This window comes from Pollicipes pollicipes, unplaced genomic scaffold (genome assembly GCF_011947565.3).
Source record: "Pollicipes pollicipes isolate AB1234 unplaced genomic scaffold, Ppol_2.1 Scaffold_6686;HRSCAF=7923_pilon_pilon_pilon, whole genome shotgun sequence".
NCBI classification, from domain to species: Eukaryota; Metazoa; Arthropoda; class Thecostraca; order Pollicipedomorpha; family Pollicipedidae; genus Pollicipes; species Pollicipes pollicipes.
In genome coordinates, this window is record NW_023596921.1 from 45744192 (window position 1) to 45815485 (window position 71294).

General features: G+C 54.8%; 2 protein-coding genes, 1 non-coding gene and 1 pseudogene across 3 annotated transcripts in view; 1 reads left to right on the forward strand and 3 right to left on the reverse strand.

The window, feature by feature from the left end:
- Positions 1-1491, reverse strand: part of LOC119108426 (harmonin-like) — an 11694-nt gene extending 10203 nt beyond the window's left edge. The window contains exon 1 of the mRNA XM_037231997.1: positions 1174-1491. Coding sequence (XP_037087892.1) covers positions 1174-1323 — 150 coding nt within the window. The 5' untranslated portion in view covers positions 1324-1491. The remainder of the gene's footprint in view (positions 1-1173) is intronic.
- A 12997-nt stretch (positions 1492-14488) lies between these two features.
- Prp18 (pre-mRNA processing factor 18) lies at positions 14489-22393 on the reverse strand. The gene is made up of 6 exons (XM_037231159.1): positions 22296-22393; positions 17870-17958; positions 17178-17465; positions 16592-16813; positions 16233-16445; positions 14489-15301 (listed from the first exon to the last, which is right to left on the reverse strand). Exons 2-6 carry the CDS (start codon positions 17930-17932, stop codon positions 14996-14998), a joined length of 1092 nt encoding a protein of 363 aa, XP_037087054.1. The 5' UTR covers positions 17933-17958; positions 22296-22393; the 3' UTR covers positions 14489-14995.
- A 3496-nt stretch (positions 22394-25889) lies between these two features.
- Positions 25890-33967, forward strand: LOC119108512 (syntaxin-5-like; annotated as a pseudogene).
- A 1576-nt stretch (positions 33968-35543) lies between these two features.
- TRNAN-GUU (transfer RNA asparagine (anticodon GUU)) lies at positions 35544-35617 on the reverse strand. The gene has a single exon. It is a non-coding gene; the product is annotated as a tRNA-Asn (tRNA).
- Between the last annotated feature and the right edge of the window lie 35677 nt (positions 35618-71294).

The window sequence follows — 71294 nt, forward strand, 5'->3', positions numbered from 1 at the left end:
GTGCACGGCGGCATTGTGCACGCCGCGCGAGCGCTCACTGTGCACGGCGCACGATCGGTCGAGGTGAGTGGAGCACGAAGCCGGCGGCGTTTTGTGTGCCGGGCACGAGGCTGACTCCTGCCTTCTGGCGGCCACTTCCCGCCCGGGTGGCACGTGATGTACCCCGAGCTGATTCGGGCACGCATAGTGCAACGAGGCACGGCGCAGCTTGTGCCATTGGATGTCGGAGCAGCGGAGCGGGCAGGCGCTGCCCCTACAGACTGAAAATCTAGCGTCTGGTGAGAACTGAGAGTTTGATAAGTTGTGGCGGCGTCAGTTCTAAGTTGGGTGACCTTGCATTGCCCCTGGGAAGACGTGCTGTTTGGCAAACCGTTGATCGTGCCCGGCCGCTTCAATTGCTTGATCTTCCAATTCGCTTCAGCTACGACGCGATGGCTCATTGGACACATCTGACTCGACGCAACGACCCAAGCACGTTCACAATCCGTTGTAGCACCCATTCATTAATGACGTCACTAACGACTGCCAACGTCACCGGCACCAGTCTCAGCTTGGCTGCAAACTCACGTAACACTAGCCGCGACGGAGGCGGCACACGAATCGAATCACCTTTTCACCCTGCCAAACGGCCGTGAGAAGAAAGCGTCACGTCACGAACCCCGCGCCGAGACGCAGCGAGCCGCGCAGGGGAGGGGAGGGGAGGGGACAAACGTGCCCGCGGCCGCGCCGCTGCCCCCGACCTGAACTACCGCACCTCTTACTGGACGCCGTCGCTGAACTGAACTACCGCCACTCTTACCGGACGCCTCGGCTGAACTGAACTATCGCCGCTCTTACCGGATGCCGCTGCTGAACTGAACTACCACCGCTCTTACCGGACGCCGCCGCCGACCTGGACACTACCGTCGCTCTTATCGGACGCCGCCACCGACCTGGACTACCGTCGCTCTTACCGGACATCGCCGCCAACCTGGACTACCGTCGCTCTTACTAGATGCCGCCGCCGACCTGGACTACCGCCGCTCTTACCGGACGCCACCGACGTCGTCCTGCATTCGGCCTTTCAGCGAGGCTCGGCTCGGCGGCCGCGGGCGGCAGCGCATCATAATGGCATCCCATTGTTGGATCCGGGCGTCCGTTAGTCTGCCGCGCGGCGGCGGGGGCCGGGCTCACCTTCAGGCCGTGCAGCTCGGCGTCCGAGCCGGGCTCCAGCTGGCTGACGAACACGCCGGTGCCGTGTTCGCGGCCGCCGCGCACACTGAAGCCGAACGAGCCGTCCCGGCGCCTGGCGAGCTGCACCAGCCGCGAGCCGTACACCACCATGGCGGCTCAGGTTAACGCGCGGGTCGCCACTCAGGTCACCACTCAGGTCGCCACTCAGGTCACCACTTAGGTCACGTGCCCTGACGGCCGGTCAGTGGAGCAGCGCGGCGGCGGGTGAGGGTCCGGTCCGCGGCGGAACAGCCGGGTCTCAGCCGCGCGGCGTGGCAGGTGAGGCGGCTCTGGTCGCCGCGTGTCACCCGCGGCGGCCGCCGGTGACCGCCACGGCCGGCGGCGCCGTGGTCACGCGCCACGTGCGTCACGCCGGCGGCGGCGTGCTGGGCCGCGGCCGGCTGCGGTCGGCTCGGGCGGCCGACACGGCTCTGAAACACAGCGGAACAGACGGCTGGTATATCACGGCGGCGGGCCAGGCGGCAGCGGCGGCGGCGGCGGCGACGGTCGAGCCTTCGGGCCGGCTCTCACTGCGTCATTGATGCCTGCTGAAGCTCATCAGGTGAAGAGTAAGAGCAAGGCGCCGCCGCGCGTGATTGGAGCTGCCGCGTAGTTTCACCACAATGGTGACTTTCAAAAGGGTTTTCTCTTTTCGGTGACTGAAACAAGCAGGAAACATTTAGAGATCGCTTTAAACGGCGCCGTGGTCGTTGGACAAAAATAGCGAGGCATGGAATGGACGAACATATGAAACGCATGACATGCCCTTCGCAGGTTTCCACAACCTCCCCGATTTACGGGAAACAGCCTTGCTACTTGCTACCTAGCTAAGCTATAGCCCAAAGGACATCACTAGTTTAGGTTTTCTTGAAGTCATCCCGAATAACGAACAGATACCGTGCATAATTTCAACGTAAGTTAAACTGCAATTCAGAACCATGGCCACGTCCGTTACCTCAAAAGCGGTAAAGACCCAGGGAAGCAGGGCAAAAGTACACCCGCATTGCGGAAGGTGTAAATATAGCTGCTGTTTATAAGCCAATTCTTCCTCATGACAGTAGGAAGCGAAGTCCAAACACGCAACAGCCTGCTGGCGCCCCTCGTGTGCCGCGTCGCCCTGCGCGGCGCCGATGCCGCCCGGCCTGGGCGCCGCGCCGGCGCCGCCGCCGACGCAGCCGAGCGCGCCCGCCGCGCCGCCATGCGGTCCGTGATCCAACCGACCTGTCCGCTCCGGCGCTCTGATAGGCGCGACCCTTGGCGGCGGCGGACACAGGAAGCGGCGCGGCGGCGACCCGGGGCCGCTCACCGGGGCCGCGCGGAACCGCGCCGCACCGGAACCCCGCGCCGCCGCCGTGCGAACCGGCCTTGTGTCGGCGCGCAGTGAACGAGGGCGGTGGCGGCGGGCTGTGGTCGGTCCCCCTGCACCGGCGGCGGCCGCGCCCCCGGCCTGCCGGGACGGCGCCCCCTCCCTCCCCCCCCCCCCCCCCCCTAGGCTCGGGCAGGGCGGGACGGAGAGGGGAGCGTACGCAATGGGAGCGGCGTTCACGTCGGCTAGAGGTCACGCACCTCTGTGAGCCGGTGTGACGGACGGGCGAGCCCGCGTGCCTGGCACGTTACCCACCGAAAACAAACAGACATGGTGTTAGCGCTCGGGACATTCGGAGCGATTCTGTGCGTTTTCCGGCGACTTCGCTGGATGATGTCCTGGCTGCGTGATGTGAGCTCAATAATGGTGGCGCTTTTAAGCGACTGAGAGATTTTGCAGGATTTCGGCGCAAATTCGCGGGATTTCGGAGAAAATTTGACATTCGCGCAATTTGGGAAAATTGCCGAAGTGCATGTGACAGACGCACACGCACGTGCACGCCGTCAGTATACACCTGTCTACATCAGCAGCTCACGCCGTCCTCCGTCAGTATACACCTGTCTACATCAGCAGCTTACGGCGTCCTCCGTCAGTATACACCTGTCTGCATCAGCAGTTCACCTCACCTGGCGTCTCAGCCCGCTGCGCTCAGCTTTTCCGGTCAGGTGAAGCTAATGCGTGACGTGGGAATTCGATCCGACAGGCAAACCTCCATGAATCCGGGCCCACCCGCAACCGCACGGGCAAACCTCCGTAAATCCGGGCTCACCCGCGATCCCACGGGGCAAACCTCCATGAATCCGAGCTCACTCGCAAAAAAAAACATCGCCGCCGCCGCCTGATAGGCCGAATGTTGTGCTACTGGCGTGTATGGATGATGTGCGGCATCCCTGGAAAATATGTTCAGTAGAATTATCGTTCCCTCAGTCTGCTGCGGTTTCGTGCTTGCTTAACTTGCATGTCGCGTTCCTAATTATCTGCCGGGTGCATCTGCAGCCATCGATGCCCTAGTCATTCAGGCATCTGAACTTTGCATTCCCATCGGATCCCAAGCGAGCACAAGTTTCGTCGGTGCGGGCTTGTATTATGCTCGCTCGAACCCTCCGGAGGCAATCCCCCCCCCCCCCTCCCCACCGTCTCCAGGCCGACTGCTCCCGGCCGGCACAGCCCCGTCTGGTCACGTCGTCAGGCTGAGGGAGGGGAGGGGGGGGGGGGGGCGCACGCGCTGCGGCAAGAACAAAAGATGTGTGAAGGTTTTTGTGTCGCGAACCCTCGTTAATAAATCATCGTACGCAAGTATTTTATCGCATACCCACAAAGACAAATTTTCGTACGCGAATATTGGGATTGGCAGAATTAGTACCCGCTAATCTTTATTTTGTCAAACCTTGGTACACACCATTTTTCGCATCGCCTTGCTTCGCGTCGCGCTTCCTCACAATGCATTCCCTCCCATACGCACTTCTTCGCATTGTACTTTTTATATAATATTTCTTGCATGCCTCGTTCTTCATCTTTGATTTAATCGCACACACAGTTACTCAGCGGATGTTTTTAAATTGAATCCCCCAGTTCACGGCTTTATTTTTTAATCGTATCTTCGCGAGAGCAGTCTATCGTATGAAATGCGCAGCATTGAGAGCAGACGTCTTGGTTCCGGGTGAATGCTTACTGTTTGCACAAAGCTCATGAAATCGCAGTAATGTGAATTGTTGCCACGGAACTTTTTTCTCCAGAGAAAGATCTGTATTTGAGTGCACGTAGGTGTGTTGAAAAATATTCCAATCAGCCCAAGTTCTGGATAACGAGCTTAGGTATCCTGGAAAAGCGGGATCACAGTATGTGGTATTCCGAACAATTTAGAGATTCGAGGTGATGAGGGGAAAAACCGATACTTGTATGCAGGCGGTCGAGATAGTCGAAGGAATAACGAAAGGCTAACGCATGCCACAAAGCACAAATTCGGGGCATTTGCCTGTCCTCTACTCCGTCAATTCGAGACCAGCAAAAGCCGCGTAGGCGTTGTCCAGGTGATGGGTAGAGTGAAAGCGTCGGTCCAAGACATAGCGTGAGCGACTTGGGCAGTCCCCCCTGGCCTGCTGAGCTCAGGGGGAAAAGAATATGAGGGATAAATGATGAAATAAGCTTTACCTTTGCTGGAACCGACACTCCCGCCAAACCAGATCTGTATGCCCAGCCAGGTCGAGGCGTTCCTGATAGGACACGATTGCAGCTTACTGGGAAGCTCCCACGGAGCTTCTCTGACATGTGACCTTCTCCACAAAAGGGTAACCCCACTGGCAGTATGCCCGGGGCAGCTAGCTTGACCTGGGGCACTCATCACCGGAAGGTGAGACGGAACGGCTAATTCCTTATCTGTCAGAAGTGTACCGCAATGTTGGATATGTACCGGATGTACCGTTCTGATCAGATATGGCATTTACAGTGGCATATCTGGCATTTATGGCAACTGCACATTATGGTGACGAGAGGCTCATGCCGCTGGAGGATGCGAATTCCTCATATGGGCTGTGCAGAAAACCTGCCAAATGTGCCCCAGTTAAGGACGACCGTGGGCTCAGTCAACAGGAAGTGTACCGTGTCGGCTGGGAGGTCACGTCCGGCGATCAGCCGAACGGCCGTATTTGTTGGATGCTGGTCGCCAGCGACGAGGGAGCGGCACGCACCAGGATGAGGGTGGAAGAGCACGTGCGTGCGCAGCACGGCATGGAGTGAGCTGTGTTCCTCATTGCTGTGCAGAATTCGACGTTGTTCTTCTGCATGCGTCCATCCGTCCCCGTGGCTCAGTTGGTTAGAGCGCCTGCGTTCCCATCCACCCACCCGTCACGGGATATTTGAGTCCCTTTAGGCGTTTGTTATTTGCCCTGGATTGGGATGGTCTGCGGACGGTGGCGGCGGCTGCGCTAAAGTTCAGGTGACGTCAGAGGGTGAGGAGAACCATGCCAAATATTGCGGTTTGTTAAACTCTCGCCACCCAATTTTGCTGCATGTTAACTATTCGCCACCAAATTTTGTCATTGACCTGGAAATCCAACGACCAGACGGCAGAGGTCAGGAGTCCACGTAACAACGTCGCTTAACGTGGACTCCGATGCCAATCAGTCTATGCATTCCACAGGTTCGAACAATTTGAATGTGGACATAAAAGCTCTTGATGATATCATGGCTCATAATGCAGTCCGTGTCGTATGAGTATTGCCCGAAAAGTAAATGTTCACCCTCTATTCGCTTATGCCTCCACATTGTGTGGTAGTTCGTTCCCGTTCCTACTTTCTTCCCCTGTTGATTAGTCATTTCCCACCTTACTCGGTTACCCGGCCATGCTATAATTTTTCCTTTGAGTTCGTGAGGTCAACAATGCCAGCTATATCATAACGATCATCCTATCATCTCAGCGTAGATAACATGATGTTCTGCGTCGACACATGACCCTGCGTGCCCGATAAATGACCTGCCAAGCTCCTGAGGACCCTCATCCATTCCTGCGGCTCTTACCGGTAAAAGGTGGAACTCAAGGCGAATGATTATGTAGTTACGCGAATGGATACATTACGACGGCGTATGCGAAGAAATGTGCTTCAAAGAAATATGTCTATGGCGAAATGCGATGCGAGCAATGGCGTTTACGACGTCATGTTATACCACTGATCACGTACGCGAGAAGGATCGGAACCAAGAAATACACACACGAAGAAATGTAATGAATAACTGCGTACACTAAGTTTTGTGGCTGGGAATTACTAAGTACTGCGCTTTGCAAAATCCGCACCTATGAATATTTCTGTGCGATGAAATGCTATACAAAACGATATGTGATACGCCATTCTGCCTACAAAAATTTGCGTGCAAACAAATGTCATGCGAAGTTCTTTCCGGGAGACGACGAGAACGTGACGCTGGGGCGGAGCTGGTGACGTGACTGTAGGACCGTGACGGGAGGGCCGTGACGCTGGGGCGAAGCTTGCGCCGTGAAGACGGTGCCGTAACGATAGGGCCGTGACGGTAGGGCCGTGATGCTGGTGAGGTGACGCCGCTGCCATGACCCTGGCCGGGTAACGCAGCGTCGTGTGACGTCACGCCACTGACCGGTTGACGAAGAGGCTGCCGGGCCGGCTACAGCCGCCTGTCTCTGAGAATATATCCGGGTCGCGTTCTCCATTACCAAACATCGTTCACAAGTTGCAACCTGTGACGTCACAGGTAAGTGCGTCACAACGGTTCCCACGGTTTGGAGTATGGTCGCTTGAGTATGACGCAGGTATTTGCATTGTGCCAATGGAGAACGCGGCCCTTGGATCGGCATCATTTGGCTTCAGAACGCTCCGATTGTGCCGTTATCTATGCCCCATACGCATTTCGGTCACCTGAGCCGAAGTGACAGGCGTCCATTGTTTGACAATGTCATGCGTGGTTGTTGATGTAGGTGAACGTATTGGCTCGGGCGGTGCAGGACCGTCAGCAGGTCTCGGCTGGGGCACTTCAGAACTGCGCCCGCCAGGTGCGGCTCACTCGAGATGCTCGTCTGGTTCGTCCAGAGACGGCGCGGACCCACCAGCCTGGCATGGACCGCCCGGGCTCCAATGTCCTGATCCGGCTCCACGAATACCACGCCCGGCCACCAGGGTCGAATCGTAAACCCGGCCTGGGGAAATGTCACGGCCTCATACCCGCCGGCACGGCGAGCAGGGGGGATCGTGGCTAGTGGGTAGGACGGGGAGGGGCAGGGACAGGGAGGCAGGGCGAGAGGCCCCGGGAGCGGGCCGACTGAGCGCCGCTGGGCCAGGCCGTGCCCAGACCGCGGCACAGGCGCCACCGGGCCCGCGCCCCTCGCGTCCCCCGATCTGGGTCACCTATGCTGGTGATGGAAGGATGCCGTTCCGGTGATCCACACCCGACTGACCCCGATACATTTCCGTCGGCGCTGCCCTGGCCCGGCCCCGATGGTGGCGATTATCGGCCGGCAGGGCACCATGGCCAATTTCCGGCCCCATGTGACGCGGAAAGCAGAATAGTGTTTTGGGGTACAACGGCAGATTCCAGCAACCATCGTAAAATCGCTTGTTTGCGACCCTGTCAGATTTGTGATCCACCATCGCACGACCAAAGCTATTAGAGAAAGCCCTATGACGCGGCAGAATAATTAAATGTTAAGCAGCTGAGGGCCAGCGTGTGTGACACTTCGTCTGGCAAGGTCTGTGAGAGCTACACTCATATATGCCAAAGCAACGGGTTTCTTACACAAAACAGTCGGTGTATAATTTACGGCTATGCTGATATGTGGTGCCCTTTGACAGGTTTGGTACCATTCACTATATTTAAGGATGGTACGTATTTCAGTGATCGTCGCCATCCCATGACATATTTGGGCACGTTGTTAAATTCGTGGCTTTCCGAGTTTCCTATTTGCAGTCCTGGCAGGCGAACATTGAATGGTGTGGTCGCTTAAAGACGTTAAGATCTTTAAAACATGCTGTTTTGTGAGTAGCACCTATATTTGAATTCAGAAAATATAGGTAGCAAGTGAGCGAAGTGAAATATGACGTGAAATATATGGAATATGATAAAGTGTTCGGTCAAACCGGAGAAAATAAGTTAGCTACTCAGCGCAGAGCAGTACGGTACAGTGCAGGACACTTGTAGCCTTTTTCCTGTTTGGTACGTGAAAGAAAATGAAAAATAGCGATCCATTCATGTTTTGGCCGCATGCCTTTGTCAAAACAAAGTGATACATGAACGGCAATTCAGTGGATCATCAATGATTGGCATGGTAACTATTCTTAATGGGCAATGGACAGGCATTCAATTGGCATTTAATGGAACTACCCATTTGTGTACTTGTGTTGCTTGTACTGAGTGTTGCGACAAAATGTACTTAGTATTGCGACAAAATGTACTTAGTGTTGCGGCAAAAACCTGTGAATCAATATATCGTTAAGGATAAGGCCAAGAGAAGTGCTCTTATGAAATCAGTTGGCTAGTGCATTCCTACAAATCAAGACAACGATTTACAGGCAACGAGGCGAAGAAGGCAAAACCAATGCAATGCGATGAGAGCAGCAGAACAAGCCAATCTCCTGTATTCCATATTGACCAGCCTAGCTTGGCGGCTGTCACTGACGAGCGTCTGGTCGCATATTCTGATCCTTAATCCTGCCCTGCCCAGCCCCATGACCGACATCTTTTCCCATGCCAGCATCTTACCGCAACTCTCTATCGCCTGTATATCCATGTCATCGTGATGGTTGCATTAATTACCACGAAAACGCGTGAACGCGCCGGGTGTCAGCACAGCACAACACGACACGACTGCCAACGCGGTTAACTTTGTCAAATCCAAAGACGACCATGATGAGGAAATCAGATCCAAACGGCACCACGGTCCAGGAACGATGCGCGGCGCGGTCAGATAAGTTTCCCTGATGCATGCATTTAAACATTTTTCGTTGCCTGGATAATCGTCTTGGCGTCTTTATCACCTTTATCCATGGTTGAAGCAGGGCTAACGTACGCCGACGTGCTCAGTCTTCAGTCGAAAATTCACACATTCCCTTCTTGTACTTTTGCTGGAAGTGATTCACGCGGACAATGCCCTGTTACATTGTTATGATTCGCTCATCCGAAGCGCTTCGCTTTGCCAGCTGTCGCGAAACTTACGTGTTTTTTATCCATTCAACGCACACCATTCATACCTATCACCTTTTCGTATATATGTTGCATGACGATCTTTGTTATAGGGCGTATCTTATGTTATATTTGTATTACATAATATATGATGTTACATATGCTTATATATCTGAACCTATCATTTCGAGGAGGAGGAGAGAACACATCAATATCATCATCGTGATGGTTATGTATCTAAAAGGCGAAATATAGCCTATCATTATATTTGGGAGCATCAGATCAGCGGATAAAGTACGAGATGGTTGATGGAAGAAACCTTACAACGTTGCGTTTTTAGACTCAAGTGATGCGTGGAGAACAGGCTTCGCAAGGCAGCCCTGAGCCGACTTCGGTCGAGACTGCCGCCCTCCACACCACGACAGGCACGGATTGTTCGTTGAGTAGCACATACAGCACCAACGAGGGGCCGAACGCGCTGCTCCTCGCAAGCTCGTTTTTTCACACGGTGCTTCACCAACAGATCATACGTGATCGTATACCAGACCGATCTTGGATCCGTTCCAATGTTCGACAACGGAGGTGTGGCCATCTTGAGGTCTCCGCCATCTCCAGTCGCCGTGATTCCGCGTTCCCTTGATTGGGATCCCAAATTGTCCCCGGGGTTTTGCAGCCTGAACGGCTCTCCACCGTCCTTGAGATACATTTCTGGCGGTCTCAGAAACCAATGGACATCTCGGAGACCTCCGGCCACACCGGAATTTTCGCAAGCGTACGATTGTCTCGGCTTCTTGGATGGCATCTGTAGTTCCCAATGTCCCGAAGACCTCCACCGTTCCCATGACCTCGATTGCCCTGCCAGGATTTTGGTCGCTTCGACGGGCCGTTATCTGTCTCAGGGGGACTGTGATCACCGCAGAGGCCTGCCATTGTCTCGGGATTGTCAGTCATGGGCCTATGATAGATCGTCGTGAATGCTGAATGGTGGGAACATCTTGTTTGGTACAAGGCAAGCGCAAATCCTAAAAACGACGTGAGAAGTAAGATTGACATAAGATACATCGCATATGCAGCGAAAGAATCGCAGCAGAATCCCTGACGTGCGGGCGGTGGCAGATAACAAGCAGCCTCGTCGTTTCACCCACTGCGAGGAGCCACATGGCGAATCGCCGCTAGACCAGCGGGAACCAGCGGGACGATGCACAAATGCATGCACTGAACTTTCGAACACATGAATTGCCAAATCAGCTTGATCCATGGTCCTCGTGATCCAAGTGAGCCAACACAAGTCACGTTAACCGTCGTAAGTCCATGGTGCTATATTTTCTTTCGCGCACCTCCAGCAAGGTGTTTTTTTATTCTTTTAAAAGGCAGGCTCCTGAAAATGTTTCGTGGCTTCAACGAATACACCTTAACTTGATTGCTTTGGCGTTTAACTAGATATACTTACCGCGTACTGTGCTTATCGCTGGCGATTCCTCACGCGTGGCTGACGGCCGCGCTTGTCTGGTGTCCTCCGCGGTGGCACGTGATGCCACGGCTGCTGGGCCTGCTACACCTTGTCAACCACCGTGGTCAGTCCACACTCGCACTCCCCGCACTCCCGGCACTCGGCTCCACTCCTGAGTGCCGCCGGCCGGTGCCCTGTGCGCCGCTCGTGTCGCCGGCGGCGGGCGCGGCACACTGCGGGCCGCGCGGCGGCGGTTCCGGCGCGCGGTACGCTGTATGGCGTCCGTTCCGCTCGTTACCTGCGGCGGCCCTGCTGACACCTGTCACCCCACCCCAGCCGGGCCCAGCCGCGGCGCGCTCCCCGTGCGTTCCGGCGCCGACCGCCGGAAGTGGGGGCCCGCAGCTGCCGGCCCCGACACAGGAAACGGGAGACTTTTGCTTTGAAACACTGGCTCCAGATGGGTTCATGGCGCAAGCCTTTGGTCTCACCTTGATAGCGCCAGCAGACCACGGGCCTGAACACTGCTGGAGACTACAACACATACAGTTATCAACGCCCAACGTACGGGACTGGTAATCTGCACCGATTTTAGCGACGAACGCAGCGCTGCGGCATTTCAAAACTGAGGAACGTGCCACACACGCCACAAGCCCCATTTGAGCTGACACTCGCCGATGAAGGAGTCTGGGGTCCGATGCTCCCACCTTCAAGGTGCTGCATGCCGTGGACCGGGCATGCATCCCTCTGGAAGTGTGCTCGATGCAGGTGAATGTTGCGCCGGTCGGCGCATGCGAACGCGCCGTTATTCACGTCACGCGTGCGTATGACAGCATCGGAGTGTGTCTCCCCGTTACAACAGAACCCACACGGCCCGCAAGGCATCCCGCCCCAAGCGCGGTTACACATGTCGCACGACACATAGCATGTCAAGTGTGGCGCATGCGGCCTGTCACATGGCATCTCAAGTGTGGCACATGCCACTCGTCCCATGGCATGTGTCGCACATGTGATGCGTCACGTGCCAACCACACAAATGTTACAAGGCATGGTATGCCTCTCATATCACACGGCACACCATACACACTACGTGTCACACACATGTCAAATGCCGCATGGCATACGACATATGACGCAAACCAGACACTGCTGCTGCGCGGTGTGTGAAGAACATCACTCGTGATGAGATGGGAGCAGCGACCGGCTGGGCCACGCCTCACGCAGTTTTTGTTAAGTGTCACATCACCCATCGCTAATGCGGGGCAAATGCTGACTTCAGAAGCGACTTGGCCTTCTGGCCTTTGAGACGTTCCTCCATGCATGTCACACGTCGCCTATCACACGCCGCCCACCAGGCGACACACATCTCGCGGTATATGTGAAACGTGACATGTCACACTAACAGATCACACAGCCGTCGGCACATCCCATCACATGGCTGTCACACATCACGTGTCACATGTCACCCATCACGCGTCGATTGTTCAGGGGCGTATACCGGAGTCGGCCATGGGGAGGGGAGCAGCTCGCAGACTTACATTGAACCCCAGATCAGCACGCCGCTGGCACACGAAGTTTCTTGCATGGCTTGCGGCAACGTCACATGTTCTTGATCTAGGTAGGTTTAAGAGCGTGCCGTGGATTTTTCATGCGTCAAGATTTATTAACGCGCTGCAATTAAATTGATGTCAGACGACACATTCAAGTATGCGCCTCGAATTTTACATCGTCAAAATTTGTTCAGGCATATTTAATGCATGCGATAAAATTGACAAAGCAGGGGGCAGACACGTGCCCCGGGAAAACGCCCCTGCGCGTAGCCGAGCAGATTGCGTATACTTCACTTCATATGTCGCATGTCACATATCACATCTAACGCATCATACGTCACCACATTTTCTCCACGCTACACGTGCCATGTGTGTCTGGTGTGCCATGTGTCATATTTCATGCGATGTGCCGCATGGCACACGACACATTGCCGGTGTCACACGTCAAGCGTCACACATGTAGGCGTAGGTGCGTGTGCGCGATGGCACCCGCACTCCCGAGAATGCATAGCATCAGCCCCATGGTGACGCATGGGAAGATCGTAATCCAAAAGTGGCATTAGCACCCCGATTTTCTGAGACACTCCTTCGCCTGTAGTCACTTACACATTAAGTGGCTCGCGTCTCACACCACACATCACACGTATCACACGTTGCACTTCACTCTCCAGACGCCAAGATCACACGTCTCGCTCGCATGCGTCATCCATTATGTCACATGTGACGTCATCACGCCAGTGTGATGTGTTCCGGCCGGCGCTGTTGCCGCTGCATGCGGTTATTCCCCCCCCCCCCCCTCCCCCCACCCTCAGCTGTTGGGCGTCGAGCCAGTCTGCCGCGGCACGCTCGGCCAGCGCTGCCGCTTCGAGGCCTCAGCCAGCGCCGCCGCTGCGGGGCCTCGGCGCGTCGCCGCTGCGGGGCCTCGGCCATCGCCACCGCTGCGGGGCCTCGGAGCGCTGCCGCTGCGGAGCCTCGGCGCGCCGCCGCTGCGGGGCCTCGGTCATCGCTGCCGCTGCGGGCCCTCGGCCATCGCCGTCGCTGAGGGACCTCGGAGCGCTGCCGCTGCGGAGCCTCGGTCATCGCTGCCGCTGTGGGGCCTCGGCGCGCCGCCGCTGCGGGCCTCGGTCATCGCTGCCGCTGCGGGGCCTCGGCCATCGCCGCCGCCGCGGGGCCTCGGCGGGCTGCCGCCGGTGCACAACAGGCCGCGCCGTCAGCAGAGCTCGTTAAAACGGATCTGCAGACACTCCGCTCCCGAGTAACTGGCCGAGTCCAGCCTGTTAGCCGCGCTCGCTGGTTTTTACGAATTCAGCGGATAAAGAATAAAAAATGGTATAGCTCTCGTGTTCGCTCATCAAAGAGGGAATAAAGCGTAACGCATGCCCCCCGCGACAGCGCCGGCTGTTTGGCAGCGTGCTGTATTGTAGCGCAGAAGCTCCCTAACGACAGGGAGAAGATGGCGGAGATAAAGCCAATGGAGGGGCTGGGGAAATCCTTAGGCGGGGGATGGCGAGAAGAGAGACGGAGAAAACGATCTTTGATATTTGATCTGAAGTGATGTGATGAAGTAAAGAAGATGAAGAAGATGAAGAGAGAAGGAGGAAGATCGCAGAGATGCGTGCCGATAGCGACTTGGCCACATAAATAATGCTCCGAAATATTTGCCTAGATTTAACCACACACTCTCATCTTGCAATGGTTTGGTAGCGTTCTGACCCCTACATCAGCCCTATAGAGCTGTTTGCTCTGACGTCACAGGCTGGGCACGGATCCAACAGCTGATTGCGACCATTCTAAAGGCTATAGGCAAGTTTTCACGATTCAAATCGTGAGAAAATAGCGTGTATTTTATCGATGAAATTTGAATAATGAACAATTTCCCTCAACTTTTGGAGCTTAAACACGCACGGGACCGCTGCACCAGTTCGGCGCTGGATGCTTTGTCCCTGGTTGGCTTCATGTGCTCATGAGCACAATCACCACTTCCCGCTCCCTGTATTTCGGTCAGTATATAGGGTGAGCAAAGTGTTTGCAAGGAGCAGCTCAATATAGCGTCAAGTGACCGAGTACAATTGGCCTTCGTTGTGTGCCGCTCGTCTGGCCATGACCACGTAACACTCCAGTGAAATGTACGTGTAGTGAAATGCATGCTGCATTCCTCCTCTCACCCGCCACTCAGAAAGCAACGCTGCTCGTAGATACACAACTAACATACATCACTGTATTTCTGGTGGCATGATTGCCGTGGCTGCCACACAGCAACACCTCACCCGTTGTACGCAGAATGCACTCTCCCCCCCCCCCCCTGCGTTCACATGGTCATGGCAACACAAGCAACACTCAGGGCCATGTTTCAGACCAGTTACAGGCAACCCGACTCCTCCTATCCGTCGGTTCGGCGATGGTCGCCTCTGCAGGCCGGTCGGTCTGCTCACACCGGCATCCAGATCCAGGGCACGCTCGTCGCCAACACAGGACAGCCACGCAGTCTCCGTACGCACTCAGTGGCCACGGAGTCGGAATCAAACAATGTGACCGGCGACAGCGTTGATGATGATGGATGACGTTTTCGACGGATGACGCGCACTGCGTGACCCTGATCTGGCGGAAACTGATCAGCAGATCAGCTGCGGCGCCGACTCTCAGCGCCCGCGCGGTCTTCAAAGTGGCTCGATCCGGGTCACGCAAGACACCGCCACCTACATGAATTCATCGTAGACGGTGCTGCCATCTGACAGACGCCGCTGCAAACGTTCGCTTCGCGCCGGCAGGCCGCGGCGCTCAGGCCGGTCGTGATGACGCCTCGCCGTCCTGGACCGTCTCGGCCAGCGCCGGCTGCCGCTTCACTTCTGTCAAGCCACCGTACTCGACGCTGCGCGATGGGTCCGTCGGGTAGAACTCCTGGCACTTGGTCATCAGTCGCTTCAGACCCTGGATGAACTTGCGCTGCGTCTCGTCGTTCATCACGTGCGCCACGTGCTTGGAGAAGATCTTCTCTCGGCCGGTACGCGCGTGGATGCCCACCATGGTGACTCCGATAGGCCAGGCTGCGTTTCCGATGGCCATCTGCAGGTACGTGTCGTTGGCCTGTCGACGAAAGGCGTGGACTTAAAACGGGCCTACAAATGAGCTCTGTTTACTTTCCGTACGCACGGCCAGTATGTACTGGAGACACGGCTGACGCTCACGCTCACGCTCGGCACACGCGGCTGACACTCACGCTCAAGCTCAACACACACGGCTGACGCTCACGCTCACGCTCGGCACACACGGCTGATGCTCACGCTCGGCACACACGGCTGACGCTCACGCTCACGCTCGGACGGCTGACGCTGACGCTCACGCTCGGCACACACGGCTGACGCTCACACTCACGCTCGGACGGCTGACGCTCACGCTCACGCTCGGCACACACGGCTGACGCTCACGCTCACGCTCGGATGGCTGACGCTCACGCTCACGCTCGGCACACACGGCTGACACTCACGCTCACGCTCGGCACACACGGCTGACGCTCGGCACATGGGCATCTCTGATAAAACCTGGACCGCACACAAATGAGCTCTGCCCACTTCTCGTACACACGGTCAATGATGTGCCGAGCATCAGCCGGGCTGGCACAACACACCTGCCGTCGCAATGGATCAGTACCATACAACAGCTGGCACACGACCCGTGCGTCCAAGACAAGAAGACTGGTGGACACAGCAGTCAACACGCTCTGGAAGGCCTGATCTCTTACGCTACTGCATGGTTCCATTTCAATCAGCGAAACACGAGGTAAGCTACGCCTGCAGAACAAAATAACATGATATGCGTATTTACAGTGCTGCTTTGTACGCCAATTTCGGCACAACCACTGCAGACTCTTCAGGTGCTACTTACCCACAGTTACATACGCACACAAGCAAACCAGAGCACGAATGAAGCAAACGCAGAGCCTACAGCCCGCCACACTCTCGTCTTCTCCGACGCCACCAGCCGCGTCCACTCCATCTGGGGCCGGCCCCGCAGTCACCTTGATGTAGTTCCTGTCGAGCATGTACTGGGCGATCTCGACCAGGGACTCCCGGATGTCCTCGGGCAGCGAGCCGGAGCGCAGCTGTCGGAACAGCGGCTTCAGGTACTGCTGCGTCTGCTTGTACGTGGCCAGCGCCATCTTGCTCTTGATGGAGTCGCGCTCTGCCCGCGGCTGGTTGTGGATCCGGTCGCCCCACTCCAGCAGTAAACACTGCCGACAGACGACGGCCGCGTGACCGACTGTCCTCCACACGGACACAGAGCCGGCATCATGCCCCAGTCCCTACGCAGGCGGAACCAGAGATGTGCTGCCAGTGAGCCGACGGCGGCGAAGTGGCCAGCGGCGCGGCGGCTTACCTTGTACAGCCGCAGCAGCAGCTGGGTGTCGAAGGCGGCGTCGCCGCTGCCCAGCCGGTCGGCCTCGGCCTGGATGTCGGCCATGGCGACGCGCTGCTCGTCGGCGGCGGCGGCGGCTCGCTCGTCGGCCGCCTCCGGGTCCGCCTGGCCCTGCTGCAGGTACTCGGCCAGGTACGCCGCGTCCACCTGCTCCATGGCCGCCTGGAAGTCGTTCCGCATGCCCTGGCGCACAGGCAGGTGCACCGTCAGGCAGCATCATCGCACGCGGAGTACTTCAAACGGGTGTATGTTTGTATGTTGGGCATTAAAGGCATTATCCCCCATATTGGCTAACCTCTTCCGTATTGTGAATACCAAGTAGTTTTCAAGCAGCCTGCACTCCGAGGCGCATCTGGCACGGAAGACGCCTTGTGGCAGGGCCACGCCTGCGTGTAGCAGTGGAACAGTTCATGAATATTCCCTGCCCGCGGGCCCCCTGAGTCGGCCGTGTGCTGTCTGCCGCCCTCGGAACAACACGTCGGCACTCCCGGTCCTGACGACTGGGCGTGTCACTGGCCGGGGTCGCCGCCGCCGGGCCTGTACTCACCCGGTTGACCTCGGGCTCGATGATCTCGAGCCGCCGCAGCCGGCGGAACGCCTCCGCCTCGGTCTCGCCGAACAGCAGGATGGGTTCGAGTCGGTCGCGCAGGCGGCGCACCACCTCTGAGCGTGCCAGCTGAGGCGTGCTGGCCGTGTCGTCGGCGGCGCCGGGCCGGCTCTGCGGCTGCGCCTCGGCCGGCGCCGACTCGGCCGACGCCAGCCCGTAACGGCGCCGGTACTCCTCCTCCTCGCGCGCCGCCAGCTCACCGCGGCGGAAGTACTTCCGGCCCGGCTCCTGACCACGAACCAGACGCCATCAGGCTACAGGGTGCACCATGACAGCATTGGAATATAGCAGAGCTGGCTGGTGAGTCTCGAATGCACCTAAATATATTTATCATTGGTACAAAATAGTAAAGAGCACCAATGCTGTAAAATTATTTCAGAAATGGGTGAAGTTCAGTCGCTCTGGCATCACATGAACATGAAGCATTCAAAAGTGATCAGAGCAAAATGTCTTATGCCCCACAGCGCAAAACATCGATTAGATCATACAGCAAATGGCAGCCTGTGCCAGTACATCATCATCCAAATGAAAAGCCCACATTTGAATTAACCCGCAAAACATGTAATGATCAACTTATTCAAAATGTATATAGAATTGCCAATATGCTATGCATCATGCAACATCAAACCCACAGTCAACTTATTTTCAGCCAGCTGTCTCTTCTTCCTTTCAATTTCTGCCTTCAAAATATCCATTCTTCTCCCTGTGATTTCAAGGCACCCTGTAAAAATTATGACCATTAGCTCACTTCTTGATATTGGCATATATTCATGTCAAAAAGATAGCTCTCAACCAAGGGCGTAGGAACATGGAGGGCCACGGGGGCCATGTCCCCCTCCCCCACTTTTCAAGGTGGGGGGCCAGCAATGTTAACTGCCCCCCTTCTCAGATTGAAGCTGCATTTGGCTAACTTTTGCACTATATTAAGCATGCATGCCGATTTACCTAGTTCACCAGCCATCTCTCTTATGATGCGTCATGTTTTTCGTTTGCTCACTGGCCATCGCTTAGTGTTACAGCCGCAAAGCCGACGCCGTACGGCCTGGAAACTGCAACGCCGGGCGTCGAGGCTGTTGTTGCCATGACATACGAGCGCGCATGTTCACGACCATATTACGTAGTTTTCTTATCAGTAATCAGTTCTGACAGGATCTTGATCATTTTAAGACGAACATGGGTTAGCCATGTTAATACCAATTAGGAACCCCATTTCATCTACAATCTACAGCCTGGGAGAGCTCAATATCTCTGAATAACACAGAAACACACGGAACTGGAGTCTATGTGACAATTATCTGACAACCCGCGGTGATCAGGGATGTTGTTGCGTCAATGAGGGTTCCTATGCTGATCCGGGGCTAACTGCGCGGGTCAGATGGCCTTCCGTGTCAGGGATGGGAACAATGTGATATGATATACCCTTCTAATGGCCTCCGGATCGACCAGGAGATCCCGCCCCGTGCCACCAGAATGATAGCCAGAAAACACTTTGCGATGGGACGGAAAGGCCCTTCAGCCCTTGACCGGAAACGGTAATGTACCCCTGATGTTCCGCTCAAGAGGATCCTTGCCCGGAAGAAAATAAGGGGTCTCATCATTGTTGAGTAAATGGGGATCTCATTATTGCTGAATACGCTGGGTCGAAATGAGCTTAAAAACGAGCAAGGTCACGTCATGTTTGTCGCAGGACATTCATTTTTTCAGAATCTATAATTGAAACAAATTACATCAAAAGGCTTGAACATGCCCGCCCGCAACCTCGAGAGCAAGGACAAGGATGGTCTGGGCTGCAACTTTCGTAAAACCGAAAAGTTTCGGCCACTGCAAGTGCCACCAGACGGTGGGTGCCGTGTTAATCTGTCTTCTGGATACATACATAGCTCCAAAAATACGAAAAATGGAGATTCTACCTCTACTCCTCCAGTTCCACCACCAGATTCCTGCCCCACTTCAGGGTGCTTTAAGGGCCAATCCGTTTTTTTTCGCCAAGCTAAAAATTGCACACGTGAAATATGCGCTCAGACTGCCTTTCTAAATGTAAGATCTGATGTCATGAAGCGTTCAGAGATACTTTTTCAGAAGCCTCGTCATTTTCATTCATCCGTTGGCCACAACTTAACGTAAACTGCTAGGCCGACGCTGCGCAGCTACGGAGACTGCAACGCCTGGGGACAGGGCTTGTGTTTTTAAGATTTTCGAGTGCACATGCTCAAAATTACGTCACCTAACTTGTATTTGTAGTCGATTAAAGCGCTTAAAGGTAGTCATTTCCGAAACATCATCATTTTTGTCCCACCGGTGTGCCACAGCTAAATATTAGCTACCGGGATAACGCCCAGCGGACCATGGAGACTGCAACGCCTGGTGTCGAGGTTTTTGTTCCGAAGATTTGCGGGCGCGCATGTTAAAAATCACGTGACATAAATTGTATCACTAATCGATTCCAACTGAATGTTGAACATTTTCAGGCAACCATGGTTTGGCCATGTTAATACACATTGTTGACCACTCGATCTGCGATCAAATTTTCATCTTCAAATTCGGATCACACATATCGATCTACAATCTACCCTCGCGATGTCCTTAATGTCTGTAGAACCCAGATTAACAATTTGACACAGCTTCTGAATTCTAACGGTTTAGGAAGAGTCAGCTAACCATGGTACATTAATAGCGCCGGTGATTTATTCCATGCAGTCGTTCAACGCCTGATTTCTGCAGTTTACTGGCCTCAAAATACAAACAGACTTGAGCTCACGGCAGCTCCTGGTTTATGTTCTGGTTGCAATGTAAAAATAACAACAGAACGAAGAAACCCGTGTCACTTGTTAACAAGTAAGCTACATCCGGATATTTTTTTGAGGGGGGTTCACCAAAAGATGGGCTTTTGTCAACCTTGTGTTCCCCCTTGGCAAGACTATGGCTACGCCCCTGCCTACACACAAAGGCGGGTCAAGTTGTATACGTTGCATGATGGGCAATGAAGTGTCCGTTGGGCCAATTCATACCTAAGACAGACAGCTTCCCGGAGGCTATTTTTCTGCGATGGTGTGATGTGCGGGAATATAATTCGGAAAAAGATACTGATGCAGGTGTCCAACACATGTTTCATACACCATGTAGTAGTAACGCTGATCCGAAAGTAAGCAACAAAGTAGCCACACGATCAGTTCACAGTCAGTCATGCGGGAGACGTCCGGGCCAGGGCATTGGTCAACGACGGCAGACAGGAGAAGGGCCCAGATAACGAACATATGACAGGTGGGCCTTATTATGTGGCTTAATTCTTAAAACAGAGCTTCCGGTTTTATGGCTTTTGTCACGTTGTTTCCATCAGTTTCAAGCTCCCGATCTGTTTCTGCCTAAAACACCACAACAAGTCTTGTCTCTTGAATAGCAGCCAGCCAAATGAGGGCGCATGAAAAATCTGTCGCACTGTCAGCCATCAATCCACTTTTAAAATTCTCACCAGCCTATATCCAGGCCGCATGCCTATCCGTTTGTGGAATTTCGCCTCCCCAGGAAAGACAGTGTTAAAATGGATGGTTAATCCAGGGAATCTGGATAGCCTTATTCACCAAATGACATGAGTTGAATAGGCAACATTGTGCACCAGTGAGAAACAGCTCTAGATGCATATCTAGCATAGCAGTCATGACATTTGAATAAAGAATGATAACAACCTCCACACCTACCCCCCCCCCCCTGGCATCATGCTTGCTTTCCAGAAAAATTTCCTCAAGTACACTCTGAGCTTGGACTCCCAGTTTTTCAAATGTTCCTATGCCTATGCTCTAAACAACAACATTCTCTTTTTGGCAAACATCTTCTTTGATGAGACATGCTTGACTATGCCATTGCATCTTGCAAAACATTTGTTGAGAGCCATTAAATGCTCAAAATTGTGCTCCTGGATACTAAATATCAATGACTCCACCATTATATTTTTAATAGCCTTGATGGCCACATGGCTTACATGATATATGGTAAGATATATGGATATATGGGTATATAGGATATATGGTAGGATTTGAATAGCATTATTATAATGCAGTAAATGCCAAAGTAACATTGAAATACCCTCCACGAAAAAGTATCCCCAGTTTGTTGGGTACCTTGCTCAGAAACTGGAGGGCTTTAAGTCTTTACCAGGGCAGGGTTGAAAACTCCTCCAAAAGGTCTGCAACATGGCTTTTCATTAAAACAAAACATAACTACAGAGCACTGCTCTTAACAGGAATAATCTAAATCACACTATTGGTTGATGGTAGTTAAACTGCATTTCTCGGATGGGTCAACCCAGGTCCAAGTGAAATAGCATGTCACATGGCAAACTACATGAAATCCCAAATTCATGATCAGCCTCGCAATGAGGGAAGTATTAGCATACAGAGTAGAACAACCTTTACAACACTGTGGTATACACTGTAACCACATTCAAATCTGTAAGAAATCCACCTACTGTGACATGACATCCACGACCACTGCTGCCTGAGGGATGTTGCTGCTCTGTAACTTCTACTTTTGTATGCCAAACTCAGGCCTGGCAAATTTACACTAAATCTCTACATTATTTTGCTTGAAATTACCTGTTCAGTATCATGATTCCTTTAAGAATTGGCTCTCTATGCCCTGACATTGATGGAGACCATGCACATTTTTAGAGCTCAGATTTGTGCTGTACACCCCCAAAAAATACTGCAATGATGTCCCTGATATGCCAAAAATGTCATTCTTCAAACAAAAAATGAATTTATTTGCAGTTTAGGCAACAGACAGATGCAATTTGTTGGTGAAAAGCTGCAGAGTAAACTTCAGCAAAAAATATAGTTTTCTATAACATGTCCCACGTAAGCCTCATGACATACCACCCATAAACATGTTTCTGAAAGTCCAAGATAACGATGACCACAGTCTACGATGACCTAGGGTAGCAAACAAGATATTGTCTCCGGAAATACGTCATTCATCCGCGAGTTGTCTGGCTGTCTTGAGTCTCTCGCTTTCCTGTGGCACACGCTGATGACCATCAGCACGACGATGAGAGAAGGAACGTACCTGTCAGGAACCCACTTCCCAAAAATAGGGAAGGACCGAACGACTACTAATTTTGAACAATATCGGACCGCGAGGCAGCTCGGGACGGTGGTCTGTTATCCTTGCTACGAACAATCGTTCAACACCATGGAATGTCGTAATCGCAACAACTGCGCCACGCTCACTTTTGGTATGGATACCATATAATACCTTACCTTACCTTACCTTATGGTGATCGGGCATTGTAAAAGGCCACTAGGCCTGTAGGTCCCGGTCTCGTCAGGCTCCCGGTCCGGTAACCAAACAGTCTCAAATTATGGGAAAATTCAGTGTGGGACGTCGTACATGATGTCAGCCCAAAGCGTATCAAGCCTAGACTTGAAATGCTCAACCGAGGTCGACGACACGACCGGGCGTGGAAGAGCGTTCCAGTCGTTGACGACCCGCGTGCTGAATGGGTTACGACAGACGGGAGTCCTAGCTCGAGGTTTTCTGAGCTTCCATTGGTGTCCTCTCGTCACCTCCGAGTTGTGCCTTGTCAGGAACTTCTCTTCCGACAGCGACATACCTCCGTGAAACAGCTGGTACACTGTTGCCATGTCTCCCTTACGACGACGATAGTACAGAGAGGGCAGCTGGAGGAGTCTGAGTCTCTCAAGGTATGGCTGGCGCCTGACTTCATAGACAAGCCGGATAGCTCGTCGTTGGACCCGTTCCAGCCGCTTCCGGTCCAGTTTACCGAACGGGCTCCAGATAACGTTGCCATACTCTAAGTACGGACGTACTAAGATCTTAAAAAGCAATAGCAGCGTGCGAGTATCGATATTGGCAAAAGACCGCCTCACGACATCCAGCATCTGGTTGGCCATGGAGATCGCTTCCGCCATCTGCACGTGGAACTGGAGCCGGTAATCCATGAAGATCCCGAGGTCCTTCTCGGTGGACTCGACCGCGATTTCGGCGCCGTCCAAGAAGTATGTCAGCCTCGGGTTGCAGTTCCCGATGTGCATTATTTTGCACTTTGCTGCACGTAAGGGCAACAGCCACTCCTTTCACCACTTGGCCAGGGCGTCGAGGTCCGCCTGCGGAGCTGAGTTAGTCAGGGACCTCGGGACACGACAGTGGACATTGGTGTCATCTGCAAACATACTGACCACGCTTCGCACTTGTTCTGGCAGATCGTTCACGAAAATTATCAACGGCGTTGGTCCAAGTACTGACCCTTACGACATGCCGCTGACGACGTTGGTCCATGCCGACTTCGAGCCCTGGACCCGCACTCTCTGCATCCGGTAAGTAAGAAAAGCCCTGATCCAGCGTGGCGAATCACCTCACACACCGTAAACATGAAGCTTGGAGAGCAGACGGTTATACAAAACGGAATCAAAGGCTTTGCTGAAGCCCAGGTGCGCCACGTCCACCGGCTCTCCATCCTCTGCCGCGGCGCTCCAATCCTCCATGACCTCTAACAGCTGGGTGGTACAGAATCATATAGGGGAAACCCATGCTGGGCTGCATGAAGAAGTCCAGACTCCGAGAAGTGATTAAGTAGGGCATCACGGATGAAAGTTCCGAGTATCTTGGAGGGAATGGCAGTAAGGCTCACTGGGCGGTAGCTCGCTGGAGATTGTCGGTTACCCTTTTGAAGATCGGGACTACCTCGCCAAGCTTCCAATCCGGGGGAGCCTTCCGGATGCCAAAGATTTTCGGTAAAGCATGTTAAGGGGTGCTGCCAGAATATCTGCGGACTCGTAAAGAAACCTTGGATGGACATCGTCTGGCCCAGGGGCGCTCGAGGTCTTCAGAGCGGCCAATTTCTTTGCCACTGCCTGGGTGGAGATGGCCGTGTCATCCAGTAACGGTCCAGTAAAGTTGCACGGTAACACGGGCATGGCGCTGGTCCCTTCGTCCCTGAAAATACTGGCGAAGAATTTGCAGAGGACATTGCCCTTCCCTTCATTACTGCTGGTCAACACTCCATCATCGTCAAGAAGGTCTTCTACCCTGCATCTTTTGCGTAGTCTAGGGTTGGCGTACCTCCGAAAGGCCTTGGGGTCTCTTTTGAGATCTGCTACTAATTTAATCTCATACTCTTTCCGAAGGTTTCTAGTCAACTTCCGAAGGTCAATGCGACAATGCACAAAACTGGCATGGTCCAGAACACCCTGAGTCCGCGTATACGTTTGCCATAGTCTTTCCTTAGTCTTCTTTAGCTGCATGGCCCTTGGGTTCATGTATAAGTTCTTCTTAGGTTTAGTCCTCCTCCTGACGGAGCAATCCTCAGTAGCCCTGGCGATTCTTTCCTTGAAGAACTTGTAAGCATCTTCGAGGCTGAGGATCTCCATCAGGTACCAGTCCATTGACCTGAGGGAGTCAGCCAGATGCTCATAATTTGTGCGTTTCAGCTGGCTGGGGCGAGGAGTCGTAGCCCAGAGTAGCAGACCAAAGTGTACCTGATTACCATATGGTCACTGTTACCTAGCCCAGGCAGGTATTTGATTTGGCTCGGCATGCCCTCTTTATTTGTGAAAATGAGGTCCAGAACACTAGGAGCTTCACCGACCCGGTAGCGTGTTAGCTGCTGGACATGCTGGAGTAAGAAACAGCTCTGAATGGTGTCTACCAGTGAGTGGGTTGGGTGACTCTCTGGACCTGACGACCACTCTGCTGCCCAGTCAATCTGAGACAAGTTAAAGTCACCTCCAACCATCAAGTGAGAAAACTGGGCTCTGCATGCTCTCTACAGAAGGTCTTCCAATTGGCCCGCTGTCCTAGACGTTGCGTGATGGACCTCTGTATATGCAGCCAGGTAACAGGGCATCCTTCCCGCTCAAGGCCATCTTCAGCCACACTTGCTCCAGAGGACTTGACCCAAATGAGTGCTCAGCTGCGTTTAGTAAGTAAGACGCAGACAAATATACACAGACTCCTACCACTAGATCCGAGGTTGGGCTGAGATAGATTAAAGGTTGTGTACAGGGTGCACCCGGAAATTGATAAGAGAGATGACGCAATAAGAATTTTCTGGGTTTTGGGAGGGGCGTCTGTCAACATCATGGTGCCTGGCTTATGGTCAGAAATAAACAAACATAAATCATCACTTTTATTAAGGAACTGGTCTACACTAGTGTACAATATCTTCAGACCTTGCCTACCCCTGCACTGACGAGCATTATGTAGCCATTACGGACTGGGGGAACCAGCATCAGCCTGAGCTTGAGTATGCTGATCTATGGATCCATCCCCAGTGACTGAGGTCGCTGTGTCGCTATCACTCCTGTCAGAGCCCCTTATACTTTTTAATATATGATGATACTTTTTGGTAGTTAGACAAAACCAATGAAGAAAAGTTTGAAGCAATTCATGAACGTTGAATACATGAGTATTACTAATTTTGATGTGACAATGAAATTTCAAAATACAATTTCAAACGGAATTTAGTTATTTTGTATCATTTATTGACCTCTGTTCGCATAAATACCAAAACGCAACTTTGTTAGCGGTATATCACTTCAATTGAAAGGCGAACAGCTGACTGCATGTACACCTCAGCACCATGGCGCATCTCGCGTCATATTAGCCGACATTGCTATAAGCTGCTGGTGCGTTGCGGGAGATAAATCTTGAGCGGGGATTAGTGGATGTACGGGCGCCGAGTGTGTTGTATTCGTTTGGAGCCACTCAAAGTCGAATAAGACGGCGATAATTTTAGATATTGTTATACTGTTCAAGGTTTTGCCTAGGCCTGTGTCAGTTCATCGATCCTACCAGGTAGGTGCTGTGTTGAGATACAAATGGGGAAAGATACTTGAGAGAAGTGCGAGCTCTGAAGTGGAAGGCTGCCAGCTGTTCTGCTTTATTGTGTGATGGGAACTATAATTATGGGGTGCCAATTGTTATCAGACAAAAGTAAAGATATTAGGAGGCGATATTGTGCATCACCTCAAGAAGTAATTTGCAATGGCACTACAGCATGAACTTTCATGTTTTGCAAAGTGATGCCCTTAAATGAAGTGGTTGTGGCATACCCAACTCATTGTACTCTAATATGCAACAGGATATATATGTATGCAATCAAAAAATACAAATCCACACATTTATGCAACAGCTTGGCTTCTAGACCACAGGCCAAACAACAGCTTTTGCTTTTGCTCATCCAAACTTGGGCTGCTCTTTCTTGGTCATGATTTATCACTGCAGTCATGACTGTCCTTTATATTGACTGTCCCTGTACCCCAATACTCAATGACTTTTTGAGGCTGTGATCCAGACATGGCTCAAAGCCTGAACCAGCCAGGCATTCATGGACCTAAAAATGTCTGAGGATGCCCTGGAAACTAATGGTCTGACAGGTGGACATGCTGGCTCAAGGCAAGATGATATTCCAAAATAATAATAAATTTGTAGAGGTTTGGCCCTGCCTCAAGCACTCAGCAAAACCTGTGTGATGTTTCCTGATCTCATGCAGCCTTAGCAGGCACAATAATGATTTGGGCCATCTATAGGTGTACAGTATGGCATATTAGTTGGGAGTTTGGCTTTAGCCTCTGATTTTGAACTGATTGTGACCTGGCTTTGGCTGTGCATTTCCATAAGTACAAGATCCCCAACTTCAGCTTTGCATGAACAAAGCTCCAGCCACTGGTGTTGATCTGAGGGCTTTGAAGCAGGGGGAGGGGGTGGCATAGTGGTTTAGGTGCTTGGCTCTGGAGGTGGCAGTCCTGTGTTTGAGCCTGTGCCACACTGCCACTGCATCCCACATGAAGTATGTAATAAAGTCATCCTGTTTTTAAATGGCTCTGGCAGTTTATGGGAAATAAAGCCAGAATCATCATTATTACTGGCTTTGAAGCCAGAAGCCTGGTGTTGTCTCCACCCTTGGTATGCAGGATGATAACTTGCAGTGTGTGCATATGCTTCAGCCTTTTGATGCACACAAGGTCAGTCCAGACCAGCATCATACAGCCACACATTGCTACCAGTTTGTTCGTCTCGGCCCCCAGCAGCTCTAGTGAGCATCGCGTCAGCCTGAGATGAGCCCAAATGTCGACGGCCCGACGCCGGTTTCCGGGGCCTAGCGCCAGTGCGCAGCCGCCGCCCTCCGGCTTTTCGGCCATCTGGAGCTCGGCCGAGCCCGCCGCCGCCGCCGTCGCCGCCGCCGAGCCGGTCGACGTCGAGCCGCACGTGATGGCGTTCAAGGACCGGACGGGCGAGTTCGCCTCTGTGCTGCGCTCGCTGCAGGGCCGCCAGCTGAACGGCACGCTGGCCGCGCCGCCGTCGCCGGCCGCCGCCCGGCCGCACAGTCTGCAGCAGTACTCGGAGTTCATGCGCATCGCCAAGCTGATTGGCAAGGACATCACCAGCACCTACACCAAGCTGGAGAAGCTCACACACCGTGAGTGGCGACGGCTGGAGCAACTCGTGTTGGCGTGGGTCATGCGGGCGACGCACGCTTTTTTAAACCTTGCTTGTAAAGACTGTAATACCATATTGAACTTCGCCTCAGCTGAGCTAAACAGTGTGTATCTTTACAGTAAAGTCACTACAGTTTTTGTTTAAATAATGTATCTCTATGAGCTAATCAGGAGTGGCTTTTAAGGTTTAATCAATATCTGTTGAGCGGGTGGATTTATAGGATCAGAGTTCACACTAAGCAGTGCTTGTTGTGCCATCTGCCTGCCATCTGGTGGTGCAATGTCAGGTCAACGGCAGGATTTGGGGCGAAAGGTCACCGCGCCGCGATGCTCGGCACGGTCCGACCTGCTCTCTGACGTCACCTGACCTTAAGCGCGGCGGCCACCATCGATCGCATGTCGTGTCGTTCAAGGACAAACAGCGAGTGCCTAAAGCGACTCGAACCCACCCCACCCCAGGTGGATGGATCGGAAAGGCAGGCGCTGTAACCTCTTGAGCTACTGTATTGGATATACATATGTGTATATATATATATATATATATATATATATATATATATATATATATATATATATATATGACGCATGCCTGTACTCCATGTGAAGTGACAATTGTCGGTAACAGCTTGTGGTGTTTGTGATTTCAGTTGCCAAACGGAAGTCTATTTTCGATGACCGGCCGGTTGAGATCCAGGAGTTGACTCACATCATCAAGCAGGACATGGGTAGCCTGAATAAGCAGATTTTGCAGCTGCAGCAGCTGGGGCGCAACCGCGGTCCGGCCGGCGGCAAGAACGTGCAGAATTTCTCCAGCAACGTAGTGGTGACGTTGCAGTCGAAGCTGGCCACCATGTCCAGCCAGTTCAAGCAGGTGCTGGAGGTCCGCACGGAGGTGAGTCGCCTGTTCTGGGCTTGTGAGAGGTGAAACGTCACACAGGTGAACCACCCACACCGGGCTAGTGGAGAGGGGAATCGTCGCACGGAGGTGAACCACCTGTACTGGGCAGCTGGAGATGTGAACCATCACACAGAGGTGAACCACCTATACCGGGGTAGTAGAAAGGTGAACCGTCACTCGGAGGTGAACCACCTGTACTGGACTGCTGGAGATGTGAACCATCACACAGAGGTGAACCACCTATACTGGGGTAGTAGAAAGGTGAACCGTCACTCGGAGGTGAACCACCTGTACTGGGCAGCTGGAGAGGTGAACCGCCACACGGAGGTGAACCACCTGTACTGGGCTGCTGGAGAGGTGAACCACCACACGGAGGTGAACCACCTGTACTGGGCTGCTGGAGAGGTGAACCGCCACACGGGGGTGAACCACCTGTACTGGGCTGCTGGAGATGTGAACCGCCACACGAAGGTGAACCACCTGTACTGGGCTGCTGGAGATGTGAACCGTCACACGGAGGTGAACCACCTGTACTGGGCAGCTGGAGATGTGAACCGCCACACGGAGGTGAACCACCTGTACTGGGCTGCTGGAGATGTGAACCGCCACACGGAGGTGAACCACCTGTACTGGGCTGCTGGAGATGTGAACCGCCACACGGGGGTGAACCACCTGTACTGGGCAGCTGGAGATGTGAACCGCCACACGGAGGTGAACCACCTGTGCCGGGCTGCTGGAGATGTGAACCGTCACACGGAGGTGAACCACCTGTACTGGGCAGCTGGAGATGTGAACCGCCACACGGAGGTGAACCACCTGTGCCGGGCTGCTGGAGAGGTGAACCGCCACACGGAGGTGAACCACCTGTACTGGGCTGCTGGAGATGTGAACCGCCACACGGAGGTGAACCACCTGTACTGGGCTGCTGGAGAGGTGAACCGCCACACGGAGGTGAACCACCTGTACTGGGCAGCTGGAGATGTGAACCGCCACACGGAGGTGAACCACCTGTACTGGGCAGCTGGAGAGGTGAACCGCCACACGGAGGTGAACCACCTGTGCCGGGCTGCTGGAGATGTGAACCGCCACACGGAGGTGAACCACCTGTACTGGGCAGCTGGAGATGTGAACCGCCACACGGAGGTGAACCACCTGTACTGGGCAGCTGGAGATGTGAACCGCCACACGGAGGTGAACGACCGTCGAAACCTGCCCTCACGGGGCTGGTGATAGCCGAGTCGTAGGGTGCAACCATCAACCTTACTTTGGGGCTCTCAATCACTGTCGTCGCTTTCGTGATGGGTGAATGTGCGCGTTATGTGTGGAGCTGACGGCTGTGAATGATGCAGTCACAATGTTACCAGTAGTTCTAACTCCTCAGGAGCCGTGGCCTGGTTCCGTTTGTAGCAGAACCTCTCGACCCCATGCGTACCGTATGACGGACTCCATCAATCTTGTGTCGCATGTTCTGTGTGCGACTAACATCACCATTTACATGGGCAGTTGACTCCATCCGCTCCGTCACGCTGCACGTGCCCGGGCGCCTGTCGGGCCGGTACGCGGTGTGTGGTTCCCTGCTCAGCTCCATGTCTCCTGCGTGACCGGCCCCGTCAATCCCGTGTTCCATGTGTGGCTGGCCTGACGAGGCCTTGCTCCCCTGTACGGCTGGCCTCGTGACCGGCCGCCACCACCGGCGGCCTTGACCTCGCCCGCTGACGGGGGTCGCCACCATCGGCGGCCTTGACCTGTCCTGCTGACGGGGCCGTCCTCGCGCCGGCAGAATCTGCGCCAGCAGAAATCGCGCCGCGAGCAGTTCTCGCAGGGCGCCGTCACCTCCAACCTTGCCGCCGTCAGCGCTGCAGGGCTTTCACCAGGGCTCGGTCCTGCTGGCGGACGAGGCGGCCTCGTCGCGCGGAGACGTGACGCTCGACATGGACGGCGTGCGCGAGCGGCGGCCGAGCGGCGCCGCCGCTGCCTGCCGCCGCAGGCCAGCAGCAGATGCTGCTCATGGAGCAGGAGGTGAGTGCGGATAGTGCCGCCGCTAGCGAGACTGGTGCTCGCCCGGTCAGGGGGGCGGGCGCTTCGAACGGCCCGAAGCTTGAGGTGATCAGGGGACTCCCTCGTCCATCACGCTGGAGGGTAGAGTGGACGCGAGTGTGTGTGTGTCGGGCCTACTGCGCCGTGTAATGTAAGATAACACAAAAAATTGGGTACGGTGGTGAATGTCACGTTCACACCACCAATCACCATTAACGTGTGATTTTGGTACGTTTAACTTGCGTGAGCAATGCTTGCACCCATGTTCAAATGGGTGAACATGACTAGATCGGAAGTTCTTCTAAATTGACGTGATCTGTTCCAAAGTCGCTCTTGCTGTTCATAGGCCATATCTTTGGATACCAGTGCCCGAAAATTTTGCACTTCTGGCGAACTTTAGTTCACCACCCACAATGGCTGACGTCGCCCACACTAAAAGAAAAATGGCATCACTTACGTCGAAATATTAAGGTGTTCAAGACGATATGCTTCTCAGAACTAAGCATGATACTTTTCAGATTGGTTTTTGGCAGGTTGCGTCCTCGCTTTATGTGCCTGTGCCGGGGTGTAAGGCCACACCTGTGTCGGTGCCGGGGCGTTAGGTCACCCCTGTGTCTGCCAGGGGGTGAGGCCACCCCTGTGTCAGTGCTGGAGTATAAGGCCACCCCTGTGTCTGCGCCGGGGTCAGACCACCACTGTGTGCGTGTTGGCGTGCAAGGCCGCCTCTGTGTCAGTGCCGGGGCGTAAGGCTGCCCTGTGTCAGTGCTGGGGTGTCAGGCCAACCCTATGTCAGTGCCGGGGTGTAAAGCCGCCCCTGTGTCAGTGTCTGGGTGTCAGACCACTCCTATGCCTCGCCACAGGACATGCAATACGCGGCCCGCTCCGAGACGATGAAGAACATCGAGTCAACGGTGGTGGAGCTGGGAGCTATATTTCAGCAGCTGGCCCACATGGTCAAGGAGCAGGAGGAGATGGTGCAGAGGTGAGGGCTGATGCGTCGGGGCGCGGCCACCGCCTGATGTTGATGCGTCGGGGCGTGGCCACCGCCCGATGCTGATGCGTCAGGGCGCGGCCACCGCCTGATGTTGATGCGTCGGGGCGCGGCCACCGCCCGATGCTGATGCGGCAGGGCGCGGCCACCGCCCGATGCTGATGCGGCAGGGCGCGGCCACCGCCCGATGCTGATGCGTCGGGGCGCGGCCACCGCCCGATGCTGATGCGGCAGGGCGCGGCCACGCTGATGCGGCAGGGCGCGATCACCGCCCGCTGCTGATGCGGTAGGGCGCGATCACCGCCCGCCGCTGATACGGCAGGGCGCTATCAGCGCCGGCCGCTGATGTCCGGTTCTAACTGGCGCCGACGGATTCTGCATAATATTGAAACTTGTCTTTTGTTTTGGTTTGGGGCGTGATGCTTTGGTCGTTTGGGTGCCTGTTTGTGATAGTGGTAGCTGTCGATGTGTTTTCTTGCCTTCCTTTTGGTTCAATAATTTGGTTAAGCTGTTACTGGAAGATTTTCCGGATATCTATTATCACCCAAAACATACACTTAGCTTATTGATCGCAGCTTGCGTACCGGTGCGTCACGCGCTTCTTGTCAGGTGCCGGCGTCAGTCACCCTCTGAGACCCGCTATGTGCAACGTTCTCGGGCTCAGCAGACCGCTCTGGCGGCCGGGTGGCGTCCAGCCTTTGGTTCCCCGATCGGTGCCCGCCCCCAGCCGGCCGGCGCCGGCCGGCTTGACGCGGCCAGCGCACCGACAGTCCCGAGTGCTGACTCCGTCCGTCCCGTTCTGATCCTGTTCGATTCTGTTGCAGAATCGACGCCAATGTGGAGGACACGTCAATGAACGTGGACGCGGCGCACACGGAGATCCTCAAGTACTTCCAGTCGGTCACCAACAACCGCTGGCTCATGATCAAAGTCTTCGGCGTGCTCATTTTCTTCTTCCTCATATTCGTTGGTTTTATGACGTAGTAATGCCAGCCATTGGGTGTTCTGCGTCTATAGGCTAATGTGGTGGACTTGCCCTTGCTGGGGGTGGATACCCCTAGCGAGCGGTGTGGGCGTGCGCCGGGGGGCAGGGCGTGGCGGCGTCAGACCGGATAAGTTATTGCCGATCGCAGTGATGAGCACGCCAGCACCGTGTGGACTTGTGTCCTTGTGAAATATTCTGACTTGCAAGCGGTTGGGACGTGGATATTTTACGGCAATATATTATTTTCACCTAGCTGAACATGTAAGCCCTCTAATCCGACGTAGCCAAGCCCGCGGCGGCGGGGATGCGTGAGGAGCGGCCGATTCCAAGGGTGCAATGGGGCGCCATCTTACTGTCGTGATTGGAGCGAATCACTACAGGGGCATATTATGGGCAAAATGTGGATATCAACACGACATTTGCAATTACCGAACCAGAAAACAATTCCTAGCACGTCGTTTGAATAATTAACATTTGCATTCGTCTGGTACATAAGTCAACATCAGTTTGGTACTTGACTTCAAAGTTGTTGCAGTTGACTTCCTTTCAGAGGAGCTCTTACTTTCTAAATCGTTGTCATTGGTCGATAACATTGTTTGCTCGGCAGGACGACTTTATAGAGGTACAACGGAAAATACGCGTGGCCGGGTACCTCAAACGTCAGGGGAAAGCCGGATATGCTGGATGAGAAACACGAGGCAAAAGTTGCAGAGTTAAAATAGCGATATAAAAGTTGAATACAAATAATAATTTTGTAGTTTTTAACAAGACGTAAATGATCCAGGGAGTAAGGCTCGCTCCTAAGCCGCCCCAGCTTGGGCGTTAAAGCGGGCCGGTTTCGCTAAACTGATAATTTCGCTAAGCAGAGAAGCTTTGCTGCGTTGCTGCGTTGGCTGACTGCGTGGCGCCTGTTCTGGGTATGCGATAAGAATTATCTGTAAAAGAAAAAGACTAACGAAGATGCTCCGGCAGCCTCCGTGTGCAGCAATGGGACCGATAAGTCACCAGAATTTCGTCCCGCAGGGCGTGTTGACCACGTTATTCGTGAAAGATGATTCAAATGCGGTCACCGGACTCAAATGCGTGGAGTAGCGGTCGTACCTATTTCTGATAGCTGAAGACCACTGAAAACTGTGCAGCGATGCCCTGAGTCATGAAATGAGCTTCATATTGTACACGGCGGGTCAAGAGCTACTCATTTCTGGGCTAGTCTCAATGCGAATGTTCGTACGCGAGTCCAGGGGCACGCAGGTCATTTTCCAGCATAGAGGCGAGAACTGTCGCAATAGGGGAAGACCTTGAAGTCCTGAGAACCGAACATTTTTGATAATTAAACCTTCAGTTAAGGTCATGAATGGGAAGAAGCAATTGGAAGTGTCTGCCCGCCTGCCCCCCCCCCCCCCTCCCCCCTCCCCCCCCCTCTAATCCTGGATAGCTCCCTCGGCACTGCATTCCAGCCAGTTGAGTTTTGGTCCTCGTGGAACGCTTATGAAGTCGGCGTGGATTGATTGTACTCTGTGTTGAAGGAATCGAACATGCCACCTGTGATAGTGGATTTTCGTATCGCTTGCAGAGAGCGAGTGTCATCCGCGTTATGGTGTATGTAGCCAACGGCTGAGGGGCGAGAACTGCCGGATCTCGTGAGCAGACGTGGTGCGCCCGTTCCAACTCCGTGTCGTGGAATATCGTATCGGCAGGCCCAGGTTTGGCCCAGCGGCCAGCATCTGTTGGGGTCTTCTGTCCGCCCTCCGTACCCCCTCCCCCCGGTTTCCGCCTGGCCCTCTGCTCTTCCTCCATACCCCCTCTCCCGGTCTCTGCCCTGGTCCTCTGCCCTCCCTCCATACCCCCTCTCCCGGTCTCTGCCCTCCCTCCATACCCCCTCTCCCGGTCCCTGCCCTGGCCCTCTTCCCCCGGTTTCTCCCCGTGGCCTCCATTCTCCCCTCCCCCAATCCTCCGGCCCCTACGCCTTCATTTCTCTCCATACCCCTTCTCCACACCGCTACCTGACCCTTTGCCCTCCCCTTCCCCCCATACCCCCTCCCTCGCCCGTCGGACCGCAAGCATGCCCCCCCCCCCCCCCCTCTTCGCCGCCAGGCTCGGGCCGTGTCGTCGCTGCGCGAGAGCAACGACATGAGGCGGTGTCGTGCGTCGCAACCGTTCCCATCCCCTCGACCGTCTCCTCTCGCCGCCTCCGGCTGGATGCGCGGGACGAAACTCGAGCGGCGCGCGTCGACAGGCGGGGGCGTTATACGAGCTCCGCCCCGAGGCCGCGCGCTGATTGGTGGAGAATGATGTCGGTAACTGCCGGAGGTGCCGTCACCATCGGGGCCGAGGGCGATGCGCATGAGGACATGTTTGGCAGATCGGTGGTGCGTAGCGGGCCGTTTGTTGGTGGGTGGTAACTGGTGAGGGATCTGTGACTTGGCCCTGTACATTTATTTGGTATCGCCGCGCGTGTTGCAGTGCTGTGCGGGCAGCCTGTGTAACGGCGTTTGCCATGTCGCATGCAAGCGATGCGCGTGCTTGTGATAGTATCGCTGGCTGATCAGTGACTTCGGGGCTACTTGCGGTACGTGCCGGTTCAGCAGAACGTGATTGAACGTGCGGGCCACCCGGAACATAGGTCTGTGCGTGGTGCGTGATGGGTGGTGCATAGCGGTGGATGGTGCGACAAATACAGCTCGATTAACTGTCCAATCTGGAAGCGCGGATGCCTTGTTTTGCCACAGTTGGCATTATTACTCATGTTCTCTGCCACGGTGGATGGCTGGTTCAGAGCCATCAGAGCGTTGGTTGCAGCTTCGAGGCGAATAATTGGATCAATAACTGCGAATGAAGTGTTAGGACACGCAACCTATGAAAGTACTGTCGGCTGTCCAATGTTGGTGGCGGACACGTGGAACGGGACACAGAATTGTCAACCAGGGATGAGAAAATGGATGCCCGCCCCCGGGTGGGCTCGAACCACCAACCTTTCGGTTAACAGCCGAACGCGCTAACCAATTGCGCCACGGAGGCGAGTGGTGCTTGCCGATGCATAAATTTTAGCCTAGCTGCGGCGTCTTCCAGCAAAAGGTCTTGCTATTTTCGTATTAAAAATGAGTGGAAGTCATTTATCAGGCCGGATCTATCGACCTGCCTCATTGCTCTCCCTAGCTGGGAAATTAACTTACGATGGCTTATACACAATCAGAACGTTTCTATAATCGTTGTTCTCGACGCCCTTGCTGTTAATTATTGAAACTTTGTTGTCATTATGCAACCATTAATTGTGAAAATACTAAGGACGGTAGGTCTACTGGCTGATCTTGTAAGCCTGGAACACAACATTCATGCGACTGGAGATAATACTGAGTCATGGTCTAGAAGTGATATGACATGCGGGGGTTAGTTTGCTTCGCTCCAAATGACCGTAAGACATATCTCCATGATTAGCATACTCGACCACGTCCATCACTGCTCCTCTTTACTGGCTGGTAGCGGTAGACTTGGTCGCGTTGCAGCCGCGGCCATCTGTGGCCGAATATCTACACTACAGTTTGGCTGACACATCGCCAGGGGCGCGTCGAGTGGCCAGCCGGCGTGTGAAGCCTGAGCGCGAGGATTCGCCCGGCGCTGGCGCGACCGACCGTCTGAGAGCTGACGACCAGGTGCCGGCTACTGGCGCGGACCAGCCGCGGGGATAGCACCCCCTTAATTGCTGTCACCTGAAGCATGCTGACGGTTGATGCCGTGCCTTCCAGCGGGAGGGCGACGCTGAGCGTCCGGTTCGGCGAACGTTCCAGAAAACACTCCGGTGCAGGCCACAGAAGTGGAGCGGGTAGTGAGGCCAGCGGCGGCGGCGTAAACGTGGATCAGCTACCATCTCTTCATCTTCGAATGTGCATCAACTACTCAACTCTATTCCTGCCACTTCACACGCCGTTGAAAATGTTCCTCTCCCTTGCTGTGCACATCGAAGCACGCGTCAACCATGTGTGTATTGCATAAATTCAGATACACTTCCATTTACGCTCACAACTATTCTTGGTGACGCCTATCCGAAAAATTCCACCCTCCCTTCGAATAGTTTATATAAAAGATAATTTGATCTAAGTAATAAAGGATACATTTTGTTGGGCAACATCTTGTGGCTCACCCTGCTAATAAAGCAGAATGTTTCGGTGTGTGCTCCACACAGGCTTACGTTGCAAGCGTTAGCGAAAACATCAATACTAAGCTTTAAGCTTCGTCTGACTAAGATGGTGTATTGAAGCATGGTTTGGCGTGTCATAAGTTGTTAAAATTTTCGCAATTTTTCACCATTAAGCTCGCAAAAGTGTCCGTCTTTTGTCACCGACCATATCCAGTAAATCGGAAGCTTTTTCACCGCTGATCAGAGCGTCCCGACAATTGGACATGTCGGGCCTGCATCAACAGCGTAGGAGGCCCCTTAGCGTTCAGGGCGCCCCGAAAAGCGGACATAGGGGCCTTCAGCAAGAACGCAGGATCCTTAGAAAACGCATTGAGCTTTAAACCTCTCCGACCATAACCCACTCAATTTAGCGAGGAATTATGTTGTCTGCTCAAAGACCTGGTAGTTTCGTCTGCCGCCCTTCCTGGTTATGTGCAGGCCCGTGGGCGTCCAGTATTTTGTTAACGTCTTGTGCTACGAGCCTGGGTCCGTTCGGCCTGTTGGAAGCCCATTTAGAGCTAATGGGTGCGCTAGGGGCCCAAGGGGAGGCGTGGGCCCGTGTCCCCCTCCCTCCCTCCCTGGATCCGCCACTGTCCGTGGGGTGTTATATTTGCGCGCTAATGTTGCAATTGACTGATCGCGATCGCAATAATCTGCAATGACTGATGTGTCCGTAAATGATTCAGCAAACAAGTAGGCACACGTCGTCACTGAGAGCTGGCTGTTGGAGACTGCAGCGAGTGGCAGCCATGCCGTCGAGGGAAAAGTCGTTTGCGATGTGGAGCGCAGAGAGGCGCTAGGACATGCTGTAGGCGGCCTCGTTTCTAGTGTTCACTCAGATGTAATGTCTTAAGGTCAGGCAGGCAGGTTTCTTTAAGCCGAATGTCTTGCTTCTAAGTGACAAGGGGTGCCCGCACAAAGCGCTGTAAGTCGCGAACACCCACGGCCTGAACATGGACGTGAGTACGGTGGTGGAAGCTTAAAGTGGTCCAGAAACGTTTGCCCACATTGTATGCAGTAGTGTGAGGGCGTGAGGGGTTGTGTGCGCAAGGTGCGTCGAGCACCAAAAATTTGAGTAGGTGAGGAATTAGCGAAAGCCGAAGTCACCACAGCTAGTTCAGTTAATATATATGGAAATATGTTAGTCAAACCAAAACTATACCAGAGACCTGTTATTCTTACTTCGAATCAGGTGGCGACGTTGCGGTGGATTTGTACTGGGTGTAGAGCTGCGGGCCGCCTTCAAATAAAATGTTTGACCATGCCGTGGCCTTTTGTGAAATATGACAGTTCTGAGTGGGGAAGCGCTTTCGTTTTTACGTAGATAAACTGTTCAAGGTTTGAAATGGAGCGACCAGCGACAGAAAAACATCGGGCTTGAAAGGGCAGAAAAGGACGATTGACGGGCTCCGAGCCCGGCCCTTTGGAACCAGTCCATTTGGAAAAGAGATTGATGACGCTACGGCCGTGTGATTCTAGTTCTTCGTCATTCAACGAGTCGCAAACTGCTAAGCGCTGCACGCTCCTCAGGAGGAGGGCTGAGGCTCGTGGACTGAGGCTTAAGTGAGGCATATTTACGGACAGGTCTCGTCTACTCATGCTGGCGACTCAATGTTTGATCCTCTTCATGTCCTCCGCGTGAGCAGGCAGTGTTCTAGTGTTGGGGCTACAAGCCTATCTTTTTAGAAGGTCTGCCTCTTAAACCGAGACATTCAACTGCCAAGAGCTGCCCTATCTCAGTGGGCTCTTCAATTAAGGCAGTGACGCATACTGGAGTTTTTTTTCGGAGACGCCAGCGCCCAGGTCACAAAAGGCGGAAAGAAAGACGTGGCCTTTTTAGCCTATTTCTGTGTACCAAGCAATAGCCTAGCAGAATCTTGGTAGAATTATATACTGCCTGGGCTTTTAGGGAACTCACAAACTGATGTGTTACTGCTTCAAAATACAGTGAAAGATGATATTTCATGCATAAGTTAGGTACTAATCCATCCAGCAAACGCACGTGTCATTTTGTGAAACTAGTAAAAGCACGCATGACATAGATCGGACGTAGTGATTGCTTTCATTCATCTGCTTCAGTGTTTCAAATGCATTGTTTTCCCGCAAAATGTCTTTCTCAGTCTGACCCGTGATGTATCGAACAATATTTATATAGAATCGTGGTGGGGTTTTCCAGTGCCTACACTTGGTGAGAACTATCAGACCGAGCTATGCTTGCCAACTAACAAATGCAAATAAGGTATGATGTTCTACCCGCGCTGCATGAGCCACAGCTTCCGCCCTATGATCCGCAGACTCCTGTGTTCCTCTACAAAATGGCATGTCATTTTGATATTAAAAGACCCGCTTGTGAGTTTGCTGGATAAATTACTATCCTAAACATGAAATGTACCTCATCATTTAGCCGTGTTATTGTGGGAATCGTGACTAAATTACTTCTTCGGTATCAGTATCAGTCTCAGTATATTGGGAATCATCCACATGGTGGCTATTACGGTTGCAGGTCATACAAGTGCAGGATGAAGAGGCACATACTAGAGGTGTGCAAAATTATGCGAACAACAGGCAAAGAGCTAAAACAGACATGGCAACGCACTATGGGCCGGATCAGATCAGTTGTCGGTGGTTAAAATCATGTCGCGTATGGCGGTCTTAAACGCGCTGAACGTTTTGGCATGGCGGACGCGCAATGACAGACAGTTCCAGGCTGCTGCGGCTCGATACGAAAACGCCCTCTGTGTAGTGGCCAGTCGGTGTCTGCGCAGGTGTAGACTACCCCTGTTCAAAGCACGCGTTTCACAGCTCGAAACAGCGGCGGATGGGGCAAAGAGCGCGCGGATCCCCCGAGGCGCGCCTGCCTCCCTCAACGCCTCTAACGCTCTTGTCACGTCGCGGTGCGCCACCGTAACCTTGATCCTCGGCCGTCCAAGGGGATTAAGGCAGGAGTCATATGATGTTTTTGGGGGCTTGATATTATCCTTGCAGCGATGTTGATGTTTTTAACTGTGCGGTTGACTTGTGAATGATGATTTTGAGAAGATTTGAAGTGAGAGAGAGAGAGAGAGAGAGAGAGAGAGAGAGAGAGAGAGGAGAGAGAGAGAGAGAGAGAGAGAGAGAGGGGAGAGGGAGAGGGAGAGGGAGAGAGAGAGAGAGAGAGAGAGAGAGAGAGAGAGAGAGAGAGAGAGAGAGAGAGAGAGAGAGGAGAGAGAGAGAGAGAGAGAGAGAGAGAGAGAGAGAGAGAGAGAGAGAGAGAGAGAGAGAGAGAGAGAGAGAGAGAGAGAGAGAGAGAGAGAGAGTTGATAATATATATGTGTTTATGAGAGTGGTTATATGGGGAATGCTGGATTTGCGTAGTCGCGTACCACAGCAAAACATTTGGAGTGTGCTTGCGCTCCTGGTATTTCTGCCGGAGATCGCCATTCGCTGCTTCTGAAGCAGATCTCTATGCGTGGGAGACGCTTGCATTTGTTTTCCTAGCCTTACGCACAGCTTTTCTCTCCCGTCAGCAAAGGTTTCCATGCCCAAACGTTGCAAGATGTGCGAGCACTCTTCCGAGTGGGCGAAGAGGATTTTCAAGGCTCTCGTCTGCACTTTCTCAATGTGTTGCGCCTGCTTGGCAGTGAGTCCCGCGTGAAAAACCGGTGCACAATATTCTAGCAATGGCCGGATGTAAGTAACATACACACGAACAAGCTGTTCCTGTGGTGGATGTTAGTCCTTCATTATGTAGAGCATATATAGAGCTTTCGATGCTTTGGTTACAATATCATCCACATGTGCTTGCCATGGCATGTCATTTGATATTGTTACACCCAAAAGCTTAGTTTTGATGGCAGTTGGCAGGCTTTTTCCTTGAATCATGATGTCCGGTAGTGCTAATGGTTTTTTGGCTGTGAAAAAATGCATGACTTGACATTTGTCAATGTTCAATATCATCTTGTTTGCTGCTGCCCAATCACTTGCCTTGGCAGTGTGCTCTTGCAACTGGCAGTGCCAGCTGTAAAGTAAAGTGATGACGGAATTTGTACAGAGAATCGAGGATGCCATTGCATTTTTTCCGACGCTCGAGATATGGGCAGCCCATGCAAGACGGGAGTCAACTATGACGCCGAGAATTTGGATGCAACTTGAGGCGTGCACAATCGAACCGCATGCCTTAAACTGGAAGTCAGCTGACGTTTTTAAATTTTGTTTTGACTCAACGAGCATAAAAGCAGCTTTCGTTTCGTTCATTTGGAGAGGGCTGGCGCCGAACCAGTTCTGAAGCTCACACATGGTAAGTTCCAGTCTATTTTTGAGGTCGGCGAGACCCGGTTCGTCATGGGACGCGCAGTCCACGTGCATAGTGTCGTCCACGTAGGAGATTAGGTGGCTATGAGTCAAGTATCCATATATAGCGTTGGTACACAAAATAAGCAAAATTTGACTGCTGATCGAGCTTTGGGGTACGTTTTTGAGTTCTCATATTGGCTAGGTACTGCACAATGCCACAATGGGTCTGTTGAGCTATTCCTAAGTTTATCACATTGTTCGTTTTATGCCAAACACGGAGACTTACTGGTTACAGCATGTATTTGATCGCAGTTCGTGCAGACTACCAATTCGTACAGGTTCGTTTTCAGGCACTCGGAAAACATAAACCGTCTTAATATGGCATTCGATTAAAATGTTTCTATCGGCAAAATATAAAATCAAATCATTTCCGTTCAAACGCAACTGTATGCGTATTGAATAAAGCCATTAAGTGTGGTATATGGACGCTCTCATTGCGTCAACGATGCTCAATGTTGTGTGCGCATTAAACTGCGGATGGTTGGAACATTCAGAAAAGATGAATTATCGGCAGGATAATCTTTGTATTCAGCGTAACAAGATAATAACTAGTTATGTAACTGGAAATTATGATCTGCAAAAAATCAACTGACTCCTCGATCAATCATTTATCTCCTGGATGTATTAGTTCCAATAGTTGGCATAAGCATGTTTCATCTCTGCACAGTGCTGTCATATTTATGCATGTATGGCCTTTCTTAAGACAGTTTGGAAGAAAATATATGCTTGGGTTGCAAGCATGTGGCAGATCGGGGTTTTCTTACAAATAATAACATAATATACAGGAGATTAAAACACATTCTCAAAACTTCCGTGCTAATGCCCCATTCCACATCAAAGCAAATGAACAAACCCCAATACAAAAAGGTCGCTAGAAATCAACAGCAACGCAATAAACATAACCTTTGAAAAGTTGCGATGTTCGCAATATCTTAACAATAATCAAGGTTTGACCACGCTGATCACAAATCACAGGACAACACAAAAGTTCTACACATCTAACCGTGACGCCTTATCAAAGTACACAGCATAAAAACCCCTGACGAGGTAGCCACCGCAGCATGGCGTAACGTCGCTATACACGTTATCATGCTACGTAACGTCGCTATCAGCGAGAGATGATATAGTGCAGGATGCAGGGCAAGTGGCGAGATAAGTTTGGATGAGCATGCTGGATGACATAAAACGCATGTCTAGTTAATTTTTCAGCTTCAACCAAAAATAATTTCGTTGATCTCAATGAAAGACGTCTTCTTGCAATGCAGCAGCGACTTGAAAAATGACCAACAAGCTAGCCTAATTGGACTTAAAGTTTCAGATAATAAATTTCAACGATGGCCGAACAACGAAACTAAAAACGGATGTAGCCAGCAGAAAACATGTGCTCGAATTCCCTTGCAATAAACGCAAGGTGAGTTGGGCAGGCAGTCGCCGTGCCGCTGGTTTGAATAACTTCAGAGTTAGCGTCTGCAAGGAGTTGCCATTAAACAAAACACCAAGCTGCGCCGACACGCCTTGCGGGGGTTCCTATGCTGTCCGGTGACCAGGCGCCACGCACAAAAATGACAACGCGGACATTGCTGGGAACAGGCTATTGCACCGTTCGGCCACGAGCGCATGCACACGTTATGTACATCGGAGCTAACAGCGGCAGCCTGATCGCGCGTCGGCCCGGCTTGCCGGCAGGGCCCGCGTCACGCCGGCGGCAGAGTGCGGCCGGCGTCACGGAGCCCCTTAGCAAACGACGGCCTCGGCAGGCCGGTGCCGCAGACGGTGTCCCTCTTCTGGCCCCGGCGTTCTCCCGCCGGTCCCCGGAATCCCCCGGATCCGGCCGGCGGGCCTGGCGCGGCCGACCGGCGACCTCGTTAATGCCCTGAGCGCCCGCCAGCGGCCGGCACTAGATGAGCCGCTCGTCGCTCGACGACCAGGCCACGGCGCTGTTGGAACCGTCGGAGAGCGTCTCCGCCAGGGGGCGCGCGTGGCGCAGCGACGAGCGCTGCTCGGACACCTCGCGCGGCCGCGAGGAGTCGCGCGGCCGGCGCCGCTCCTGCGCCGCGCTGGGGCTGCGCCGCGTCACCGCCTCCCGCTCCGGGCTGCGCGGCCGCGACTGGCTCCGGTGCCGGCTGCGGCGCTCGGGCGTGTCAGCTCCCGACTGGCTTCTGCGTCGGCTGCGACGTTCGGGACTGCTGGCACGTGACTGGCTTCTGCGTCGACTACGACGTTCGGGACTGCCCGCTCGTGACTGGCTCCTGCGTCGGCTCCGACGTTCTGTACTGCTGGCACGTGACTGGCTCCTGCGTCGGCTGCGACGTTCGGGACTGCTGGCGCGCGACTGGCTGCGCTGGTGGTGTGGACTACGCTGTTCGGGGCTGCGCTGACGGGAGTGGCTGCGCTGACGCTGAGCTGCCGCCTTCTCACGGGGGGAGTCGCTCTCTGCCGACTTCTGACGTTGGGCCGCGGCCTCGGCGTCCCTCTGCCTGCTGTCGCTGCGCGCGTGACGACCGTCCGGCGCCGCCTGGCGGCCGGGAGAGGGCGCGCGCCGCGAGCGTCGCCGTTCGGAGACGGCGCGCCGCGCCGGTGGCGCCGCCTCCGGCAGCTCGTCCGAACTGCGTCGGTAGAGCACGCCTTGCACGGGCCCGTCGCCAGGGGCGGGCCGCGGTCGCGCGCCAGAGCCGCCGAACACGTATGAGCCGTGGAGCCAGGAGGTGCCGCGCGTGGCGGCGCGGCTGGCGTCGGAGGCCGAGTCGGGCTCGGCCGAGCGGCGCGTGCGCAGTGTGTCGTCCGGACCGGACGTGTCCGCCGCCGAGCCGCCGCTGCTGGACGCCGAGCTCAGCAGCTGATTTGCGGAGCCGCTGAGGCGGCGTACGCTGTAGCCGTGCGGCTTGGACGGCTTCACGCCCAGCGAGGAGATGTTGCTCTTGTAGCCGACCGGCAGCGCCATGTTGCTGCGGAACTTCTCCGAGCCGAGCGTCTCGGTGCGCCCGTTGAACCAGGAGCCGAGCTTGTGCGTCGGCTGGCCGGGCGAACCGCCGCCAGCGGCCGAGCCGTGCGAGCGCGCCGACGACATCCGGCTGCCCAGCCCCTGGATGTACTCGGAGTGGAGCAGGCGCGCCAGCAGGGCGTACACGCTGCAGTTGTGGCGGCACTTCATCGTGATGGCCACGATCATGAGGCAGAAGAAGCTGAGGCCGGCCGTCGTGCCGATCAGGATGTAGGCGATCTCCTCGGACGAGAGACGCCCCGGCCGCGCTGCGTCGTCCGTCGAGTTTTTGGGCAGCTCCTGGCCGGGCACGGCGTTGGCGCGGTCCAGCGCCGGCCCCTGCGTCGGTATGACCGTGAAGAACGCGACGCCGTCGCTGGTGCTAGCAGCCTCTGTGACTGGCGGCGTCTGGCTGGGGCTCGCCGGCGGCCGGCTGGTCAGGCCTCCGCCCACTGGGCGGTTGGATGGAGATGGGGTCGTTTTAGGTGCCGAGGGACGCTGCGCCAGCGTCGGGCGCTCAACGCCGCCAGCGGCGTGAAGCACGCCGTTCTGCGCGTGTCCACCGAGACGCACCGCCGGCAGGCCGACCCGCTTTCTAAGCACGTTCCGGTCCACAGCCGCCTGGTCGGAGACGTTCCTTCCGCCCAGGATGCTGGAGACGATAGCACCGAGCGTGCCGAGGTCCGTCTCCGTCGTCGCCTGGCTGGCCGCGTCCTCCACGTCCTCGAAGTCGGGTAGCGGGCGCGCAGCTGTGATGATGTCGTCGTAGTCGTTGGAGAGCACCGGATGGCCCGTCGCCTGCGTCGGACCGCCCGCCGATGGACGGCGGTCCGCCTGCGGGTACCTGGACGCCGGCAGGGTCATCCGCAGCACGGGGTGCGGCGTCGTCGCCATCTTTATCTTGGTCATGATGGGCGGCATGTGCTGGACGAGGTCGGGCGGCGGGCCGGGCCGCGGCCCCGGCCGCGGCCCCGGCGACTGCGGGCCGGCCGGCAGCAGTGGCGGCGGCGGCGCCAGGTGCGGCGGCAGCGGCCGGCCGCGGTGCAGGCCCGCCAGGAACTGCGGCAGGTTCAGCGTCACCACCGGCACGCCGTGCACGGTCTGCTGGCCGTCGGCCGGCGTCGCGGGCGAGCTTTCCGACCCCGCTGCGTCCGGGCCGGCCGCCAGCCCGCCGCGGTGCTGCAGCAACTGCAAAAAGTGGTCGCTGATGGGCAGCGCCGGCCGCCGCGAATGCGGCCGGCGCGTGGCAAGCAGCATCGGCTTCCGCGTCAGAATCGGGTGCACCTGCCACGAGCCATCCGACTCGGGCAGCGGCCGGCCGGGCTGTGGTGCTTCCGCCGGCTCAGGTTCGATCGGCCGTGGCCTTTCCTGCGCCCCGATCATCTCGGCGCTTGGCCAGCCGGGCCTCTGGCCTAGCACCAGCTCTGGCCGTGCTAGCGGTGGTGGCCGTCCCCCTGGCTGCGCAGGCTGTGGTCGCCCGTCCTGCCGGAGGGGCGGAGGGCGGCCCTCGGGCCTGGCGGGACGCGGCCGCCCCTCCGGCTGCACATGTTGTGGTCGCCCGTCCTGCCGGAGGGGCGGAGGGCGGCCCTCGGGCCTGGCGGGATGCGGCCGTCCCTCTGGCTGCACATGTTGTGGTCGCCCGTCCTGCCGAAGGGGCGGAGGGCGGCCCTCGGGCCTGGCGGGGCGGGGCCGTCCCTCCAGCTGCACATGTTGTGGTCGCCCGTCCTGCCGGAGGGGCGGAGGGCGGCCCTCGGGCCTGGCGGGACGCGGCCGTCCCTCTGGCTGCGCAGGCTGTGGTCGCCCGTCCTGCCGGAGGGGCGGAGGGTGGCCCTCGGGCCTGGCGGGACGCGGCCGCCCCTCCGGCCGGGCCGGCTTGCCGTTGATGACACCGAAGGGCAGCCGCAGCGGGCCGGGCAGCTTCAGCTGCGGATCCGATAGTGAGATGGTTTGCACTTGCGGTCCGGCGCCGCCAGGCACCGGCCGACCCAGCCGGTGAGACAGCAGGTTGGAGCTGAGGGGCGGCGGCGGCGTGAGCGAGTAGTGCACCGTCGGCTGCGGCGGCACCAACAGCGGGATGTGACCGAGCGGCCCGGCGGGCGTGGGCCGCCCCGACAGCGGACGCACCGTCGTCTTCTGCTCGCCCAAGCTGACCTGCTGGAAGCGCTGGTAGCTGGTCAGCAGCGGGATCAGCAGGTCGGCCAGCGACGGCATCGGGCGGAAGGGCCGAGCCGTCGGCTCTCGCTGCGGAGATGGGGTGGTCGTCGTCGTCGTTGTGATTGTGGTTGTAGGGGGGCTGACCGGGGTCGACTCCATCCCGCTGCCCTTCTCAAACAGAGCGTTGAAAAGCTCCCACGGGTCCTTAGGATACTTTTTCTCCGGCGGTTCCCCTGGCCTGGCTGTCGGTCTGGTCGTCGTTTTGTCCACGGCGGCAAAGCGCGACGTTTCTGTTGCCTTCGTAGTTGGCTTTGTCGTCGCGGCACCGACGGGCGACTTTGGGAAACTGACGGCGACCTCAGGCGGCTGTGTAGCCACGGCCTCGCTCTCCTCCCCCTTCCGCAGCGACTCTTCCGTCTCCTGCCGCACGCGCTCCTTCTGCGTCCTCTCGAAGCGCGCCAGAAACGCCTGCAGGTCGGCGCTGATCTCGGGCTGGTCCAGCAGGGCGGCGTCCAGTGTTGCGGAGCTGGCGGGCTCCCCGGCCGGCGGCGGCGGCCCGGTGGTGGGCCGGACAGCGGCCGCCTCTGTCGCAGCATCCGGCCCCGGCGAGCTCGGCCGCCGCTGCTCGTCAGGCGTGTTGGGCGCCTCCGCGGCCTGGGAGCCTGGCAGGATGACGAGGGAAGACTGCACCACAGCGGGGCGCTGCGTCACGACGAGCTCTGGCCGCGCCATCCAGTCGGCGTCACCTGCCGCCTCCGGCGACGCTCCGACCGTGACGACATCGTCCGACATGCCCGGCGTCACCGGCTGCAGCTGCTCCGGCTCCAGCTCCAGCGACTGGTCGCCGCCCGCCGTCATCTCGTAGTCGTCGTAGTAGTATTCCAGCATGCCGTCGGCGTCGGCCAGGTAGTCCGCAGTTGCGTACTGTGGGAAGGGCTCGGTGGCGGCGGCCTCCGGCACAGCTAGCCGCCGGGTGGTGGAGCGACCCTCTACCTCCGTCTCCGGCTGCGCCGTGGTCTCCGCCGGCGGAGGGTTGACAGACACCCGTCCGGCGTCGGCACCCGCCTGCATCAACTCCTCCAGCAGCTGGGAGTCGGCCTCGGCCGGCAGCGCTGGGGCGGTGGGCGGGCGAGGGCGGACCGTTGTCGTCCTCCTCCGCCGAGTGGTCGTCTCGGCGGGCGGCGGGCTGACCGTGGTTGTCTCGGCGGGCGGCGGCGTAGCCGAGACGGGCCACGTCGACTCCGGTCGTCGCGTCGCCTGTCGGCGGGCGGTGCTGCGCCGCACGCCCTGGCCGGCCGCCGGCGTGGTGCGCCGCGCGCCGCCGCCCGGCACGTCCTGCAGCGTCACCAGCGACTGCCTGTTGCGGTCGAACTGCTCCACCTTGGCGTTGATCGTTTGGAAGCCGGCGTCGTCGTGGCGCTCGCGGAGCCGGAGCCGCGTGGCGTTGCGACGGGCGGGCAGCCGCCAGGGCGGCGCCGGCCGCTGGTCCGGGTAAATGATGTAGGACGTGTGCGAGTCGGTCTTGGTCACGCTAACGATTCCCTTCTTGTGCCGGTCGCCGGAGCCGGGCCTGTCGTCGGCCGTCCCGGAGCCGACCTCGGCCACCTGCTCGTGCCTGCGCGCCGCCGTCTGCAGCAGCTCCATCAGCAGTTCGTCCAGCTCGTCCTCGCCCAGCGGCTCGTCCGAGTCGGCCAGCGACTCGCGCACCTCAGCCGGCACCTGCTGGTTGTAGGCGCTGAAGACAACGACGCGCGCGGGCCGTGTCGTCGGCGCCGCCTCTCCGTCCAGCAGCGGCACCTCGGCGTCAAGCAGGGTGTCGCGCCGGCCGGCCGAGCCCAGCAGGTTGTACATGCTGAGGCCGGCGGCGCCGCGGCCCGTGCCCGGCTCGAGCCCGCTCCCCTCCAGCACGGACTGCAGCGCGTCGGGCTGGGTCAGCACGGCCGGCAACAGCTCGGCGTGCCGCTGCACGAGCGCACGCACCTGGGGGCGCCGGCGCACGCCGTGTCGCGCCAGCAGCCGCACGTAGTCGCGCAGGTAGTGACGCACGCGCTGTGTGTCGCCGGCCGATCGCGCCCACGGCTCCTCCTCCAGCCGGCCGATCTCGCTCCGAAGCTGGCTCAGCAGCGCGGGGCTCAGCTCTGGCTCAGGCTCGGACGGCGCCCCTGCCGCCAGCAGGAACAGCCCCGCCGCCGTCGCCAGCAGCGCACTGCACCGCATACTGTCCGACTGTCTATCTATCTGCCTGTCCGAGCAACTCTATCTGCACATGTCTGTCGGTCACTCGGCTGGCGCGTGCTGCCACACGTCCTTCCCTCGTCACCGCGGAGCGCTCACTGAAGCTGCGGACGGCGTCATCAGCGGAGCGGAGCGGAGCCGGCCGCATCGCGCATGCGCGCCGCCCCGGTCCTTGACTGGGCCCGGCGCCGGTACCAAACTGTATCAGTTTCACGGCTGAGTGAAGGTTCAACAGGCGGCGTGCCCACCGTGTGCTCAGCACGGTCAATAATTGCGCTGTAGCGGGCAGCAGCCGGCTCAGGTGGTTGTGGCGCGCCTGTCCGCGCCGCGCTCTGGGCACCAGCTCCAGATGATGGCCATGTACGTGGGCGGTGCGCCTGCGTGAGACCGCGGCGGCCGCTGTCCTTCCGGGCCGGGGCCGACGCCGCCCTCACTGGGTCAGTGAGCCCTCGCCGAGCGTCCTCCGCCCTCCTGACACACAGATGACATCCGAGAAAACGGTAGATGTGTGTGTTAAAAATGTTTCCTATGTCATCTGGCTTTATAATTGACAGTTATCTCTATTTCTAAAATATCTCTTTCAGTGGGTAAAATTAAGATCATATTCATCTTAAGGGTACAAGAGGCTGCACACCGAAATTAAAAATCGTACGCGTATGCAGTTATCATTCAGCGAGTCCGTGATACTATTATCAAAACTGGATTACGTGACTATTACGTTTTTTGCCATCCATATCCAGCTCCGGTACAGTACAGCATATATGCTGTAGCACCACATATGATGCTTTTCATCAAATGCTACAGCGCATACAGTTTCAGCCACCATCGCATCTGCATTTGTGACTAACGACAGACTACTTGCCCTTGCAGGCAACTCGTACGTATATATTCGTGATATGTTGTATCGCTCAGTCGCGGGTAAGGCTATAATAAGCCATGGTCACCCTGCTGAAACTGAAAGAAAGTCAGCAGCTTAACTGAAAAATCGTCAGATTAGGCAACCGGATCCAACCCGGTTCGACCGGCACAATCTTTACATCGGCACACTGCTGGGTGCATGCCGATGCAAAGACGCAACACACTGTCGTGGGATCTTCGCAACCAACGATCACAGCTCCAAGAGATTTTCTGGAGCAATGCGCCCGACTAATTTAAGCCTGTGCAGTGTTGTTTCATGATTTTGCGTGCCACTCGTTTTTTTTCTGGTCATCGTATCCCATACCATTGTAACAAGACAGAAATGTTGCGTCCTTCGCTCGACCGACATTACAAATTCCATATTTTCATAAGGTGAAAAGGGGCTCAGCACGGATTGATGCTTCTTCTACGTCTAGACCAATCGTCGTCGTATCTATACAGGAGAAGCACACGGAGAGAAGAATGGACAATTGTGATGAGACAAATGTGCCCCTGGGTGCGGCAGGTCACCGGCGGTCGGACACCATGGATCTGCTCTCAGGGGACGATTTTGTAAGACTAACGTGATACATAGGTTATCACAGTAGAAAATAATATAATCTAACTGCATTAGTAGCCGAATGTACCATCTGCAAATTACGCACCCAACTCGGCTCCACTCGGTGGGAAGGGATGCTAGAAATCAACTGGGAATTGGTCAGTGCCGCCTTTTTAACAAGTGGCCTCACCATGACTCAGTAGATTGGGTGTAATTGCGAGGAACACTATGCATGCAGGTGAGACAGCATTAATAGCCTTCCCCTCATAGGATAAACAGGAGAATGGAGAGATAGGTGCGATATTTCGGCTACATGCCTTTATCGAAACGAATATCAGCAGTAAATTCAAAATGTCCTGCAATCCTACTTAATTTTTTAGGTTTATAAACAGTGAGCCACAGTTTTTGCAAGTCACTAACATTGGTTACTTTTAAAAATGTGCATTTTGGTGACCTGTAAAAACTGTGACTTGGTGCTTCAAAAATATGGCCTGAAAAATCGAGAACGATCGGCAGGCAACTTCGAATTGACGACTGGTATTCGTTTTGATAAAGTTATGTAGCTGAACTATCACATCATTTATTTCTCCCTTCCCCTTTTTATTCTTCGAGGAATAAGGCGGTATCACGGTATGTACCGTCTCACCTATAGGTCAGTAAAGCCGAAGTTGGGGTGGGCCGTAGCAGTCTGAAAACTGGCCACACAATTAGCCTAACCGGCCGTGATCACTCTTTAACTAAAATACGGTTACCAAAGTTCAACGCGGTAAGTCTTCTTTATTTTACCAGCTGATTTCAATACTATTTTTAATGCATGTTTTTGGGGTTTATGACGTTATAAATTCACCAAAAGAAGTCTCTTTATCCACCAGAAAATATGAGAGCTGGGTACAATAATGTACCCATAAACCCATTCATCCTATTTTAGGAGGCTCCGTGATCCTATTAAGTAAAACCTCGATACCGTTTACACCATCGCAATGCCATCGCAGTCATCACCTCTTTGGCTTCGCGTCAAAGCGAGCCTGTCCAGTTACGCGTTTTTGATGTTCCCAATCTTATTCCAATAGTCCCTGCCCACAGTCGGATAGCAATGGCACAGTAACCTCTGTGTTAGAATAAGCAGCATGTGCGGTGTGAACCGGAAACATCTAGCACTGGCTACTTCTCCACATTTTAAACATCTTTGTTTATTTATTGCTGACTTGTGCAACGAACATCAGACTATACGTGACGCACAACTGCAATCATGTTCCATAATCAACGTTTTTCATGCTGTCAGTTCGTGTGAACGGTGTGGCACGTTTCAGACCACCGGGTACGTCCTGAGACCTTTCGTGGACCGGACAGAACCGGACCGGGCCGGACCGGACCGGACCGAGCCGGACCGGACCGTACCGGACCGGACCGGACCGGACCGGACCGTACCGGACCGGACCGGACCGGACCGGACCTAGCGGCGGGATGGCGGCAGCCGCGGGACGCCAGATGGTGCAGCGAATCTGCATCAATCACCGCTGCCCGGCGTCCGTTATCCTGCCCATGGCGGGCTGGCCGTGAACGGGTACTGTTACTGCCGGAGGCGCGGCCGCGGCCGCAACGCCCGGCTGGGGAGCGGCCGTGGGCGCGCAGGGGACGGAACGACATTGGAGAGCCGGTGCCGGCTGATGGTCCGGGTGTGATGCCTCATACTCGTCTTCTCAAACCACTGGATGCCGGCCGCCGGTGCCGGCTGATGGTACGGATGTGATGCCTCAAACTCGTCTTCTCAAACCACTGGATGCCGGCAGCCGGTGCCGGCTGATGGTCCGGGTGTGATGTCTCATGCTCGTCCTCTCAAACCACTGGATGCCGGCAGCCGGCGCCGGCTGATGGTCCGGGTGTGATGTCTCATGCTCGTCCTCTCAAACCACTGGATGCCGGCAGCCGGTGCCGGCTGATGGTCCGGGTGTGATGTCTCATGCTCGTCCTCTCAAACCACTGGATGCCGGCAGCCGGTGCCGGCTGATGGTACGGATGTGATGCCCCATACTCGTCTTCTCAAACCACTGGATGCCGGCCGCCGGTGCCGGCTGATGGTCCGGGTGTGATGCCTCATACTCCTTTCAAACCACTGGATGCCGGCCGCCGGTGCCGGCTGATGGTCCGGGTGTGATGCTTCATACTCGTCTTCTCAAACCACTGGATGCCGGCAGCCGGTGCCGGCTGATGGTCCGGGTGTGATGTCTCATGCTCGTCCTCTCAAACCACTGGATGCCGGCAGCCGGTGCCGGCTGATGGTACAGATGTGATGCCCCATACTCGTCTTCTCAAACCACTGGATGCCGGCCGCCGGTGCCGGCTGATGGTCCGGGTGTGATGCCTCATACTCCTTTCAAACCACTGGATGCCGGCAGCCGGTGCCGGCTGATGGTCCGGGTGTGAGGCCTCATACTCTCACACCACTGGCATCCAGTGGTTTGAGAGGGCGAGCATCCACTGGCGTTCTTTAAGTGTTTTTGCGCGTTGTCTTTGCTCACAGCAGGGGGACCAGATGAATCAAGTTGAGCATATCCAACAAAAATGATGTAAATTTTGCAACAAGCTCAATTCCATTTAAGTCTGTTTTCAGAAGCATCTCGCAGTGATTACAGAAATAGCTTCAACGGCAAGAAGCTGTTTGTTTTGCTAAGAACTCATGCGTCAGCTGCGTCGCGAGGGCAAGGCCAAACAACAAATGTTCCTCAGGTTGTATGATTCACGTCGTCGGCACCGGATGAAATGTGTAACTATGGTTCTTACTACTGGTGTTTTTTGTCAAGAATGTTGCATCGCCCATGAAGGGACGCTGTGAGAAGTATGTTCGACATGGTGCTATGATGATAATTTGCACCCTAACATCAACAGCCGGTGATGGTAGAATTGCTGTCGAGAAGTAGATAATTAGTCGGATTGCCTCCAGGCGCTGGCACACTATCTCCAGGAACAAAACATTGACATGATCACCCCTGGCTCGAATCAGACCTGTCTTCCAGCCAATTAACCTCCGGTCTAACTACCCTCTGCGTTCACGCAGCGTTAGGCAGCGATTCTGAACAAAAGAAGGGCGATTAAAACTCGAACAAGCCCTAATTGCCTGCAGGTGGCTGCTTTATGTGGCGGCGTTCGGCGGCCAGAGCTCGGTAATTACGGCGGTGAGGGTGGGCTGGGGTGGAGCTGAGGCTGAGCGGGAGGACAGCGCGTCCCATGAGCAGCACCAGCGGCGGGCGCGGCGGCGGGGCCGCCGAACCGGCCGTTAGCCGGCCGCCGGCGGGCGGCGCCGGAGCGCCCGGTCCGCCGGCCCGCCGGTCCGCCTGTCGACGCTACAATCAGCCCGGTCGTGATGAATGTGCGCGCCCGATTGCCGGCCGAGCCAGGCGTGTCACGACAAACGACTCAATCGACGGCTCCTGCGCCCGAGCTGCGGCCCACCTCGGCAGCGGCGTCGGCCCTGGCGCCACTGCGCTGGGAGCGCCGCCGGCTCCGGGAGCGCCGCCGGCTCCGGGAGCGCCACTGGCTCCGGGAGCGCCGCCGGCTTGGCTCCGGGAGCGCCGCCGGCTCCGGGAGCGCCGTCGGCTCCGGGAGCACCACTGGCTTCAGGAGCGCCGCGGCGCCGGGGCTCGGAGCGAGGCTGACACATGGAGTGCACTGCCGCGGCTCTGGTGCTGTAGGCTGCGGCTCAGCTGGCTGCAGAGTGGCGCTGGCACGCCAGAAGTTTGACGTATCGCTGGGTTATTACACCTTAGAGAGAGCCGAGCTTGTCTCAGAGTCATCGCTCGACGCTTGCGGCCGCCTGCGAAGAGAATGCCGTCGTGATGGCCATGGGGTGACAGCCGCGCCATTCTTCGAACTTTGTATGCTACTGCCGGTCATTTGCGTGGTATCCAGTTCGGCTTAGGCAAGCTGCGTTGTTTAGGCAAGTTGCCGCCCGAGGAAACGCGGCCCAATCACACGTATGCTGGCGTAGGTCGTGACGGCCGCTTCGGATTGTTAGCGCTTAATTATAGTGCATATGTAACAATGTAATATACCTATGAATTATCAAATAACATTCATATGAGCTATATGTAGCGAACGTTAATTATTTCAACTGCCGTAGAATTATGATGGTTTGGTGGCATTGTTTATCTTGAATCTTCATAAAAAAGACGTCTCAGTTACCGCTCTTCCCCTTCCCCCGCCTGGCCTCGTGCGCGTTCGTCGGCGGGAAGGCAGCCCGCCGTAGACACGATGACCAGTGCGAGCCGTCAGCCTTGGCGGACCGCGACGGGCTCTCAGTGACACGGAGACACCGTCCAGCCTCTCGTCGTCTGACACGGTCCACTCCCCGCCGGAGACGGCGGGCAGGAGCGTGCCCAAGACCGGAGGAGGACGGGCCGGGGTCGCAGACGCGGGCTCACTCTCCGCGGTTGGAAGAGCCGTGAACGAACAGATCAACGCCCACGGAGGCGAATATGCTTTCTCATCGGGTGTCATTTCTAGTCTGTGTCACTGACACTGAGCAGCCTCTCCCCCTTCGCTCGCCCCTCCTCCCTCTGAAGCCGCGCTTGCTGGTTGGGCCGTGGCCAGGGGACGCCCGCTACTCACCGTGGGAGCCGACGGTCTGGGAGCCGGAGCCGGAGCCCGAGCCGGAGCCAGAGCCGGAGTCAGTGCCGGAGTCGCCTCAGCGCGCTGGGAAGTGGCGCGCGCTGTTACACGGCCGGTGGAATGATGTGTCATTCACTGCACACGACGTGGGTGATAGAATGTGCTGCAGCCACGGCGGTCGGGCTGTACGTGCGCGGCCGATGGGCAGAATGCTGCTGCGGCACGCTGGCAGACGCCACTCAGTTTGACTTCCAGCCAACATGTCACGTCCTACGAATAGATCTGGCACGGCCACACCCCCAGTGTTCCGCTGCACGTGGCAATGTGAACATGCGTGCATCGAATTTCACGGGAATACAGATGCTTTACTCTCACGAGCGGCATGACCCGAACACTGCAGCTCGTAGTTTATGTGCGTTGTGGCTTTCGAAAAGGCATACCATTCGAACGCAGCATCACACGCTGACAGGTGATGAGGCTGTTGGCATTACGCGGACTGGTACGCCTTGCTGTAATTTGTGGTCGAAAATAGGTTGGCACATCTGGAGGCACTTAGGCAGCGAGGTGTTAGCCACACAGCAAGCTCCGGCTATATGTGGCAGGGTGGTGGCTCTGAGCAGGCCACGCACCACGTAGCCCACTCAATTTCTGGAACTAGCAGGGCTTTCAAATGGCCGTGCATCTCCTTGTTCCCTTGAAGTTTTTCATTGGCGCACATAAGTACGCATCTCTCGTTGCAGTTACGTGAGGACCGTGATAAGACCAGTCATTCAGTTCAGGTAGGGTCCGTGTCAGCGACCTTTCATTAGGTCGGCGCCTCTTTCGCTTCTCCAAAGCAACAGCGCATACCAAAATGGTTTCATGACCATTGGATGTCATTCGAAATCCCATCTACGGCGCCCATACAGCAGCTGAAAGCGTAGTTTAATGCATTTGGTGGATTGCCGCTTATTCCGCCCCCTCGTATGTCATCCGGTGTCGCTATGGTGCACGGCACACACTCACAAAGCGTCGGCCACGCCAGCGCGACGCCTGCCGGGCCCCAGGTGGCGTTTGACCCAAGGGAACGGCGTCTCTGCACAGAAGCGTAGCAGCGGCCGTTTCCGCGCACAACAAAAGCTCTCACTTATCCGTACGACACTAAGCCGCGCCTGAGCGCGACCTGGACAACAGTGGAGCTGCTAATATAACGGTGGCCATTGTGGGCGCGGCGCTTCCGACGCCGCCCCAAAGTGCCGCTGCTGCCGACAGCGTGCTAATTGCGAGCCATGCCGCCCCGAACGGTACCTGATCGAGCCGCGGCGCCCCATCTGGCCGGCCGGCCGCGCGTCGACCTCGCTGACCCGACCCGACTCGACCCGGCCGCGGGCCTGACGCGGCGCGACGCTGCCGCCGGCACTTCCTCGTGCCGACATCTGTCAGTCGGCCGGCGTTCCCAGCGGCGCGTGATTTACCGCGACACATGCGACGCTCGGCGCGCGGGCAGCGCCGAGATGACGCGGCAGCCGCGCCTCCGCCTGCGCCAGTAACGGACCACCACTTTGACTAGCTGTAGCCGCCACCGACGCCGTCCTCCTGCTGCCGCTGTGCGCCGCACTAATTGTTTTTCCGGTATTTTCGGAAACAAATGTGGGTGCTGAGCGTGCCTGCCTTCAGGTTCCAAGACGCCACATGCGGCTTGTCTCTGGCGTTGGCAGGCCCGCGTCACGATCTGCTTACCCTCAGAAAACTTTGCGTGTGAATTGTTACGTGTCTTTGGAATTCAAACCGTCACGTTTCTTTTAGCTGGCTATGCACTTCCAAATAGACGTGGCTAGACCAATGAGTCCACTGATATCGCATGACAGCGCAATTCTGCCACGCTGCGTCATGCTTTCCGTCATGAAGATTGACATCGTGGTGGAGAGAAAACACCGCTGCATGTCCACGTGCTCAAATCCACGGTGGCCGCCACCACCGTTCCATTTCACAAGTGGAACGAGACGCCATAGAGTACATGACTAGCGCAACTATTCAGCATTACTGAATGACTGTTTAAAACGTCTGCTATATTGTATAAATCCACTTATTTGTGTGTGGTCCTGAAAGTTGGTCAAATAATGAGCTTTGCGGAGAATTCCGTGGTGAGTTTACAAACCCGCTCAACTTTTTCAGGTGCGTCACATCATACACGAATCCAGTCACTTCGTATGGGATGTGGCAGGTTTGGTCACTGCAGATAACGTTCGCGAATTATTGATCTAGTCTGCACACATCATGTCAGCTTACTTCCACAGCGTAACAAGACCACTAAGACATTGTAGAGCGAGGTTGAAGGTTAATCGAACCAGCCTAAGTTGGAGCCTGATCAGGGGCGTATGAACTAGGAATGCCAAGGCACTGAGCCCCCCCCCCCCCCCCCCCCCCTCTACTTTCTGCAAAGCTTGCATTGGCCCCTAGAGCGTTAACTGAAAAGAAACAACCGAATATAGTTATCCCTTTTAACTTGGAAGAACTTTCATTGCTGCTGAGTTAGACTCATAGTTGCAAAATTTCTCGCAAACTAAACTGAAAAGCTCAGGCATATATCTGGCTGTTATTGCTGCCAAGTTTGTGTATCCGATATCGACAAGAATAGCTGCAGACATTCCACTATCAGCATAACGGTAATGTTATACAGGCGTTGTATGCAGATGGGAAAAGGTGCATCCACTACAACATCTGGTGGGGTCATGTCTTAAAGGGAGTGCTCCACATTTATACGTGGTCTTGAACTTAAACAGCCATCTTGAATATTATTCGGTGCACTTCACAGCCCTGTCATTCTTAAGACCCAAGCCTGTCCAGCTTTTGAGCTATACGCTCACGAAGATGGGGAGACTATTTCGGGGATAGTATTTCAAGGTCATTTTGACATTCCTGACGTCATAATAATGTCATTCAAATCCTGCCACTCTATGAGCCATGCAGTGATCAAGGCCAAAAAATATATAATGGTCGAGTCGTTCATATCTGGCGTTCATGAGTACGATTTTCAGATATAACGACAGTCAATTGGCTCCCAATGAATGTTGTGGAGGGTACGATAACGTGATCAAGCAATGACGCACCGAGGAGCATGTTTTCGAAACAGGGAAACTGTGCTGGCTAGCGCAATCTGTTCCGCTTAGAATTATACCAATAGTTTTATGTTAGGTTGTTTCAGCACACCTGATGTTTGCTTCAACATCTTGAAGTGTGAAACACTGTCTTCAGGCACGCGTATGACTCCAAACGAACCTGTGGCAGATAAAATTTCGGGTGTTACTCCCATGTGGCCGGGGATGGCGTAGGTTTGGGGGGAGGGGTTATGCCTCCGTTACCTCTCTGCTGTATCATCGCGCAATTGGTAATTTCATTCAATGTTGAGGAGCTGTATAAATTATACCGATTTGTATGAGCCATCTGTCTTGATAGTGGTGTACCTTAACAAGAGCTTTTGGTCGCCCTGTAGCGATTGTGTTCACTGCATGCATTCCTCCTGCTACAGCATTCATTTCTTCTGCTACAGTGGCTTGAAGTGGGGAGAGCACTTTATTGTGCAAAAGACGACCGCTCTTCCATCACGACTGGTACTCACAAGACTAGGTCTGAAAATTAATAAATGGTGTTACATTTCATAATCATCAAAGTATATTGATGGCGATGCGTACCTAAAATTGTAGCTCAAGCCAAGTGAAGATGCGTTTGGTCCATTTGCAACTTCCTTGTTTGCAACTCCAGACAACTGAACTGGACCGAACAATGACGTAAAGCAGCGTGCGCTTCAATCCCGTGCCATCAGTACTAATAAAAGTTCAACTCCCCGTCTTCAATGGGGGCCTTACGACACACGCGAGTGCTAAGGCTATATGGCATCGTTTGCCTCTCACACTGGCAGAAAGGGAAGGCACGATGGGAATCGAACTCCGTGCCTCTAGCTTCGTAGATTAATTCACCCGGCACCGTCACAAGACAGGAGCGTGATCCGCTGCATGATAGGCGCTACTGAATTTTCCAACATCCGAGCAAACGGCACGTCGCGGGAAATATGCCACAGGCTTCCGCTTTTGTTCGGGTCTCTGTGACGAGGAAGTGCGTCTGCTCTAGTGGAAATGGTGCAGTGCAAAAGGCAAGGAGAGTGGTAGTGGCTCAAAAGTCACCACTTGTAATGGATTTTATTCGCTCTCAAAACACCAACGCATAGCACACATCACAGCCGGACTTCACCCGCTGCACATGAAGGCGATGTGTTATCGGTGCTTATTTCAAAGTGAATAAAGTGGTAATGAACCAGCCAGAATCAGCACGGCTGAACCGCCAGGACTCTACCTTTACGACAGTCTGTCTAAGCGCGTCATGACATAGTTACGACATAACATAAATGACGTCATGACATAAGCCCACAGCCGAGCCTGGACGCTCCCACAGACCTCCGTTCGCAGACGCCGTTCGCGAGACGGGACGCACCCCAGTCGGCGGCACTCGTACGGGTGATGTATGCCCATCGGTCACGGTCCAGCCGGCAGCGTGCTGCACCGCTGCGCCCCATCGGAGGTGACCCACAAGCGCGGCGGCGGGCCGCTGGCCAAGGCTGGCGGAGCCGCGGCCGAGCGGTCGGCCGATGGCCATCTCCGGCACTGGCGGCGGAGGCCGCTGCAGCGCCGGTCACTGGGGCGGCGCCGCCGCGCGCCCGCGGGGGCCGGCCCGCCCGTGTCACGGTCTGCTGTGCTCCTGGGAGGCATGCGTGGTCTTGGGCGTCCGGCGCTGCAGGCACCGTGTGCCTGAACGGGACCAGGCCGTGCAAACGTGTGTTAACTCGCTGACTGAGCGGCCCATGCCCGCAAACATTTGATGGCCGTGGCGTCAAGTTCTGCATTTAAGAAAGGCGTACCAGGATAGCTTCCGCTGGAATTGGCACATTCGCGCCGCTGCTGATCTTTACGTTTCGTATTCTGCGTGATTGGACGCCAGTTTTCGCCAGCTGATTCCGTTTTGACCGAATGTACAACGAGTGGAGGACGCCTTGTAATTGCTGGAAATCAGCGGACTTAGCGCTGGAGATTCATATAAGTGCATCGCTGAATGCGTACCTGCATGACAAAATTTACTTTACTTTGCAGACATGGTCAGCTATTCAGGGTGTTCGGCAGAAATATCCGGTAGCAAGTTTTATCTTGTGCCGTCTATTTGAACGTGCGCTCCGGAATAGCCTGGTATTCCCGAAGTCGCTGCTCGAACGCTGGCCGGGTGTTTGCCCATCAAGTCTTATGTTACAGATCCACGCAGCACGGTGATGTGTTCTCGGAGGTCCTACAGATCCGTTACCCTCGTCTGGTATGCCAGGCCTGTTACGTAACCCGACAGGGAAAACTGAGCGGGATGGGGCCACGAGACCCAGGTGACCACGTCATCTGTCCTCTTCCGATCCACTTCCCGGAAAAGCTTGAATCCAAGAAATTATTCACTGTCCTCACGGAATGGGGCGGTGCCCCATCTTGTTGGGATCAATGTACCCTTAGGAACGTTCTCAGCGACGAAGTTCTGCAGCATGTTCAGGTAGTGCTCTCCCGCATCAATCGATCCGAGCGTAGAGTACGCCATACGCTCAGTCTTTCCCGTACTAAAGGGGCTTATGTGAGACTTTCCTGGCACCAAGTTCGATATGGCACCATCATCTGGTTCAAGAATCACCAGCTAGTTGTTGAAGAATCCATCGACAAACAGCTTTCTGAGCAGCTTGTCGCTTGCTTGGCGCCATCGTAATTTTGTAAGGTCTCAACTTAAAATCTTTGTTTGGGATATCGTGCGGAGATCAGCGACGCCTGAACGGCTATTGTCTCGCCCTTCTCAGCTGTTTGTTCGCGCTCCGCTGCTTCTCTTAGTTGGTCGCATGCCTCAGCATGCCGCTCTGTTTGCTTGTTTCCCGCTCCTCTCCCTCCTTTTCAGTGATCCGATGTGTGCAGCTTTTGATATAACCTAAGACTAAATTCACGAGTGGGTGACACCTGCTCATCCTTGCGACGAAATAACGGGAGAGTAGCAGTGAACTTGCCAAAAGCAACATTGCAATGCTTTTTCGTCAGTTAGCACCGCGCGAGACTTCGTGTCCAGAATTCAGGCATGCGCTCACAGGACAAAATGTTCAGCCCTTGACAAAACTTTGATGCATTGGGCATCGGTTGGTACAACACACATCAATTTGTCATTCCTAGTTTTCAAGTTATAGTCACGTTGTATGGCACGATTTCAACCGGACATCCTGTATATCCACACACACTTCATGCATGCATTTGCAAGCATGCTCACCCAACTGGTAATGAAAACACGCATAAAAATGAACACATAAAAATGAACTTGAAAAACAGCGTGCTGTCAAAGCGGTGAATAATATACTACCCAGCTGGAAGCTGTATCAATTTGAATGGAAGCACTATTTGTTTACAAAGGTGACAATGGCTCACAGCACACAACAATCAGGTACCAAGCGGAGGACGCGAACTACCCATGCTAGCTCTCTATTCCAAGCTAAACATCGCTCTTCACGCGCATTTTCGCCGCAAAGTATCCGTAACGCCCACAAGCCTGGAGCGGCGGCTGCTCGCCGGCGCTGAGGCGGCTCCGGCTGGTACCTCGCTGCTGCCGGCCGGCGCCGCGCCGCAGACCGGGGCTGGCCGTTGTGCGCCGCTGCAGTGGATGGCCGGCGGCGGCGGCCGGTCGCCACTGCAGTCGACGGCAGCCGGTCGGTGCCGGTTGGCTGGCTCCGTGCAGCGCCGGCCACTGGTGACCCAGAGCAGCGGGCGTCGGGCCGGCGCGGCCTACACCCGGTTCCAGTTCCCTGCGCCGCAGATGGGCCCTCGGCAGACCGGACCGGCGGCGACCCACGCCGGTCACGGCGGCTAGGCAGCGGCCTTGCGCTCCAGCGGGCCGACGCACGGCGTGTGGAAGAGCTTCCCAGCGTGATAAAACCTGGTGCAGACGTGCACTCGCAAATTCATGGGCATGCATAGAGTTAAACGTGCATATGCGTACGGGTGCACAACGTGCAGGACCATTTCTGTTTGCATGTTTTCGCCAGCCGGTGCAATCATTCACATTAATGACCTCCCCACATTCGACCAAGCGAAGACGTATAAGAGGGAAGTGGGAAGCTAGGACGGGTATGGGTGGAACAATGGAGAGATATACCAGTGAGACGATGACAATGGTGGAGTGGGTGATGAGTCCTAAAGACACGTCGTCTGCTCATATCCTCATACAAAGGTGCAAAAGTAGCATTACAGACATGGAATGAAGATTTGCGTCATTGCAGACCCGTATACGTATCGTATTGTTTCCGTTCATGTGCAGGTACATGCAGCGTTCAGTCAAGGAACACTTGGCCGCACCCACAAGCGTGATGTCGAAGTCATGCCCATGGTCATCTTCACATAGCTAAGAACATTGTGCACAGGTATGCACAATCGTATGAATAGGAATCATATCACGGCATGCTGCACAAGAACATTTCTCGGCCGTGTAAACACGATCCGTAAAGTGTCCAAAGTGTCAACTGTCTAATAATGACGTTTGAGCAGCGGCTTTGATCCTGTTTTTGACGTCTGACACCATTTCGGGTGATAAGATGGTTCATGCTGGTCTGTGGTCCGGGTCTGTGAGCGATGCGCAGTACCGCGGGACAGCGGCTTTGCATGGCCAACAACTCGGGTCAAACTTGCACCCAGCTGCCGGACCAACCCAATGCCCGCCGGCCTGGTCAAGCTCACGCCTGTCGGCCTAGTCCAACACACGCCTGACGGCCTAGTCCAACTCATACCCGTCGGCCTGGTCTAGCTCACGACCGTTGGCTAGGTCCAACTCACGTCCGTCGATCTGGTCTAACTCACGCCCGTCGGTCTGGTCCAACTCACGCCTGACGGCCTAGTCCAAATCATACCCGTCGGCCTGGTCTAGCTCACGACCGTTGGTCAGGTCCATCTCACCCCCGTCGATCTGGTCCAACTCACGCCCGTCCGTCTGCTGAAACTCACGCCCGTCGGCTGGTCCAACTCATGCCTGTCGACCTGTTGAAACTCACGCCCGTTGGTCTGGTCCAACTCACGTCCGTCGACCTGGTCCAACTCACGCCTGTCGACCTGGTCCAACTCACAACCGCCGGCCTGGTCCAACTCACGCCCGTCAACCTCGTCAAGCTCACATTCGTCGGCGTGATCCAACACCCGCCCGTTGGCCTGGTCCAACTCACGTCCGTCAGTCTGGTCCAACTCACGCCCGTCGGTGTAAGATACAAAGCACTGGGTGATCCTTAACGTGCATCATCGTGCGCTGATGAAACCAGAGCATGGAATGCGCTATTCCCCTATAATTTCTGCCTGTTAGGAGGTGCATCCAGCTTAACTAGATCCAGCTGGCTTGAATAGTCAAGCCATGTCATGCTGTTTCGGTTAAGCACGCATATTTCCCACGCCCTCCAGCCTACTAAAAAGAACATAATGCGAACATCAAACATCGTCTGACCGGACGACCACACTGAGCCCCAGATGAACACGCGACCTCCACTCGGGCCGAACGCCGGGCGTGATTGAGACAACGTCAGATGCACGCACGTCAACGGAGCGAGCCGCAGTGTGGACTGGAGCCGGCCGACAGCGGCGGCGGCCGCGCAAAAACCGTCACCGCACGCCGCGGCTGCCGGCTGCCGGTCGGCCGCCGACAACGATCCATCTCAACTGGCGGAGCCCGGGACTACCGAGCTGCGGTCCGCCGTCCAACGGAGCCGCCGGTACGGTCCGGTGCGGTCCGGTCCGGTCTGCAGATGACGTGCGAACGCAGACGACGCGTACGCGCGAGCGCCGCGCGCTGACAACGCGCCGGCGCTGCGCTGTCTGCGCGGCGAGGAAGCTCCGCTGTCGGGACCGGATGTTAGAGAGCTTCGCTGGCGTTGCCGGGGGGAGGACCAGCTATGCTGTTCGACAGCCACGTTCTAACCATCCCGGTGGAAATCACTGTACGAGGAGTGACACGATCCTAAAACACCAAGCAGCATCAAAGCGCACGTCTGTCGCGGCGCACGATCAGTGGCTGACGAAAGTAACGCCGGCGAAACGAGAACGTCGGAAGCTATGCTGAGGCTCGGCTGGCCGAAGACAGAGCTGTCAGGCGTGCCCAGCCGTGCGGGAGCGGACGGAGCGCTGCTCTCACAGATGACGCAGAGTGTCAATAGCGGCTCGCGGCTGGGTGGCCCGGCGCCGGACGGCGGCCCGGTGGGTGCCGTTCTCATGTCATCGGCATCATGGAACGGGTGGTGGCGACGTCATGGGAAGGGTCTGTAGCGGCTGGTGCTCCTGGAATCAGGACAGGCTGGGCGGACGCTGGAAACGGGTGAAGAGGGTGCTGGAAACGGTGGGAAACGAAAAAGTTGGGCCGGGTAAAAACAAATGACGTCTCAGTGACGTTATTTTTGGTACCTAATTGGTGTTAAGCCTCAAACTCATGCTCGATGCCGTGACTAGTGCAGCTTGTTTTTTTCTTACCAGGAAACGCGGTTATCTTAGTTGTTTGTACCAGCCATCTGCAAGACTCTGCTGACAGAAAATACTGCTCACCCATGAATTTACGGGAAACCCAACACTTTCTAGTCCTAGTATTTCAAAGAAAATCTTACTTTGGTGTAGTTGAAAGTATATGCTGCTTTATTGCTGTGCTTCGTTAAGTCCTTTCTGAAAATAAAGTGATGTGAATGCGTATATTCTACGAAACACTAAGACTTTAGTGTTCTTAGCCTGCCTTTATTCGACCTTCATTGTGCCAGGAGGTGTAGGTTAAACAGCCTTGTCATGCAAATCTGCGATATTTTGCCTAAATTCGATGCTTCAAACAGAGCTCGGCGCGCTCGGCGTCATGAATCATAGTGGCTCATGACTCCTGAACCGACGCGTGCTTCCTAGGACCGGCGCCGGCTCGCCGGACAGTAAGAAACTCATAATAGCGAGCACAGCTTGAGGCGTCGAGGTTAAACAACATGACCGATGTTTGCCTGATAACGTTGTTTGATGTACGTCCTGGTGTACTTAGGTTAGACGTTGTCGTCATCGGTAAGGACCCCACATCAGACCGAGGGTCGGCGTTCCCCTGTTGGGGCGGGGGGGGGGGGGGGGGCGGGGAGGGGCTGACGACCCCCGGGCCTGCCGGCTGGCGGCGGGTACCCAAAATCAGACTGAGGGTCGGTGTTCCCCTGCCAAGGGGGCGGGGAGGGGCTGGCGACCTCCGGGCCTGCCGGCTGGCGGCGGGTACCCAAAATCAGACTGAGGGTCGGTGTTCCCCTGCCAAGGGGGCGGGGAGGGGCTGGGCGACCCTCCGGGCCTGCCGGCTGGCGGCGGGTACCCAAAATCAGACTGAGGGTCGGTGTTCCCCTGCCAAGGGGGCGGGGAGGGGCTGGCGACCTCCGGGCCTGCCGGCTGGCGGCGGGTACCCAAAATCAGACTGAGGGTCGGTGTTCCCCTGCCAAGGGGGCGGGGAGGGGCTGGCGACCTCCGGGCCTGCCGGCTGGCGGCGGGTACCCAAAATCAGACTGAGGGTCGGTGTTCCCCTGCCAAGGGGGCGGGGAGGGGCTGATGACCTCCGGGCCTGCCGGCTGGCGGCGGGTACCCAAAATCAGACTGAGGGTCGGTGTTCCCCTACCAAGGGGGCGGGACGGGGCTGGCGACCTCCGGGCCTGCCGGCTGGCGGCGGGTACCCAAAATCAGACTGAGGGTCGGTGTTCCCCTGCCAAGGGGGCGGGGAGGGGCTGATGACCTCCGGGCCTGCCGGCTGGCGGCGGGTACCCAAAATCAGACTGAGGGTCGGTGTTCCCCTGCCAAGGGGGCGGGGAGGGGCTGATGACCTCCGGGCCTGCCGGCTGGCGGCGGGTACCCAAAATCAGACTGAGGGTCGGTGTTCCCCTGCCAAGGGGGCGGGGCGGGGCTGACGACCCCCGGGCCTGCCGGCGGGCAGCGAGGACCCGGCATTGGACTGAAGCTCGGTGTTTCGCAGCTGAGGGGACGGGGCGAGGCTGATGACCTCCGGGCCTGCCGGCTGGCGGCAAGGACACGGCAGCAGACTGACGGTCGGTGTTCCCCTGCTGTAGGGGGGGGGGGGGGGGGACGGGGACGATGGGGACCCGACATCATACTGAGGGTTAATTTTCCCCCTGCTGAGGGGGCGGGGTGGGGCTGATGACCCCCGGGCCTGCGGAAACGGCCAGAGGCGGCAGGGCGGCTGTGCGCATCAGTGCACCAGGTACCGGGAACTTCCCAGTGGAGGCCTGGTAAAGTGCGTGGTCATCAACAGGCATGGCGACCTATGTTCGATAAGACATAAATTTAACTGTTCACATAGGTGGCCAGTATGCGTTAGCAACTACCGGATTTAACTAGATAACCGACAGCATGTGTTCTTCCCTTGGTAGTTCGTTACCAGCGATAGGAACTGGGGACAACTCAGCACTTTGATGTCGGTCAGAAACTAGGTGTCAGAAAAAGTTTTCCAGGGATGCCTGCTATCTACTATTTTACGAGCTTGAAAGCATAACGCTGTGTCATGTAGTGTCATGCCATGTCATGTTCTGCCATGCATTTGAGATCGTTCCACGATGGTTCCAGTTTTCATCGAAAGAAGCTCTCACTCAAGAGTTCAAACTTCCTACCACTTCGGGATGAAAGGCGTCATCGGATGGAACTTTTCCGAGTTACAAAAGCCTCTGGCCCCCGGCATGAGCTCTGTATCTAATGGCCTAGATCTACCTGCGGTACCGCTGTGCCACACTTCGTCTATGCAGCTCTCTACCGACTCACTCTGGGACTGATAGCAACATAGTCTACAAAGTAAATTCAGACCCTCATATGTAATACGTCAGTTCACAGAGCGGTAACCAAGATAGTGTCACGAGATCTCCTGGAAGTCCAGCTCACTCCCTCCATGTGCACTAAAAAAGGTTGATAAAAACGTGGTTACAAAATTTAACCTACTGGCCTTCACATACGTGCTGCTTGCTTTCTTAAGTGATGATTCTTGTAGCTTGAGAGCAAAACATGCCTTGCCAAAACCAAAACATGCCATGCCAAAACATGCCATGCCTCTTTACTTACTTCGTTCCATCAAAGATCACTGCTGAAAAACTTAACACCAAAAGCTACAAATTTAGGGTCGTATGTGAGTTTTTACACCACTTACATATGCGAAGCCCAAATCAAGCTGATCTCATTTCATAAAAAGTGAGCAATTTGTTATGGGAGCGTCCATATGTAGCATTACCCATCGGGACGGAGGAGGATGAAACGCAAGCAAAAGGGGAGGAAATGGGATTTGTGCAACGCAACGTCACGCTCAGACGTGGCTGCGAATCACGCCCAAGCTTTTGTAGTGTCATAAGACACCCAGCTCGGATACCATTGGCTTATTCTAGTGACAAGCCACATGCCCAACTTTGTTTTGCACTTTTAGCTCAGTTAGGCACCAAACGGGCGTTGCATTTATGAGACGTTACGCTTAGCACAGCGAAACCAGCGAGGGGGCTTTCATGCATTATAACCGGGGTTAGGGTTAAAAAATTGCAAAAATACGCACCGTCATTTATGTTCGGCCACTATTACAACCTCAGCTATTGCGGTGCGCACTGCTTGCAGCGGGACCTTCAGCTAGGATTAAAGCTGTCCTTTCAGTCCATGACGTTGAATTTAGTAAACGAGCATATCGCAGCAATTAAGTGATACATTTAGAGGAACGTTCTATATTTGTACGAGATTTTGGGCTGAAATGACCATCTTAAGGATAAATCGGTGCAGTTCACAGCCCTGCCCTTCTCGAGACCTAAAACACTCTAGTCTCCGAGTTGCACATTCACAAAGATGCGCACACCATTTCGGGAGATTATCTCAGTCAACCAGGCATTAATAACGCCATTGTAACGTCACTGAAATCCTGCCATTCCATTGGTCATGCGGTCATCATCGGCAAGAAAGGATACAATTGTCGAATCGTTCATATCTGGCGTTCGTGAGAACAATTTCATATCTAACGGTCGTCAATTGGCTCTAAACCAATGTTGTGCAGGGTGCGATGACGATCAATTACGTACTGATTAGCATATTCACGCTACAGACAAACTGTGTTGTCTAGGGCTGTCTTTCCACTTATAAGTATACCAATGGTTATGAATGAGTTAATTTCATAAAATCTGATGCTGACTTTAATACATTCCAATGTGGAACATCCCCTGTAAAGAGAGTAACAGGTGTGTGCCGTTATCTGTAACAGTAACAGTAACAGGTGTGTACCTCAACGGTTGGCGCGAAAATTTCTGCTGTTTATAGACGTATATGCCGACAGCGAATAGAAAGTCGCTAACGCTGAGAGTCCTGTTCTTCAGAGGTAGAGCAACAAACCGGGAGCAAATGTTATACACTTTTATTCACACCTGCAGCCGGATCAAACAGGATTGTCGTAATGAGGTCGTTTACAAGTGATCAGAATCACTAATCGGTTCGTGTTCATTGAGCCGTTATCCGCCTGCCTCGTCGTTCGATTGTCATCACAAATGACGGCAGCTGCTGCCGTCCAAAGTAAAACCCCACATTCAACTTGTTGGCCATTTGCGTGTTTTATGTCATATGATTCCCCTAATCATGCTGAATTCGGTTATCTCAACCATCGGCTAAAATATTAACAAACGTTGAACCCTTCCTTTTAACTTAGGGTTAGTGATAACTTCAAGCATTGGTTAAATATCCGAATTCAGCATGGCAAGACGAAGCAGGTGACATGAAACATGCAAAATGACCAGAAATGAACATATCGGGTTTTACTTTTGGCTGGCAGAGCATCTGTGAGGGCTTTTTGATCTGATCCCTTTTTATTTGATGCATGTTTGTGATGTCTAGCAGCGTCCACTAAAGATCGTGACTACTGACCAAATGCGTGGGCAACCTTGACCGTCACATCCTCACTGCAAAACATGCTGGCAAAACCTCCGCAGCGCAAACCGCAGTAAGGTCGGCTGGCTGGTGGCCACAAGATGTCGCCCCTCCCTCTTCCGAGCCGACCTCTGAATGGTCGGCTCGCCGTTTGCCACGATGCCCCAGTCACCCAGCCAGTTATGTTGTGCCGTAACAGCCAGATGGTGCAAAACGCTTCCCGCCCCGGCCTCTTCCCACCTCCAGAGGGCAGCAGGGATGGCACCAATCCAGAAAAGGCCTGCGCTGAGCGGACGCCGCGCGCCGGGCGGGCTCGGGACCGTGCGCAGCTCTACAGGGCAGTTCCGCGTTCCGGACGAGGTAGCGGTCGGCGCGCGTGCGGACGGCACGGGCAACAGAAGGGCAACAGATGGCAGACGCGGCCCGAGCGGCGCCGGAACATCCGGACGCGGCGCCGCCGCACTGACGACAGCAGGGTGCGGCCGGCCAGACAGACCGCGCTCCAGGCCGTGCGCTCTGTAACAGTCTTGGCTTGATTACGTCGCACCGGAATCAATTCCGACTGAGACATAACGGATGGACTTTGATGGTGATGGAGTCCGAGCCGCACAGCACAGTTTGGGTGACCTTTTCCGACTCAAGGAGATACGGCTCAATGCCGGAACCTGCTCTGATGGAGTCGATGCAGGTGACGGCAATCTCGGAGGCCAGACGTCATACAGGACTATTTTTCACCAAAGCAGCGGAGTCAACGATCGAATGGAAAACATCGCATGCGGTGGAAAGCAAGCTTGCAACAAGACTTGACATTTGTGGCGCAATGCAATAGCAAAGCAATTTATTTTAGACAGCTGCCTTGAAGAAAAGAAGCATCGAGCTAGGCCGGGTGGGCTAGTTCAGCCCATATCAGGCTACGTTATGTTACGCTAGCTTGTGTTGATTTGGGCTAGGCAAAGCTACGCTAGGTTAGGCCAAGTTAGGTTAGGTCAGGTTTGATGATGTCAGGTTAGGTTAGGTTCGGTTAAGTTCGGGCTAGTTTAGGTTAGGTTATGTGAGATTGCAGTGGTGGTGTTAGGTTGGGTTAGGTCACACGTGAATCCAGCCTGGTATTTTGTTAGGCCAGTCCCAAACAACAACTGAATTACCAGAAAAGCACGTACAGAATGGGACAAGCTGCGTCATTTTCACTGCCTTTCTAATCTACCGTGTTTGACGTTGAATGTATCCATGTTGCCGGCGTCTTGCCGTCGTTTTGGCAACGAGCATGATTTAACCTTTACATTAAGGCACTTATCCCGGCAAAAGCTTTTCTGCTGATGATTCCAGCTGATGATTCCGTTCCGTCGATTGCATGCCAGCTGATTGTTACAAACTGGATCACTCTCATTATTACAATTCTCGCTATTTACCGTGGGTGATGTTAGCGCACCGGCAGTTGAGTTTTCACTTTTTGAATTATTGCGCTCGTTTCGTTTTCGATTCCGATGTGGGTCAGCACTTTGAATGATTCCGTGCACATTTTTCCCTTTTATCTTCCATTTCTATCTTCATCCGTGTCGGTATTTTCCCCGCCAGCATTTTGCTTTCCACGGCTATCTGATGTTTCTGATTGTTCTTCTTTAAATATGATGTTACAAACATGCACTTATAACTTTGCATATTATGTCCAGTGAATATTTCACCAGCCCATCATTTTCGATGTTCATGCCCATCCCCGTCGATGATTTGTCGCCACACCCTTTCTCATATCGGTGCTTACTCCTCGGGCTTTACTCATCAACGTCTTGGGCTTCAATCGCTTGCTTTTGACAACTCTTTACAACCCTTACAACTCTTACAACTCTTACAACTCTTTACAACTCTACAACTCTTTGACAACTCTTTAGTTGTTTATTAGGCGTCTTGAGTTGGTCCTTACCTGCTGTTAGGTGTATGTATGAACTGTATTCCGCGTATATTTGTCTATACGAAGGTAATATGCAGTGCTCTGTATAATGCACATGTACATGCACAACACTTCGGTAAGCAATATCTGTTACGTACTCCTGATACACTGAAACCAAAACAATAAACCACACGGTCTGCGTGTGTAGGGATAAACACCTTTTACTACCAAAGAGAGTTCGAATTGCTGGTCCTCTATATTGTCAAACTATAAAAATACAAGCCCCAGATGTCCATGTCACCAAGCTATACCTTATGTAGACAAAGTAACATCATCTTGAAACTAAATCTCAGGGGCAACTAAACTCAACGTAAACCGAATACAGGCGATTTGGAAGCCTGCCAAACGGGATTGCAATCCTAACCTTAAATGGGGTGTTATGAGTCTTTTTTGTTTTAGCTCAGCTTTATGTTTCTACTCAGCTGTTACTCAGCTACTTTGTATCCGGATGGGCTCCTGTCTTAACCGAGATTGTGACTTCATAAACAGGGCAATGACTGGCGATTTTTATCTGCCTTGAGGTTGCCCCTGTCAAAACGCAATGTATGCGCCAGCGTTAAGATTTGTCTCGCTTTGAGTACACCTCAGTTACTAGTCGTACCGGTGACGGAAAGTTGTTTTACACTGGTGTAATAACTCTTCAAGCCATCGTCCTCGTCTGGTACGTCAGCACACAGCGTTTTGGCCAGCTACCTCTCTGGCCGTCTTCAGGCGTTACGATGTCCTGAAAAGAACTGGGCGATGTTTCTCTTTCAGCCATGTACGAGCCGTAACCCGAATTCTCTCTTTGGAATCGCTTGGATTCAAACCATGGTCATCTGTCTGCGAGTTGAGTGCTCTGACCAACTGAACTACCATATGAGCTAAC

Bases quoted from the DNA above. Each gene is read 5' to 3' on its own strand.
- Prp18 (XM_037231159.1), bottom strand. From the start codon at position 17,932: ATGGATATTTTGAAGGCAGAAATTGAAAGGAAGAAGAGACAGCTGGCT. The intron at 16,814-17,177 runs GTGAGTACAGGC...CCTGTGCGCCAG, and splicing joins TCGAGCCCGAGGTCAACCGG to GGCATGCGGAACGACTTCCA. The intron at 16,446-16,591 runs GTAAGCCGCCGC...GTCTGTCGGCAG, and splicing joins TGCTGCTGCGGCTGTACAAG to TGTTTACTGCTGGAGTGGGG.